Source organism: Populus alba, chromosome 15, assembly GCF_005239225.2.
Source record: "Populus alba chromosome 15, ASM523922v2, whole genome shotgun sequence".
Classification (NCBI taxonomy): Eukaryota; Viridiplantae; Streptophyta; class Magnoliopsida; order Malpighiales; family Salicaceae; genus Populus; species Populus alba.
Window position 1 is genome coordinate 15,309,845 of NC_133298.1, and position 70,304 is coordinate 15,380,148.

General features: G+C 34.3%; 8 protein-coding genes and 1 non-coding gene across 13 annotated transcripts; 6 read left to right on the forward strand and 3 right to left on the reverse strand.

Annotated features, from left to right (window-relative positions):
* Positions 1-3,551: 3,551 nt before the first annotated feature.
* Positions 3,552-5,596, reverse strand: LOC118057638 (probable pectate lyase 18). Its single transcript, XM_035070277.2, has 4 exons — positions 5,420-5,596; positions 4,565-5,305; positions 4,284-4,422; positions 3,552-4,148 (listed from the first exon to the last, which is right to left on the reverse strand). The coding sequence occupies exons 1-4, from the start codon at positions 5,590-5,592 to the stop codon at positions 3,927-3,929; spliced, it is 1,275 nt and encodes a 424-aa protein (XP_034926168.1). The 5' UTR covers positions 5,593-5,596; the 3' UTR covers positions 3,552-3,926.
* A 10,432-nt stretch (positions 5,597-16,028) lies between these two features.
* LOC118057637 (probable glycosyltransferase At3g07620) lies at positions 16,029-20,252 on the forward strand. Of its 4 annotated transcripts, XM_035070274.2 has the most exons (8): positions 16,043-16,436; positions 17,206-17,557; positions 17,678-17,965; positions 18,314-18,597; positions 18,751-18,807; positions 19,039-19,277; positions 19,486-19,643; positions 19,817-20,251. In XM_035070274.2, the coding sequence occupies exons 2-8, from the start codon at positions 17,462-17,464 to the stop codon at positions 19,916-19,918; spliced, it is 1,224 nt and encodes a 407-aa protein (XP_034926165.1). In that variant the 5' UTR covers positions 16,043-16,436; positions 17,206-17,461; the 3' UTR covers positions 19,919-20,251. The 4 variants fall into 4 exon arrangements, with proteins under 4 accessions (XP_034926167.1, XP_073260901.1, XP_034926165.1 ...); XM_073404800.1 differs by having other exon boundaries at positions 16,042-17,557; positions 19,561-19,643; positions 19,817-20,252; XM_073404799.1 differs by having other exon boundaries at positions 16,043-17,557.
* Positions 20,253-25,210: 4,958 nt separating this feature from the next.
* On the forward strand, positions 25,211-32,126 carry LOC118057636 (protein STICHEL-like 2). Its single transcript, XM_073404917.1, is given in 9 exon segments — positions 25,211-25,801; positions 26,543-28,230; positions 28,313-28,532; positions 29,118-29,303; positions 29,423-29,641; positions 30,160-30,798; positions 30,801-30,885; positions 31,195-31,252; positions 31,593-32,126. Coding segments are annotated over 8 exon segments (3,075 nt in total). The 5' UTR covers positions 25,211-25,801; positions 26,543-26,637; the 3' UTR covers positions 31,668-32,126.
* A 128-nt stretch (positions 32,127-32,254) lies between these two features.
* Positions 32,255-38,042, forward strand: LOC118057635 (probable Ufm1-specific protease). Of its 2 annotated transcripts, none has more exons than XR_004688991.2 (13): positions 32,255-32,507; positions 32,591-32,953; positions 33,587-33,858; positions 34,057-34,144; positions 34,276-34,451; positions 35,118-35,208; positions 35,689-35,814; positions 35,951-35,998; positions 36,080-36,156; positions 36,817-36,905; positions 37,043-37,158; positions 37,316-37,418; positions 37,617-37,756. XR_004688991.2 is itself a non-coding variant. In XM_035070272.2 (13 exons), exons 1-13 carry the CDS (start codon positions 32,312-32,314, stop codon positions 37,844-37,846), a joined length of 1,971 nt encoding a protein of 656 aa, XP_034926163.1. In that variant the 5' UTR covers positions 32,256-32,311; the 3' UTR covers positions 37,847-38,042. The 2 variants fall into 2 exon arrangements, 1 of the variants encoding a protein (XP_034926163.1); XM_035070272.2 differs by having other exon boundaries at positions 32,256-32,507; positions 37,043-37,154; positions 37,617-38,042.
* A 1,640-nt stretch (positions 38,043-39,682) lies between these two features.
* On the forward strand, positions 39,683-44,701 carry LOC118057634 (MA3 DOMAIN-CONTAINING TRANSLATION REGULATORY FACTOR 1). The gene is made up of 4 exons (XM_035070269.2): positions 39,683-40,326; positions 40,468-40,736; positions 42,178-42,272; positions 42,495-44,701. Exons 2-4 carry the CDS (start codon positions 40,508-40,510, stop codon positions 44,310-44,312), a joined length of 2,142 nt encoding a protein of 713 aa, XP_034926160.1. The 5' UTR covers positions 39,683-40,326; positions 40,468-40,507; the 3' UTR covers positions 44,313-44,701.
* A 9,771-nt stretch (positions 44,702-54,472) lies between these two features.
* LOC118057633 (uncharacterized) lies at positions 54,473-55,614 on the forward strand. Its single transcript, XM_035070268.2, has one exon. The coding sequence runs from the start codon at positions 54,493-54,495 to the stop codon at positions 55,465-55,467; it is 975 nt and encodes a 324-aa protein (XP_034926159.1). The 5' UTR covers positions 54,473-54,492; the 3' UTR covers positions 55,468-55,614.
* Positions 55,615-58,660: 3,046 nt separating this feature from the next.
* LOC118057632 (CBBY-like protein) lies at positions 58,661-62,554 on the reverse strand. Its single transcript, XM_035070267.2, has 8 exons — positions 62,179-62,554; positions 61,609-61,679; positions 61,277-61,435; positions 60,854-60,920; positions 60,405-60,500; positions 60,094-60,140; positions 59,714-59,794; positions 58,661-58,963 (listed from the first exon to the last, which is right to left on the reverse strand). Exons 1-8 carry the CDS (start codon positions 62,518-62,520, stop codon positions 58,840-58,842), a joined length of 987 nt encoding a protein of 328 aa, XP_034926158.1. The 5' UTR covers positions 62,521-62,554; the 3' UTR covers positions 58,661-58,839.
* A 2,696-nt stretch (positions 62,555-65,250) lies between these two features.
* TRNAR-CCU (transfer RNA arginine (anticodon CCU)) lies at positions 65,251-65,323 on the reverse strand. The gene has a single exon. It is a non-coding gene; the product is annotated as a tRNA-Arg (tRNA).
* Positions 65,324-66,133: 810 nt separating this feature from the next.
* LOC118057399 (probable polygalacturonase At1g80170) lies at positions 66,134-68,738 on the forward strand. The gene is made up of 9 exons (XM_035069958.2): positions 66,134-66,273; positions 66,872-67,016; positions 67,132-67,326; positions 67,407-67,427; positions 67,568-67,775; positions 67,866-67,947; positions 68,049-68,157; positions 68,273-68,386; positions 68,487-68,738. The coding sequence occupies exons 1-9, from the start codon at positions 66,134-66,136 to the stop codon at positions 68,736-68,738; spliced, it is 1,266 nt and encodes a 421-aa protein (XP_034925849.2).
* The last annotated feature ends 1,566 nt before the right edge of the window (positions 68,739-70,304 follow it).

The following is a 70,304-nucleotide window of genomic DNA, read 5'->3' on the forward strand; positions in this document are numbered from 1 at the left end:
ACAATAATAAGGCTATCAAGAATCAAATGCGATGTCTAGAAAAGCCATTAAATTTTGAAAGTCATAAATCATAGAAATGCATTTTCCAATCAACATTAATTCGCCTGTATTTTAAAAGTATTTTTTAAAAACAATATTATTTTTAATTTTTTATTAATTTCAAATTAATATATTTGTAATATAATAAATTCAAAGAACTTGTCGCACCCAATTAGCCAATTAAGAGGGTGTTTGGGAGTGTGGTAGCTGTTGCTTTTCAAATAGCTTTTCGTGCCAAAAAGCATGCTAATAATGTTTTTTCATTTTTTAAAAATCATTTTTGATATCAGCATATCAAAACGATCCAAAAAGTACAAACTGTACTTAATTTTAGCAAAAAAAAAAAAAATTTCAAAATTTGCTCAAAAACAGGTTCGACCTCAGCCCCAAACGGGCTATAAGCATTCTTAATTGTTTTAGGCCCATGTAGATGTGGCTTTGGGTGTCCAAGGCACATGCTGCTGCTGTGCTTTTTGGAAAATTGCTCAAATTGCATTCGTTGTTAGTCGCCCTCCTTAATTAAGCCAGTTTCCACTGCTTGTCTGCCACATGCCTAGGCCCTTCCATAAACACTATCAACGGGTTCCTAATTGGTGTGTTTGTTTTTCGAGTTCCTCAGCGCTTTTTATTTTTCTTGTTTTAAATTATTTTTTATAAATTTTAAAACATGAAAAAAAAATATTATTTTAAAATATTTTTAAATTAAAATTAATTTTTTAAAAAATTATTATCACAATAAAAAGGTTATTAATTTGAAAACAGATAATTGGATTCACGCCACATGATCCATCTTATCACTAACAAAATCTAAGGCTATTATAGTACGAGGATAAATACGGAAAAAAAATTAATTATATTATAAATCTTTATTCTGATTTTCCATCAATTAATTAATTGATTGATGAGTTAAACAGGATTAATTCATCTATATAAAAAATTTTGTTCACTAGAATCTATACGGGCCAGCCTAGCTCGATATGATCTCTTGGCAATTGTACAGTTCAAGCTCGCTCTAGATTGTGGTGCGTGATAAAATATATTAAAATATTTGTTTAATTTTATTTTAATACCAATATAAAAAAAATATATTGATTTTATGATTTTTTAATCCCAAACATAAGTCGATTAAAATTTATTCGTTCTTTTACTTAAAATCATTTTTTTATATTTTTAAAATATTATTTTAATATGTTATATCAAAATTTGATATATTTTTAATTGAAAGTTATTTTAAAAAATAACCAGAATACTGTATTTTCAAACATTTTTTTAAACTAAACAAACTCTTAAAACACATAAAATACAATTTCAAATGCAAAAACAAATCTCTAATAAATCCATATTGAGACATTTTATCCGAACTCTAAAAACAACATAATGTGCTTTTCTGTCTTTTTGTTGTTTTAGTTTAATGATAATTTGGCACTTTCATTAGTAAGGAAAGATGGCGTCCCCTCGCTACTAAATTAAAACGTATATGAATTTCAAACGCAACCGTGCCATTTGCAATATCTACAAAACAAGAAGATAGGATTGGTAAGGCCATGTTCAAGAACAAATCATGGAGTCAGTTTAATAAGTAATCACATGCCATGTTTGTCAGCAAATGGAAGAACACCCACTGTTATAGCTCCACCTTAACGACTTCATGGGCCATACAGGCGGAAGGGATAGGTGGGGACGATGATCCAGCTTGTTTGAACGTGCTGTTATTAATGTCAAACGTACAAAAGGACTTTCTAGGCATGCTTGAATTCTGAGTTTTTCTTTCTTTCTCGCTAGAGCATGTGCCTTGAGTGCTCAGGAGGAGAGTGGGCTCCTTCGAGGAGAAAATGGCGAGCCCCTGTTCTCCTCAAGCTCGTGTCCCGTGACCACTGGAACAGCAGCTTTACTGTGTATGTGGGTTACTTCTGGGAACCGGAGGGCCCATTTTGGGGTGCCCTGAGGGTTTAAACTCAGAGTGATGGCCAGTCTCATGCTCTCTGCTTCGACAGATTCAAGATTAACTTGATTGGATTCAGTTTTGGTCACCATTGAACCATGAAAGCTCTGTTGTCTGCCATCCACAGACTTGCTTCTGCGGAGCCATAAGAACCAGGCTCGGATAAATATTCCCTCGACAGGGCCATCTTGGTGGTGGGTGAGAGTGAGTCTCGGGCTTTGAATAATGGTTCATGTATCTAAGGAAAGGTTAATTGACTCTGAGGTCGATCAACTAACACCTGTGTTTTCCTCCCTCCCAATAAATCTTGAGTTAAATGCATTCCAAAATAATTACTATCCTTTTGTCGTAATCCAGATATTGTTTTCTAAGAACAATACTACTAAATCTAATTTAATAGTGTTTTATTTTCATTTATTTAATGAACAATGATATCTTCAAATCTAAGAAATGCACCGCTATCTCATCTTAGTGTTTTTTTTCCTTTTAATAAAGGTTTAATTCTTTGATCCCATAGCTTCTTCCACGCATGATTCCATCACTTCTAGCAGGCAACCCCCATCTTTACATCGATGGCTCGGGCAACCTTTTACTCTTTTTTAAGGCTTTGAAGATATACGATGCTATTAATAAACGTCTTCTGTAACTCTCAATCTTTTTTTTTATTAATTTGTTTTTGGATAGAATGAGAACCTCAGCTGGGGTCACCTGACTGTTATAAAACAACAGAGAGAGAGAGAGGTATCCTGCTGGCGGCTATCTTCTAATCTAATGAAGTTATTACTTTTTTTTTCTTTCCAGAAAACGACCCAATATAGTTAACGTCTCACCCTATATGCCTGGAGGTGGAGGGCAGGGAGCTCGATACAGCCACATGAGAGAATCATTGAAATCTCCCTCTCTGATTTGCATGTGCACCGCTGCTGCTGTCTGCTAAATGGGTTTTCTCTGGTAACCATTGATAAAGAAAGGGATTGTGTGAGAACATGTTTTAGACAGCAGAAAAGACCAATCCATCAAAAGAAGCTCCGTGGCATGCATGTGCCTTTCCCCTTTTGTTCTCCCTCCTAATCTATTCTCAAATCTCAAGTGGGTCCCTTATCGGGAGGGACGTACCCTTTCGGTAGTTGGCTAAAGGTGTTTCCTTTTTCCTTTCGCACTTGAAATTCAATGGCGAAAGCGTAGTTAACAAACGGTCAAAAATGAACTGAAGAAGGTAAAGTAGTTGCCTCCCGTGATTGTTGCCGCTAATTGGACGGCATGGTAAGAAAGATGGTCAGAGGAGCTTCTGACGAGGTGGGTTTTGGGATATTCGATACGGAAGGCGCTTATATAGCTTTGATTTTACGGGTTCTGCCTTCATTTGTTGATAATTTTGGCACCCAGTTGTAATAATCATGGACTTTAATTTGGTGGTTCAACTTTCCTAGTCACTTGCATTAACTCAACTGGTAAAGTTTGAAAGACTTTTCGCCTGTCTTTACCTGCACTCTGTTTCATTTTGTCCTTGGCTCTGTCATTTTTTGACTGAGGTGGTGGCGGGAGGCGGAGGGGGAGGCGGGAGAGAGAGTTTGACATGAAAAGATAATTGATATTATACTATATATCAACACTTCTGCACTTGTTTTCTCTAAGCCCATCAAGATTCTCAAAGAGAATCCCTAATGGTTCAAAGATTAACAGGCCGAGGTTGTAATCATCAAAGTTGAGTACAGAGGGAGGTAAAAGGAATTTAAAAGGGAAAAAAAGAAGACAAAAACACATAACAATGGGCAAAAAGAAGTAGAAATTGGAGGGAAGATAAAGCCATGGAAACTAATACTTAAGACTTCTCTTCACCTTCCTCATTTTTGATTTCCCTTCTGCTTAATCTAACTTGCTAATTAATTAATTATAGCCCAAATCACTTGTAGCAAATATTGTTTCTTCAATATTTCAAAATCAGCTAGCAACGAGCCCCTTTCCTGCAACCAAGTGCACCCGCTCCCACTGTTATTGTACCGACAAGCGAAGATGGTCTTGCACCCAAGCTTGATGCCCTGGCGTAGCTTGAAGAAGCACCTGCACCGGATGCTGTGAAAAACGCACCGTTCATTAGCAGGTCTCCTTCGGACCTCCAATTCCAGTGCTTCCATTCACTCTCTGGTGCGTCTTCATGTTTCGTTACCTGCATCAATAAACAATCATTAATGTGTTAGGGTTTGTCCCATTTAAGGCTTATAAAAGCAAAGCCTTTTCTGCATTGAGTACCACAAGGAAGTTAGTTATTTCAGTTGGCAATAAATGGGTTCTCAGCTCCTACCTCTTTACTGAACCTGATGTCGGGTGCAACAAATCTATTGCCTTGGCTGTTGATGGTTGGGTTAGCACTACCTCCAATGGCGTACATTTCCCAATGGGTGTAGTCATTGTTGACCACATGGAAATACCCGTGTCTGCATCTGAAAATGTGAGCAAATACTGATTAGTTTCAAATCTTGAAAGATAATCGACACCTGGATGGCTGGTAATGGGCGTGTTGGTAGCTAATTACTCCACTAATCAACACTTTCGTAATTAATTAATAAAATACTTGTTTTTTACCTTGGCATTCTCTGGACAAGCCCTTCTCCAAAGTGATTAAAGGCTATGGTGACTTGCATGTTCTTGTCCTGAGTGTAGGAATCGCTGTGCCCCAGAAGCATGACTTTATCATGGTGGGTCATGTAATTGTTCGAAATGGTGATGGCCGAGGACCCATGAATGGCGTCGACAAGTCCGTCGTTACAATTGGACAACGAATTATGGTCCACCCATACGTGAGTACCGCCGAAGATGGACACACCGTCACCATCGGATACAGTCCTCCAGCCAAAGTGCTGTGGGGAGTCTCTCACCATAGCATTCCCTCCTTGCTTGCAATCGTGTATGTGTAGTCCATGTATGATAATGTTGGTCACATACTGTATGGTGATGCACGGACCGCCGGCAATATGGACACTAGCACCTCTACCATCAATCGTCTTGAACGAGTTCATGATCAACTCTTCCTTGAGTTGAATTGTCATGTCTCGAGCGAAAATGATCCACAATGGCTCGTCCTGGATCACAGCATGCCTGAGAGTCCCTGGCTTAGGGTTCACGGGATCATCATTACCAGAGTCTGTGACCACATAAATCTTGCCATCTCTTCCACCAATGGCATTCTTACCGAACCCAATTGCACAATCCGCTAGCCTCTGACGGTTCTTCTCCCAATTGGGATCACACCTCCAGCAGTCATCAATGGGGTTGCCAGTTCCGCAAGAGAGATAGCCCAGCTTCCTCCTAGAAGCATTGATGGCCCTGTCCAAAAACAATGCAACACATTCTTATAAACACCAGTTATACATAAATTAAACACAGCACATTCACTATTTGACCGGCAATTTGCAAGTAGCAGTGGAGCCACCGACGTACCTATGCACTTCTTGTACTACGAGTTCCGGGTCCTGAACTGCGGAAGAGGAGATGAGGGCTGGGGTTAGGAGAGAGAAGAGGAAGAGGAGACAGAGAGAAGGGTTCGCCATTGTTTGTTGTCTTCTTCGAGAGGAGAGAAACTGTGAGAAGAGAGGGAAGGGTGTGAGAGACATGAAGGGGAAAAGGGAGTTTATAAAGACATTAAAGCCGGGCTAAATGGGCGTGATTAAACTAAACTAAACATGTGGGGTCCAAGATGTGCTTCGTGATTTCTGGATTTACGGGATTCCTACAGCGGGTCGTTTTTGCCGTTAAAGGTTGAAAATTACAGTAAAAATTGAAGACACCGAGAGGACACTTCCATCTTCTCGTTTTAGGCAGCTCCACTCTGAGTGGCCTCGCTGCCAAAAGATTACGAGACCTGCAACATGAACACAAAACATTTGTGCTCATAAATCTGTGCTCTGATTAATGTGATGATCATCTTTATCAAATATTATTTCTCGAAACTCTTTTAATTAGTATAAGGAATACACATTGATGCTGATTTTTGAATCTTTTCCTGGAGATAGTACCAACATGAACACTTGTAATTCAACTGTCAACATATCCATGAGATCAAGCAGAAACAAACAAATTGTTAGCTGTTTTACTCGTCTATGTAAATCTAGTTAAGAGTGAGCTGTTTTTTTTTTTTTTCCCTATCTCTAGATCTCTTGTATGAGCTTGTAGCCTTGTCGCTCATGACAGCAATCTACAGTCACCAGCTATGGTGGAAAAAGCAAAAGCTAGAGCATAGCATATATTGCTAACACGCAGTTTTTTTTTTTCAGTTAATTTTTGGATTTCATGGGCCCATAAATTTCCTGTCTTACTTGCTAAAGGTAAAAACTAAAAACTACCACTACGTTAATTATTTTTAAAATGGAAGGTGTTCAATTTACTCAATTAAAAGCAACAATAATTAAGAGGATATGATCTTGGCAAAGAAAGTGGTATCTCTGGGTACCTTTTTTTTTATATATATATATATATATAAATATATATATATTTCTTGTGCAAATATTTATATGATTCACGGGTAGATAATCTCTCCCTTAAGTTAAATTATTGGGGGGAACTTGTCAACTCAAAATCCTTAATGGATTATATATTTACATATTAATTAGCAAATATAAATGATAGAATTTAAATCCGTATGTATGACTTCTGTTTCTAGTTGACATATTACTACTTGATTATTACGTACCCATTATATATTATAAGCTAACTTGTGTTTAGATGCTTATGCTTGCAAGTGGACAGCAGTAGAGATTTCTTAGTCACAAAAGTGTGAGACGTAGAATTAGCAATAAAAATGATTTGATAAGTTATCATATATGCATGGGTAGTAGAAAACAATATTTTTAAGTTCGAGCTCCATAATTATTAATATAATAATCATTGGATATTTATATGGTCGTTAACTTTTAACTATCTAGTAGGTGGGCTGGTAATAAAAACTTGAGACCGAAGAATTTATTTAATTTCCTATGGTTTTAAATTTGAGCTATTTGGCTGTTAATATGATGGTCGCTAAAAACTTATATTGTCGTTAACTTTTAACCATTTATTAGGTGGCCTGGTGATAAAAGCTTGAGACTGAAGAATTTGTCGAGGTGTGTGTAAACTGACCCGGACACTCATATTAATAATAATAAAAAAAAAAACAATATTCTTTAGGCCCTTTATAAAAGAATAGAAATAAATGACACACGTTATTTTGAGAAATAAAAATTCATTATACTTTTTTAATGAAAGATTACAACTCGTGATCACGCTTGAGCTTTTCATAATTAATTGTAGCTAGGAAATACACGAGATTATCGATGCATTACTTAATTATATATGCCACACGAATTGTGGCCAGCCACTTGATAAAAACATTTAATTCTGTAAAAAATAAAATAAAATGATTTGATGATAAGTTGGACCAAGAAATTCTCGTGGCAGCATCTGCACATGCTTTTGCCCTCCAAATCAAACCTCAACAGCTGCTTGTAGGCCCGAAATTATTATTTTTTTTCTCCATTCTTTAATATATTTCTTCTTATTTTTCTTTAATTCTTTTTAATATTGTATTCTTGACCGCAAACCTCGCCGGTGATTCATACAAGGAACAAAAACTGGATACTCAATTCTGACATGGAAGAACAGTGGCCCATCAAGCTGACAGTTGTCAACGACAAGTCGTGTACACCTGGACCCGTAAGAGAAGGCGTGGTATCCGTCGTCTATGTTCTGGCTTCTGAAAGCTACGGCCTCACATGGGAGGATTTCTGTTCCTCTCTTTTTACGATTCTCTTGTCTATGTAAGACAATCTGGGCCGCTGGTTATGGATTTGGAGAGTAATAAGAGCCCTTGATCTTGGATGGTGGGGTATGATGATAGCTTCTTTTCTTTTTCTGAAGAGAAAATAAAATCGACAGTTAGGGTAGGAAAAGGCAATAAAAATAAAATAAAAGGGCCAGCCATGTTCGCTGTGTTTTTATTTTATTTTATTTTAATCGACCTCGAGAGGATTTTTGGATGGTGGGATTGTGAGTGCGTGAAAGCAACATAGCAACTCCTCGCATCCATCCGATTGCACGTGGCGCTTAAAGGCAATGCCATGTGGCATTCTCTTCGTCTTCCTCTAGCCAATAGGTTCTCTCATTTGCACATGCAAGATGCCTCGTTATTTCACATCAAATCAATCTCTCTTCTCGGGCTGTGAAGGAAAGTCAATATTTTTATGCTTTGAATTATTCATTTTTTCATTATTTCAGGTATTCACACTGTCGAATTTCGGAGCACAAAACACTTTTTAACACGGTATCACCGACGTGTAATTTTGTACTTGTTAATTAATCCCTTAATCATCACCACCTAACCTCTTTCCTTAGATTAAACACAGGCAGGTAGCGGCACAAGGGCAAATCATGTGGTTAATTTCTTTTCTTCAAGTTTGGAAAACTAAATATTAGGGTTCGATCGCTTTCTCCAACCCACTTGAAGGTTTAGTTAGATGGTCACGATAGTGGGTCACTTGTGTCAAAAACGACAGGAAAAAAAGCAGAGAAAGTGCTCTATCCATGGTGTTGTTCACACACTTCGTAATCTCGGAGAGATAATTTGCGCTAGTTCGGAGCCAGGGGCCGCGACGTTGACATAAACCTAGATGGAAAAGTTCAAGTTGTGCCACATGAACATGCATGGCTCAAGAGGTGCACGCGACTGCAACACTATATATATATATATATATATATATATATATATATATATATATATATATATATATATATATATATATATATATAAGTGTAAGTATACATGAAAATATTCGAGACAAATAACATCAAAGGAGACGAGATCAGTGGAGATTGTCAGGATGTAGGAGGGGAAGCTAGGCCCAGCGCCCACCGATCAAGATACTGAAAGAATGCTTAACAGCACCATTTATCGAGTGGATGTTAGGGTTTTGAATAATAATAATAATAATAATAATAATAATAATAATAATAATAATAAAGAGGGAGAGCATGAAGGACGTGTAGATATATACAAGGCATATAGTCTATCAAAAATCAAAGCCACATGGTCGTAGATTGTGGGTGGTCCATCTCATCTCCCTAATTACACTTGATTTAAGAGCCAACATAACCTCCCGACCGTATTCATTTCTCTGTTCGAGTCGTTTTGTTGGGGCCTGCGCATGCTAATGGATATATACCAGTACTTATTAATGTTCTTTATGCAATTCATTAAATCATCTCTAAATTCGTATGGAGAAATCACTTTAGCTACTAGCCTACAGGATGTTATTATTATGATTTATGATTTCTAGTTTTGGTAGTTAAACTTGTAAAGGGATGTTTGTTTTTGTATTTAAAAAGTGTTTTTAAAAAAAAATTATTTTTTATTTTAAATTAATATTTTTTTGTATTTTCAAATTATTTTAATGTGCTATGTTAAAAATAATTTATAAAAAATAAAAAATATATATATTATTTTAATATATTTCTGAATAAATATCATTTTAAAAATTAATTATAACAGCACTTTGATGGTATATATTGATATAAATAAATAAAACTAACCTCTAAGCTAAATCATAACTTTCCCTTCTTTTTTAATTTCTTCTGAAAATCGCTCTGTTGTCTTTAGTTATCTGTTGGCTTCCGGAGGCTCAATTTCTTTTTTATTTTTTATTTTTGATGCAGTTTACTCGATAATCACATCTCCGCTCCACGCATAACTGAAAAGAATTCATTGAGCACCAAAAAGAAATTAAAATACATTTTTGGATAAAACAAGAGAGAGAAAAGATGTATTATTCGAATAGTATAATTAATTTAGAGTAATCATTAAAGAGAAGCTAAGCTTTCTATTACTTACGCTGAGGTCTTGAAACAATATTTGTGGAGTCATTTATATCTAAAATATATATAGGATATCCATGGAATTTCTTATATTGTAATCTACCCTTTGATTTTAATACAAATCGATAATATAAAAATCAAACAACATTTGTGATCATGGGTCCCAAAATCTAAGATGTTTAGAAAATAAAATTAATGTTTCGGATAATTAATTGATCTCTTAATTAAAGCAATCTCATTCATTCTTTCCTAGTTAAAGTATATAATGACTTAATATGAAAAATTCAGATGATTAATAAGTGGTAGCAAGTGATGCCTACTAAATCAGGTGACCAATAACTTTTACAATAATAGGTAAAGTTTAGCAAGTCAGGTAACCGATAGTTGTTATAGTAGTAGATGATGTCTAATAAATCAAGTAACTAGTAGCTTTATTATTATCAGGTGATGTCTGGTAAACCAAATGAACTATAACTGATACCTGCAAAAAAAATTTTTTGATAAATGTAAAATTATTTGGTAATATAATCAGTAATTTCATAGAAAGAAAAAGTTACCTTCACCATAATTAATTAGTCTCTTCTATTTTTTTTTAAATTGATTTTATTTAAAATTGATTTTATTTGTACAGTGATCGGTAGTTATTGTAGTAGCATGTGATGCCTAGTAAACTAAGTGACTAGTAGCTTTATTAGTAGCAGTTGATGTCTAGTAAACTAGATGACCGATAACTGGTATCTACAAAAAGTTTTCTTCGATGAATATGAAATTATTTGATAATAAAATTAGTAATTTTATAGAAAGAAAAAGTTACCTTCACCGTACATTAATTAGTCTCTCCTATTTTTTTTAAATTGATTTTATATGAATCCTTCCATTTAAATCTTAATCAATACCTTTTAGCGTCTTGGAACCACTTGAAGCCATTACACTCCTTGTACGCCATGCGTAGCTTGGTACTATAATGTCAAAAAAAGGGGACCTCAAATGATGAACCAAAAAAATGGGATTTGACAAAGCTTCAAAAGAAAGCAATGGCAAGAGACACATATTGCATAATCATTGGCATTCATGTGGCCTGGCTGTAATTTTATATCAAGGTAACTCTTTTTTATGTGGACACGCCTGGACCTAATCATTTTCACACCTATCCTCCCCATTTTTAACCACCGAGTTGTGAGAACAGCTCGCTTTAATCAATTGTGTTTGGGACATGTCTTGTAGTTAAGGTCAAACCTGCTCCATGATTGCTTGCAAATCCTCTCTTTAGGTGTGGATAGATTGACAATCATTTATATTGACTTGGATCAAGCCAAAAGACAGCAATTTTGCCAAGATGATAATATATACATTCACCTAATCTTAAGGGCTAGCTAACAATTGTCTCAAGAATTATAATTTAATTGATTAGTTTTTCAATCTGTTTTTTAAAAATTATTCATTTGAATCTTACAAATCTCAGGATCATTAGAAATTTATATAACCATTAAATTTAAAACCCGTAAAATTAATCGAGATGCACACAAACTGACCCAAACATCCACGCAATCAAAGATTCAAAATTAAATTATTCTTTTTTACGAAGGATTAACCTGGGAAAAATGCCATCCATGTAACTCTTTTGACAAAATTTTGTGCTGCCAGCTTGCGGTCTGTAGTGCTTGTAGGGAGTAGGGACTCATTGGGTTTTGCTCCTGTCAATCTCCGGAATCATCGATCAAGAGTTGGTGTTACCAATTGAACTACTACTCACAAAAAAGTTGATGTTGCAGTCAACAAAATTTTCAAGGCATAGTAAGGTATAAGATAAAGAAACAAAGAATATCTTACTAAAAACGTAGAAAAAAATATTCCCATTACCCATATACCGTCCTGTCCAATCTGGAGAGATGGTGGGTGGAAAACTTACAAAAATGACAATTTTATCTTCTATAAATGTCATGTCATAACAAGTATATAATAGTATTTTTTATTCTTTTTATAATAGTAATTAATTTCAAACCGTTAAAAATCGTTCTTAAACTAATTCTTAAATTTGATACAAAATTTTTAAACCGTCCTGAAACTTATAATACATATTATTTAATTTAAATTTTACAAACAATCATCCAAAGATTTGAAATTATAAGAAAATATTTAGGGAGAGAGGAGTAGAAGAATCTATATATGAAAAAAAAATCTACGTCCCATTCCAACAAGGAGGATGACAGACCAATCACAATCACTATTAAATAAAGTTTTTTAGCAAAACAAAAATAAATATGCTGATTTTTTAAATATTATTAACTTGTCAAACTCTCTCAATTCATGAACATTAGATTAAATATATTTTTTATTTTTAAAATTATTTTCCATTTAATTATATATCAACTAGGTGAATTTTTTTTATATCACACAGATTTTTTTTTTTAAAAAAAAAAAGTTGTGCGTGAGATTAAAATAAAAAATAGCCCTAAATTTTTAAAGATCAAAAAGGTTTCTATTTTCAAATCATATAAAAATAACCTTTAAATAACAAACAAATAATGAAATGATGTATTTTTAAAAATTTAAAAGGGTTAAAAACATAATATATTTTTTTTAAAAAAAACACAAGCCAAGTACATTGACCTACTCAAGCGTTTGGTTGATATACATGCCTAACTCACACACCATACTTTTTTTGGTTAAAAGTAGGGGTATATGTAGACCACCTCTACTTTGATAAATATTAAAAGGTGAGTGTCGTGTCATCTATCTTTTCAATTTAAAAAAATAGATAGATAACACGTAGGGTTTTATGTATTGTTTTTTTACTTAAAAAATCAATTTTCAACTAGTATTTTAGCCAAATGACCTAAAAAGCATCATAAACATAATGATAAATCTATATGTGGCCTAAATCAACTACATTAAGATTCAAAATAAACTCGAAAGCAAAAATATTTCGAAGCTCAGTTATATTTTTTAGTCAATTTGAAGATGATAAACACAAAGGTGGAACTCCTCTAGTTAAATGGAACCCCTTAACAAAAGATCAAATAATTTAATGCTTGGTATATGTGTCAATAATGATTTTCTCTCCAATACTTGAATTTGGTAACGTTATTCTTACTCTCTCAAACCAAGCACCGAGAGATAAAAAAAATAAAGCAATTTTGGACTAAAAATGATTTTTTAAAGAAATTCAGAAAATAAAACCTAATATTTATAATTTAAAAAATATGAGAACTACAATGAACATTTCATCAAAAGTTCCATAAAGCCAATCATTTTCTACACTTTTTTCCCCTCATCTTTTATTTGTTAATTTTATCATTTTCTAACTAATTAACTTAAATTGACCTTTAATTTTGTTGTATAAAGGTAAAATAGGAAAAAATACATCATGAAAATCGATGATATTACAAGTCTTGATCTATAATGACGGAAAATAGTACTTTTTAGTAGTTTGTTCATAAAATATAAATAAAGCTAGTGCAATAGAATTTTAATATTACCCTTCATATCAACCTAAATTTACTTTATGGCTTTGAAGAGTTCTCACTTATAATTAAATCTCTCTACTCCGTCAAAACCTATGCTCTAAATAATATAAAATTCATTTGTTACCTTGTCGATTTAATAAACAATTCACATTTATTTCCTATTTTGCCAGGCTAAGAGATAACTTTGAAAAGCTAGGCGGCCCTAGCCGTGTCAATAGTCCACGATTGTGGGCTAGGTTATAAGCCCAAAGCTAGAGGTCATGGACTTATGAAATCAGAATAAAGTAGTTTTTTCACGCCGCTGTCAAGGGACATTTTTTAAAATCATTTTTTATTTAATTCAATTATAATAAAAATAAATGTTTATATAAAACAAAATGATTTAAATTTTGGTAAGAAAATATTTTTTATTAGATAAAATTTAATTTTATTATTAATATTTTTTTGCTTTTAGAAAAACAAATATTTTTATTAATAGCATAAATTTTTAATAAAAAAATACCATTAAAATAAATATTCATAAAAATATCAATCATTTAAATTAAGAAATGGAAGATTATCTTTTCAATAAAAAATCCTCATTCTTGTTCATTTATTTCTTTTTTGTTTTGATAAAAATAAAAAGCGAGGTTCAATAAAAAAAAATAAAAAAAATTATGACTCATAATTTATAAATAATAAAAAATAAAACAATAATTAATTTAAAAATTAATATTATTCTCGCCTAAGATTCATGAGCATATTGTTTTATATATAAATTTTGCTATTAGATTGTTATATAATAAGTCACAAAGTAACTGTTAATATTGTTATAAAAACTATAAACTTATTTACATAAACTATGATAAAATTAGATAATATTTTAAAAGTTACTTTAATTATTTTATTTACAGTAAATTTAATTTAGAATAAAGAGAAAACTAAAAATAATAATTGAAAGGTAATGCAAGAAGAGTCGAGGCGCTAGCCTAGGAGGATTTCTTCGCCCACCTAGCCAGAAAGAAAAAAACGGAACCAGATGCACCTAGCCCTCTCTTCTTCTCTTTTAATGGAAAGATTACATGTCGCCCCTCAAATCTTTTAATAATATCAATGACATGTCGTTCACTTGAACTGACGACAAGTCATCATTTAGTTTAAATTCTATCGGTGATTGAAAAGTTAGGTTTTTGTTTGTTAAACCTAAAATATTATTTTTTAATTTATTTTTATCTAGGTGTCCTCTTTCAAGCAGTGAAAAGAAGTTTGAGGAACAGTTGTCCTAAAATCCCTTGTTGGTAGATTCGCATGTGGTGATGGAGAAATGTGCGTTTGGTAATGAGATTGCGTCTGCGTTTTAAACAAAATACAGATGCAACCCGTTTGGTAAAAATAAAAAGCAACTTATTATTTACAGGTCCCACACTGTTTTTGTGTTCAAAATGCTGGGTAAAGAAAAGCAGACGAATCCTGCTTTCTGCGCACTTCATGCTAATTAATTAGCATGAACAGTGGAGCATGACTATCCACTGTTCTTGCTAATTAATCCATTAGGTTCTCCTATTTGTTCAGAAAAGAAACGAAAGACCACTCTTGTAAATATTTTTTATTACGGTTAAAAGGAACACTGTAGCATGCTACACTGTTCACGTGAATAGTGTAGCCAGTTGCATTGTTCTGGTCTGACCAGTTCCGGCCGGACAGGTCCCAAGATCAAAATACATTAAACCATATCCGACTTAGTAAAATAAAAAATAAAAATAATGTTTTATTTTTTTATTTTTTAATTGTGTTTTATTCAAAAAAATAGTGTTTAACATTATTCAATGACACTATATAAATTAGACAAAGATCGCTTGATGACGTAACATTTGCAAAATTTAGTCGCAATTTCAATTTTTTTCCTGATTATATTTTACCTGATATTGTTACGTGCTTAAAAACAAAAAAAACTATAGTCATTGTCAAATGTATTTCATACATAGTGGAATTGTAGATAGTTTAATGGAATAATAAAAAATATTTTATATAAAATATTATTTATTTCATAATGTAATAACAATAGTTAAATCTATAATATTTAAATTAAAAACCATCAATATTAATAATAATTTTTTAAAATTATTTTATAACCTTAATTTCAAAAGCATTATTAACCAAACACATTAAACTACTTTTTGCTCAACCTCAATTTTAACCACAATTTTAACCAAATACCTATTTTTTCAAACCAACCTCAATTAAAAGTACTTTTTATAAAATAATTTTTTTCAAACCACAACCACAACAGCTATCACAATACCAAACACACCGTAAGTGGGCGAGGGATTATTCTCGTTTGATGGTGGTGTCGATTTGGATCGAGTTATGAGAGATTTTATGAGTTTCTCTACAAATAACAGATAAAAGATGATATTATAAAGAATCAAAGAGATAATTGAGAAAATTAAAATTCTTTTCAAAGGATTTTCCAAGGCATTTGAAAAAACTTAACCAATTTCTTTTTAAGAAAAGTGAGAGATTCCAACAACACGAGAAGAGAAAAATCAAGCAAACACATTAGATTTTAGTTTTAATTTGAGTTATAGATCTTTTTGCAATCGTTTTTTTTTACTTCTTCCTTCTACATCATTATAGTATATATAGAAAAAAATAAAATATTTTTTTTCAATTTTATCTTAAAAATTTTAATTCAGAACATAATTTTTTAAAAAATACTATATATTTAGCCAGTGTACTCTTGCCTTTGCAATTCCCTGGACGTTTTGTTCATGATGTTCAACAAGACGAGAAAATATCTTGAACCACTATTTAAGAAAATTTGTTTATTGGAATGTGCAAGATCGGTGCAAAATATGTGTTTTTTATTCTTTAAAAAAGAAATTCAGTCTCGATTAATATATAAATTAATTTATAAATACCCTTTACAATTTAACATTGAAGGAGGAGCAATAAAACTGTAGAAAATCCAGTCAGTACAGAAGAGACAGAGGAACCGCGTAACGGGTAGAGCCACGGCACCACGAAATCTGACAAAGTCTCATAGTAATTTCAAAATTTTAAATTTTAAGTTTAGTGCCTATTGCGAGCATGGAAGAGGACAACCTGGAGAATTCGTCCCTCTTCTGCAAGCTCTCAGATATTGCAGGGAATCAACAGCTGGTTTCCAGGTATGCTTTTCTGACGAAGAAATAATGGAAATAAAGAATCGCCTTGTCCAGAAGCCGGGACGCACTGAGTTAGAGAAACTACAGTGAATCGTTGATGCTTTTCTTGATTTTTTAAATTGAATTTCGATCTAGAATTTCATGAACTATAATTTTTTTTAAAATTTTTTTAATTGCTATTTTTTTTTTCTCTCAAAGAACATCTGGTGAAGATTCTAGTCGCAAATCATTAACATTTTCTTTGGTTGGAAATGCTTGTAAAATAACATGATTATTACCTGGAAGAAAATTATTGAACTACCACCAAGTCTTTGGACGAACAGCTTTGAGCAACCGGCTCGTTGGTTTATTTAAGAAAAAATTGTCAGAAGACATGTCTTCTTCCCAGATTTTTTCCTCGATCAAAAATCATTATCTGCATCGGAGGAAATGACTTACTTGTCGGCATTCCTTTCCATCTCATTAACGTTCTTCGAGGAGATATTCTACAAATGCCGGAAAAAAAAATTGAGATATTATAAGTTTGAGATATTTTCTTGGAATTCATTTAAAAAAAAATGAATTCCAAGAAAATATTAGAAAAGATTAGAAGAACTTCTTAGCATGTCTCTTAGTTCATGGGGATTTTTTCATCAGAGTTCTTGTTTTCGCTGTTTCCTGCGTTGCAAACCGTGTTTCACGGCAAAAAAACATTTGTTGCTTTTTGGTCTTGAAACATAATTTGCACCACGTAGACAAACACACCTAAGCATATACCAGGTTTTCATTCCAGAACTGGGTCAGCACCAGCAGCCATCTGGTGGTATGGGGGCGGCGGCGGCGAGGCACGAAGGTGGGGTACCATACCAGAAATAACTAACACTAACAGAATGAGTTAGTTAAAGCATCCATCCATACCTCTCCCTCTCTTCACCCGCCAAAACAAAACTAAAGATAGAAATACCTTTCTTAATAATCTTGACGACCTACCATTCTCATTCTCTTCTCTTCCCTCCTCTCCAAGAAAAAACTTGAATTTCCTCAAGAAAATGCCTCCTCTAAAAGCACTTGCCGCCTTGGTCATCTTTTTTAGCATAGCCTCGATCCTGTTGCAGCAAAGGTATTGGTTACCACTCTCTTCTAAGGTACTCTCTTGAAGGCCGATTTCAGTTCTTGATGTTAATCAATGTTAGCTCCCCTGCTTTATCTTTTGCTTTCTCTCATTTTCTTTCCCCCATTCAACGCTCCTTTTGTGTCTTTTGAAGGGAAAATCAACTCTATATGTACTTCAGCAGTCTACTGCTGGCGTCCATCACTCTGAAGAGTTTTTCTTGCTGAATTATGAGGCAATGGAGAAGGATTTAAAGGTCTTTGTGTACCCAGGTGGAAACCCAAAAATGTGTTATCACTCAATAGATAAGAAGCTCAAGAGCAATTATGCAAGTGAGCATTATTTCTTCATGAATCTGAGAAACAGTTCGTTTTTGACTGAGAATCCTGACGAGGCTCATCTCTTCTTTATCCCCCTTTCTTGTCCACCAATGAAAGACCAGGTATGTGCTTTAAACCCAGTAATTGATTTACTTTGATCTTTGTAAATGAATGTAAGAATTGGAACATCTGGTTTCTTTAATGCATTAATTCTGAGATTACGTTCAACGTACTGACGCTGTGTTAATTAGCTGATTGATGCGACGATAGATATGACCACAAGTTTGTTGAAAGATTCTATTTTCGTGTTTTTGCAACACATGATACATAATTTGGATTTGGAGACTCTGTTCTTTTGTATAGTTGTCTGATATGTTCAAGCACCTTCCTATATTTCTTCCCTTCTCACTCATTCTAGGTATACATATAAAGAAACTACATATTTGTTTTTTTTTTTTTTGTAAATGCAGGATGCTTTACCTCGTTATAAGGAGATGGTTATCCAGAACTATGTCCGCGCCTTAACTATCAAATACCCTTACTGGAATAGGACTTTAGGCGCTGATCACTTTTTTGTCAGTTGCCATGGCATTGGCAACAGGGCTACTGCAGCTTTCCCATTTCTCCTGAAGAACGCAATTCGACTTGTGTGTTCACCAAGCTATGATTCCAACTATATTCCACATAAGGATGTTTCCCTCCCACAGATACTGGAGCTCTCTCTTCCTCCTGAAAGAGATGGCATGTGGAACGAGTAATCTTTTTTGTTTTTTAATGGTGTAACAATTTGTTTATGGTAGCAGCAGTGAGCTTTTGAACGCATTTATGCATTTCTGGATTCTCTATGAACGTTACTTTCTAAGTGAACTCAAATACTGAACTTTCAGAATCTTGATGCAACTTGCAGCTCAACTATGGAGTCGCTTCCTATCCAGCTATCCCCAGTGGAGACTCACCCTCCCAGGTAGTAAAATATTTACCAAGTTTTACTTTTCTAAATGCTTTTGCTTCATTTGAACAGAACAGCAGTACAATCTGGCATTAAAGTTCCCAAGTATCACATGCCTTTTGGGCAGGCTTTTTGTTTCTAGTTATTAACATGGTAGTTGTATTCTTAAGCATTCATCGCATAGTATTCAGTGGTTATTTCTTGTTGAAGATGTTGGATTTGATGATCAAAACTATTTCATCGCAGGACTAAACTTTGTTTCTGGGCTGGTTCTCCCAACTCAGAAGTAAGAAAGAATCTTCGAGTTCATTATAAAGGTTTAGAAGAATTTGAGATCCATTTCGTCGAGAATGTTAAAAGGGCATTTGTGCTAGATACTTTTCAAAAGGAGATATATAGGAGTAAGTTCTGCATCTGTCCTCGTGGGAAGACTCAAGTCGGTGGTGTTTGCTTAGCAGAGTCGATGGCTTTTGGATGCGTACCTGGTAAGAATGCTTCCCATAAGGCTTTTCTCTTGTTCTTGTGATGAACTCATTCATTATGCAGCCACACTCGACAACATTTTAACAGCTTTTTGTAGTTTGTGATGATGTCAAGCAATAACTTTAAATTCTTGGATAGAGCATGGATAGTAAAATCAAAAGAAGGGGATGTGTAGTTTACCCCAAAAGCAGTTCATGTGTCTTTCTGCAGTTATCATGTCCGACTACTATGACTTGCCATTCAATGACATTCTTGACTGGAATGCATTCTCTGTAATTCTCAAAGAGGACGACGTTCCCATAATGGGGGAGATTCTCAAAGGCATGCCAGAAGACATGTTCGAGAAAATGCGTCAAAATGTTCTCAAGGTAGATAAGATTCATCGTCTTCTGTTTCTTGTAACCCAAGCTCATTTCCAAGATGCTACCGTAGCCCTCCTGATTAACAGTAGCGTGCTTAAACTATGGAGGAATGTTTACCTTGATAACGTTTGGTGAGATTCTGCAGGAGCAGCACTTAATTATTATCTTCTGGTTTGCAGGTTAGCAAGTACTTCAAGTGGCATTTTCGTCCTGTCAAGTATGACGAGTTTCACATGGTAATGTATGAGCTATGGAAGCGCCGCCATGTCATTCGGTACTGACAACCGCAAGAAGATGGTCCTAGTTAAACAACATCCCCCCCTGATTTCTTTGCTGCTTTCTGAAGCTAAATGCACTTAATTCTTTAATTGAAGGAGATATCTGCCATTTTAAATCATGGATTCTTTACAATAGCAGAAAGATTACAAATATATCTGTGTGCATATGAGTTGTATATATTTAGTTGCTATGTTTTTCTCAGCGATTAATTAAGTCCTTAAGTGATGAAGATAACTGCAAATCCAAATATCTATCGAGACTGGTTTTGAACCGATGAATATATCTGCTTGTACAGTATGTAATTACACCAAAAATAAACTGATTTTTTTTTTTTTTTTTTTTTTTTTTTTTTAAGTTGAATGTTTTACTTGTTTTTTTTTGAAATATGAAAACTAAAATTCGTGGTTGAGTCCGATCAAAGATAGGATGGATTATAAGTTTTAAAAATTAATCATAATTTAGAAGATTCGTACGAATTTATTTTTTATTTTTATAAAAATATTTTTTTTATTTTTAATATTAACATATCAAAACAATAAAAAATACCATTTAAAAATCATTAATTTAATATTTTGTAAAAATACCTTTATGAAATCATTGCAGCTATCAACCCTATAATTGAGGACAAAACCATGATGTGGAATTAAAATGGCCCTTTAGCTAATTTTACGAAGAAAAAACTTGTTATGAATTAACCTTAATTATTAGATTCATGGGATTCAATAGTCGTAGAAACGAAGAGAATCCGAGGACCGCATCGGTCGTGAAAAAAGCAAGGCCATCCGTGTCGCTCTGCTTTCATTTTTTTTAATGTTCTGTGTCATTAGTCTCTGTGTTTGCATCCCCTGTTTTCGTTTGGTCACTGTCTTGATATCTCTGTGATTTACTTCCATCTACAGGGGATTTGTCATTTTGCTGGTGAAATCTGCAACAAATAAAGCAGGTCTGCACAAAAAGACCTCGCAGCGTTTGAACTTCAACAGGCATATCATTCCATTTCGAAGAAGCAACATCTTACTCTGCTTTCCAAAAGCATCCTGCCTGTCTTGAGGAGGAGAGATGCATTATTGTGCCCAGAAAACGGCAAACTATTCATCACATTATTGATCCGTCGCCCTCCAGATCCAAGGACACAAACAATGGTGGTCAATGGAAACTTTGAGGAGAGATCAAACCTCCCTTCAAAGTTCAGGTGACAGGATAAACGGTGGTCAATTATTCACAGGGGCTAGAGTAGACTCTACAAGCTTCAATGTTTCCTTTTTCAGGCATAGCCAGTTAAATACAGAGACGAATGGGCCCAGAACCCTCTGAGGATAAATGGGCTCGATTCGATTATGCAATTTCTTAAAGCCTAGTTGCTTCGTGATTTGTTGATTAAAATTAACCAAAAAAAAATATTAAAATAATAATTTATTAATTTTTAAAATTTATTTTTGATATAATATTTTAAAATAATCTAAAAATATTAAGAAATATAATTTGAAGAAAAAATAAGAAATTTTACAAAAGCAGGGCCTAAAAAAAGATGGCGGTAGCGTAGGTAAACGGCGGTTCAATTCAATCAGTTTTGCTCTTTTACCTTTACCTTTACTTTTACCTTACGATTTATTATTCCATATTTTGATAGGGGCATGTAGGGAAACAGGAGGTTGTCCAGCAAGATTTTTAGCTAGTATTCCCCCCCTGCCGTGGCTCTGACAACAATGTTGTTAATTACCAGATTCCTTTCTTTCTTTCTTTTTAATAAAAATATTATTTTCACAATTTCTTTGTCAAATTATAGGTTTTTTTTATCTAGCCTTCTAGGCTATAGGCCATAGGCCTCTTCAATTTTTACTCTTTTTTATTGATTGGACTCTAATTACTCCCATTGCAAATTTGCAGTCGTGTTTAGGGTATTTTTGTAATTATAATTTAAAGTATTTTTTATTTAAAAATATATTTAAATAAAATTTATTTATTTTTTAAAAAATATTTTTAATATAAACACATTAAAATAATCTGAAAATATAAAACAAAATTTATCCTTAATAAAAACAAAATTTAATTTTTTTAGAAACATGATAACACTCCTTTACAGTAGTGTTTTAAAATATATTTTATAAAAGAAAAAATTAAAATTAAAATTTTTTATTGTTTTAATGTTTTAATATAAAAAATAATTTTTTTAAAATAAAAATTTAATATATTTTTAAACAAAATAACATTTAAAAACAACTTACAAATACCCTTTTACCATCTAAAATCATCACGATTTTGTAAGATAGTTGTATTGCCAATTAACCTAAAGTCAAGATCTAGGAAATTTTCAATATTGAGATGCTTTAAATCAGGAAAATTATTCTAAGTCCTTTGTAACCCCCCCTTTTTTTTTTTTTGGCCTAGGATAGAGGCACTAGAGAGCTCCAAAAATTCATCTCGATGGGAGCACTTTGTAGCTTGTATTCATGTAATTAACCCATCTTCATGCTAGTCGTGGGGCTGTCGAATTGTTAAATAATCCTCATGGGATGCTACTTTTGTTCATTTAAAATGATTAGTCTTTGATTACCCCTTCTATATCAACCACGCACAATAATTAACCTAAGTTTATTAGAGTAAACAGGCAACTTGCACTTTATAATAATTAATTAACTAATTAGTCCTGCATAAAAAGAAGGTTATTGAAGAATATCACGTTAATCTGATGAGATTGGCTTCTTTTTATAAAATAAATAAATTAACTAGGAATCAGAACGTTATTGCACTCCGAGAAATAACATAAATAAATGTGAAAAAAAAAGAACTTTGACAGGCTTTTAATTGAACGAGCATATCTTCTTTACTGCCTCGGTTTAGACAGACATGGCTAGGCTAAGGTCATTGTTGCTGTGATTCTGCTACAGAATCTCAACCTTGAAAATTACAGCTCATTCAGTTACTTCCCTTCGAGTCAACACCCACGAGTAAAAGTGCTCTTTATTTTTTTTTTAAATTATTTTTTTTATAATTTTAAATTATTTTTATATATTTACTAATAAAAATTATTTTAAAAAATAATTAATATTATAATCTCAAACAACTATCTTAATGATTGAAAATAAAAAATAAACTATCATTTTATTTAATTGAATTAAAATATATTAGGTTTGACATGTCTTTTAAAAGGAGTAATATGAAAATTAGAATTATAGATATATTAATTCATTCTCAATATCATTTAATTTATTCTTAATATATTAGGTCTGGTATGTCTTTTATAGTCCTAGGGTCTGTTTGTTTTTATGTTTCAAAAGCATTTTTTTTAAAAATTGAAATTTTTTATTAGCTTTAAATTAATATGTTTTTAGTATTTTAAAATTATTTTAACGCGTTGATATCAAAAATAATTTTTTTAAAATAAAAAAATATTTTTAACATGAAATTTATTTAAAAAATAACTGCAACTATACTGCCAAATAAACTCTTAATACTTTTCTAGAAAAATTAAATTGGTTTATGGTCGATTCAATAATAAATAAATGCAAATTTCAAGCTGGTCCATTTATATTTACATGGATAAATCTAAAAAAATATATTTTTTAAGTTAAAAAATATTATTTATTAGAAATTAAATAAAAATTAAAACGAGTCTTGATTTTAAACAAGTTTTTGAGTTATGAGTTTGACCCGCTGATAACCCGTATGCTTAATACGGATCAGGGACGTTGAGCGCCGCTCGTGCAGGCGGTGAAGGCACGTGTGCTCAGTAGCCACGGTAATAAGGTACACATGACTGGCATGGGCATATGCCCCATGTGTGTTTTGTACAGGTTCAACAGGGAAGCGAAGGGGAGGAGGACGGTGGAGTTAAAAAGTGATGGTATTTTATTTTGACAGCTTTTTTGAAAAAGGGCTTCCCGGCTCAGCTCCTCAGCGCACAGCACTTTTTTTTTTTTTTTTGGGTTTCATCATAATATCTTTCTCTCGCTCAACATAGCTTCTCCGTGGAACAGACCAACTAGATAGTTACTACTTTTATTACACCTCTTCACTCGCCTTTCAGTCCGTGACTTCACTATTTATTTCAAATGGTAACGGTCCATTTTGCAGTCTTTAATTAATATCTTATAGGCAATTGTTGTTTTTTTTTTATTTTTAAAATTTATTTTTGTTATCAATTAAAAAAATAGCAATTTAATAATCCTCCAACTACTTTTTGAAATAAAAGTCAAGAGACTTCGATGATGAAAAATCATAGTTTTGAAACCCGACCCGGTCATTGACCCGGTCGACTCTCTGGGTCACGGGTCAGGTGGGTTGACCCGGGTTAATCCGGGTCAACCCAAAAAAACCTTGGTTTGTCTTTTCATCTGTCACTATTACTTTCCAGAAATGCACAGATGGATGTGGTGGGAGATTTTTCTGGCACTTTTTATCCTTCTTTTCTCCTCTCTTCTTTTCATTCATTCATTTATTTATTTGGGAAAGAGAGCTGTCGCGATTCATGCCTTCGTTTTAAATCAGTCTTATGTTTGATCTGCGGCAATTTTCAGGTGGAAGTGGAAGCATTGGTGATTCAAGGACCCAAGCTGGGCACGGTGATGAGCCAGGTGAAGAAGCCTCTGTCTTCTCCACCGCCGCAATGCTCCCGTACTCCACCCTCGACGAGGCATCGGCGGCGCTAGGAAGGAATTTGACTGTAGCGGAGACATTGTGGTTCAATTACTCTGCAAAAAAGTCTGATTATTATCTATTTTGCCACAACATCTTGTTTCTTTTTCTGATCTTCTCTGTCGTGCCTTTACCCTTGTTCTTCACAAATCTCTGGCGATCTGCTGGGCTTGACAAGTACAAGATTCAGCCTAAAGTCAAGCTGTCTCCTTCTGAAGAGTTCAAGTGTTACAAGGATGTTACAAGGATGAAGCAGAGCCAAGGCATGAGCGGGTACCTCATCACCACCAGAAGGCAGAAGGACTTCTGGCTCCTTGCTTAGGTTCATTTCAGAGGCCAAAAAAGTGACCGGGTCTCACCCGGGTTTAGCCGGGTCGACTGGGTCCCGGGTCGACCCTCCGGGTCGACTGGGTCCCGGAGGGTCGACCGGGTTTGGCCGGGCCAAATCCCAAGCGGGTTTTGGCCTTCACCCGGCCCGGTTTCATGCCCGGTTCGGCCGGGTCCCGGGTCGACCCGCCGGGCCGGTCCGGGTTTTAAAACTATGTGAAAAATAAAAAACGGTGGTGTTCACGTGAGTTGAGTGACCACAAGGCACGTGCGAGCAACGCTCCAAGGAAGAGACTGAAACACATACGCACGGACCACCAAAGTTTCTGTCAGCAACCAAAAAGTAAACTAACTGAAACGGGCTGAATATCCTCCTGTTATTATAAAATTACCAAAACCACCTTCTCTAGTCCAAGCAGGCTCTCTTGTCGAGACAGGCAGAGCAGAGAAAGGAAACGACCCGAAACCCAGAGTCCCCCACTCCTCCTGCTCCCTGCCTTCACCTCTGTGCCTCTGCCTGACTCCTGGCTCTGTCATGATATAATTATAATTATAATTCTTTTAACGAAAGAAAAAGCGTTTTTCTCCTTGTGTACGCGCTGTGTCCAATGGGATTTCTCATGGTTTAAAATGGAATCAAAAGCGACTACCTCGGTGGTCATTAATGGATGACATTTACCGCTTTACTAGTTACCACCACTACAGCATCAAAATCTCTATCATCAACTCAGCTGCGGGTCCAGCAGCAGCAGCATTATTTTGGTTTTGCAGTTGAACTAGTGCTGCTACCGTGGTATCTCTTGCTCCAAAACCAAGACCTTCTCTTCTCTTAATTTGGTATCCATCCCGCCTTTTACGCTACTCATTTTCTACCTCATTTCTCCTTAATGTCTGCTGCTAACTTCGATGTTCGTGTGGACGATGTACGACTACGTTTCTAATTAATTTCAAGTTCTGTGTTTGGTTTTCTCGTACTTTGTCGTTTCTTCCCTTGTTTTGCTTTGTTACTTGTTATTTTTTCTTCTTGTTTGTAATCTTTGAATTCTTGAATTCTCTCTCTCCCTCTCTCCTCTCCCTCTCTCTCTCTGTGAGGGTGTGTATGTGTTTTTATTTAATTTCTTAGTTTAAGTACTGCTAATCTCTCCGTTTAGGGGAGTGGGATTTGCTTAATGTTTGTGCATGCTCTGCTGTCAACTGTAAACACTGCTTCCCTTCTCTCTCGTGCTTCTATTTGGAGGCTGAAGGTGTGTGTGTGTGTGTGTGTATGTATATACATATATATATGTTCTTCCTTTAAAGTGGTTGATGGAGAAGATGTGCTACATTCTTGCATGCCCTTTTTAACTATTTTGTGGTTCAAACTTTTTTTTTTAATTCTCTTTTCTCACACTTGGTTATGCCGGTTTTCCTTTGATGAAAATGAAAATGAGAAGATTAATTGTTGTTATAATTACTATTTCATGGTTATTGTAAAAAACCCGTTTACTTTCCGTTCTATAAGGTTATGGGTTTTATAGGGTGAGCAGGAAATAGAGGGTCTGATTGTCTTGTTTGGTCCTTTGAAATGTTTTGAGGCCCCCCCCTCCCATTTTTCTCTTTAATGAATAGATAAGATATGGAGATTTGTTTCTTATCTACGATGTTTGGTTTTTTTGTTCTTTCAGGATGGGAATGCAGCTCTCTATGGTGATGGATCCTGAAATTTGATTTTGGAGTGTCCTGAAGGAATTCATTTGCTACTCCTATTTGATTTTGGAAAATGGCAGATGGGCGGCGACATTCTGTTGATATTCCCATCACAAGAACCCTTATAGCCCTTAGGAGAGTGAGGTCACTAAGGGATCCCTCAACCAATTCTATGAGCAGATTCTCTGCTTTATTGGAAAATGCCAACTGGGAAACGAATTCCACCAAAGATATATCTTTGCAGTCTTCCAATGGTTCCAAAGAAGGTGGATCAAACCATAATCGTGTTTCGGGATGGAAAAATTTAGGTCTTGATGGACAGAGTAAGCAACAAGTTGATAATTTTGATTCGGGAAGTGATTTTGAAAAATCCAAGTTAATTTTCGGTGACAGTTTGGGTGGAGTGAAAAATATGGATGCTCTTTTTAGGACCAAAAAGGTGGAAGGATTAGATAGTTGCAAGGAAGAGATTAATGGAAACATGTCGATGAGTGAAGTGTATTATGGCAGTCACAGGAACAAAGAGCTGGACTTGGTATGCATCACACCTTCGAGTAATCATTTGGAGGATGTGGATTCAACTAATGGACCCATTGCAGGATCTCCACTAGGAGAAAGTACAGACCAGTCTGTGACAAGACGAAAATCTCGATACAAAAATCAAGTCCAGTCATACGGTGGGTTGGGTGACATTTTGAGTTGTGTAGGTACTCCATGCTTTTCTGTCAGTGATGCCTTCTCAAGCCAAGGCACGTCATTGTTTGCAAACAAAGAGGCTGATTTCATGGTTCAAAAAGACCATGGATGTGGGATAAGCTGCTGCTGGACAAGAACCCCAAGACTCAGAGATTCAAACCCATATTCTGATGCTGAAGGCAATCCATTGTTGTCCATGGATGTAGCTGAGACAAGCCCTTGTGGGAAGAGGAGCTGGAAGCATGCTACAAATGAAACTCCTAGGAGTTTGAGTCAGAAATTTAGGCCAAAATCTTTTGACGAACTGGTGGGACAAGGTGTAGTGGTAAGGTCCCTTTTGGGTGCCATTTCTAGAGGAAGGATAACCTCTTTATATCTCTTCCATGGTCCTCGTGGCACTGGCAAGACTTCTGCCTCAAAGATATTTGCTGCTGCCCTTAATTGCCTCTCACATGAGGAGTACAAGCCATGTGGTCTCTGCCGAGAATGTTATGTGTTCTTTTCTGGAAGGAGCCAGGATGTGAAAGAAGTGGACTCTATGAGAATTAATCGGACCAGAAGGATTAGATCCCTTATCAAGGATGCATCAATGCCACCGATTTCATCACGTTTCAAAGTTTTCATTGTTGACGAGTGTCATTTGTTGCATGGAGAGACATGGGCAATTGTTTTGAATAGCCTAGAGAACCTTTCTGAAAATGTTGTCTTTGTAATGATCACTCCTGAACTGGATATGCTACCGAAAAATGCAGTCACTCGGTCTCAAAAGTATCATTTTCCAAAGATAAAAGAAGCTGATATAGCTGGCAGATTAAGGAATATCTGTGTTGAAGAAGCCCTTGACTTTGATCAGGTTGCCTTGGACTTCATTGCGACTAAGTCAAGTGGTTCCCTTAGGGATGCAGAAATTATGCTTGATCAATTGAGTCTGCTCGGTAAAAGAATCACAATGACCATGGCCCATGAACTTGTGAGTGATCACTTTTCTTATGAATATTTATTGCATATTTCTTCTCATTGAATTAACAGAAAATGGTCATGTTATTGTACAGATTGGAGTTGTTTCTGATGATGAATTGCTTGGCTTGCTGGATCTGGCTTTGTCGTCTGATACTTCAAGCACTGTTATAAGAGCCAGAGAGTTGATGAGGTCCAGGATTGATCCTATGCAACTGGTATCTCAGCTGGCAAATCTCATAATGGATGTTCTTGCTGGTAAATGCAAAGATGATAGTTCTGAAGTCAGAAGAAAGTTTTCAAGGAAGCATTCTTGTAAGTCTTGTATTTTCAAATATCTTTCCTGTCTAGCTTTGGAAAAAACTGTTATTGTAAGTAACATTTACATGAATGCTTTGCTAATGGTTCCTAAAGACTCATTTGGTATTTCATCGTGCATTCTTTCTGACTTTGCAAGTTCACTCTTTGTCGGTTAAAGCCACCGGGCATGGCAGGATGAATTGGGCTAATGATAGTTTATCAGTTCAGTGAACTGTCCCAAACAAGGTCAAACTGCTTGGCACCAGTTTAATCATCAGTGACCTGTCACAATGTGTACAGACAATGACCTGTCACAATGTGTACAGACAATGGGCATGCATGGCTCCAGGCATAGCATTATAGGCCAGATCCATACTGATTTTTCACCCATGGGAAACTCTAGATGCTTTGCTGGAATATCATTAGCATATTTACCACTTGACTATCTAGCATGTGATGCCTGTTTAAACTGTGTGTTGTTTTTAACGTCAAGATGTACATATTCACCCTTTGTTTTTAGTTGTGTCATCTACTTTTATTTGTCACTATATTTGCATATCTTTTTTATATGATGAAAGTTGCAAGTTTCCTTTTTTACAGCTGAAGGGGACATGCAGAGACTGAGTCATGCCCTGAAAATACTTTCTGAAAGTGAGAAGCAACTGAGAATGTCAAGAAACCAAAGTACATGGCTCACGGCAGCTCTCCTGCAGTTGAGCTCACTGGAAGCCTCGGCTGTGGATGTGAATGATTCAAAGTCTTCAATCAGAAATGGGCATGACAGAGGTCAGGATGTTAACCATAAGCACTAATTAATTGTCTTTGTAGTATTCAGTTCATTTAAGTGTATTCTCTCTCTCTCTCTCTCTCTCTTTCTCAAATAAAGCTCATTCTTTTGGATACAGATGGAGGCTTTTCCAGTACACCATCCACTGGGGAGAGCTTGAAGCATCTTGCCCTGTATTCATGTGAAGACAGTAAGTTGCAAAAATCACAATTACAAGGGGGTTGTCAAGCGACATTAGATACTATATGGAAGAGAGCCAGTGAATTATGCCAATCAAATTCACTCAGGAATTTCCTAAGGAAACAAGGGAAACTATCTTCTCTTCATATTAATAGAGGTACATTCACGCAATGTTTTTTTTCTTCAAGTCTCTGCTTCTACCTTTACCATACTTAGCTCATTTAGCACATGAAGGATTGGCCATACAAGTACTATGCCGTCAGTGTCACTAAATGACTTTCGAACAATGGATTCATAAGCAAACTTTATGTCAGTCTACTGCATTGAAAACCATATAAAATTATAGATTGCACCATAACTAGGGATGCCTATCCTAATAATTACTTGCTTTAATGCTATTAAACAAACAGGTTAATGGACTTGCTGTCACAAATCTCTTCATGAAGCTTGCTTTTACCATGCTTTAGTTGCTTGTATTGGCAAGCTGAAAGTTGTAATGGCATGGCAACATGTGGACATATTGATCACTTTCTTCCTTCATAAACCCTGTAGATGTTGGTAGAATATATCTCATCTTTGCTCAAAGGGTTCTCTTTACCAGCTTAATTATACATTTTTTTGAATGCATGGAATGTGTTTCTCTATCTTGCAAGTGATGAATATATTGCACTTCAGGTCTGGCAGTAGCTGAATTGGAATTCCATCATTCTGACTATGCATCCAAGGCTGAAAAGTCATGGAAGCTTATTGCAAGTTTGCTGCAAACAATTTTGGGTTGTAATGTTGAAATTCGGATTAATCTTGTACTTTGTGCTCCTCCTGCATCAAAATGTGCCAAACTATGGAAGCAATCTTTTTGTTTTTTTAGTTGTTCTCGGAGAATGAGGCACAAATCACAACCACCCATTGACTGTGGCATTGACTCCGACTACTCTGATCACATCTCTGAAAGGCCTATGATAAGAGAGAAAGCTATTTCAGCCTGCCCCTCTGACTCTCAATCCCAGATACCACACAACTGTTATCACAGAGTGGAAGTGGTGAGGGCTCTAAGAAATAGTGAAGGGAATGTGCTGAGCGTAGGGACAACCTCATCTCTCAGATCACTTCATGATGATACATCTAAAACCCCTGGGTATGGATTTTCTTCTTCAAAGGCTGGGGGAAACGACCTTGACTATACAGTTTTCTCTAGTCAAGAGGCTCAGGATCAGCCGAACTGCTTTCCTAAAAGTCTCAGACTGCAAAAGATGTTACTTTCTTCAGAGAATACTCAAATGGTTTGTAAAGGTAATCATCAAGAGAACCAGATGGGAAGAAGAAACCTATTGAAACATGCACTAAAGCCAATGATTCATATGTTTTGAGTGGCAACGACGACAATTCCACCACTGAGAATGGGTAAGAGCTCTCCAAGCATCCTATCTCATTTGTACATGCTTTGTGTTCAATAGAACTTGCGCGAGACTCCTTGAATAGTGGAAGTTTATTCCTAAGGTGAGCTGTGCAGCGAGTAAAGTTTTTAGCTTTACTGTGTATCATTATCAGTGCAACAATGAGACATTTGTCAGGTGGTCTCTAACCAAGTGCAAATGTGATGTTGTGTAAACGCACTTGTTATTGAAAGATTACTCTTCCATGTTCTGTATTTTCGTTTCTTTTTTCCGCACTGCAAGTACTTATCAAATTCTTCGATCCCTCATTTGGCAGGCTAAGGGAGGATTCGGTTGCTCTTTGCTGGAGAACTCCCACGTTCCTGGCAAACAAGGTAAAACCGGAGATGCTTTTAAAACTAGACATTTCTTGAAAGTTACTTAATGGCCAATAATATGTTAATCTGGTATTGATAATTGGATGCTATTTCCTGTTGGGAAACTCTCCTTTTTCTCACGCCATCTTTTATCATCTGCCTCGATTTTATTTTGTTTTTGGTTCTTGAATTCTCAATTGGTAATCATGAATTTGCTTGCTGCAAACAAGATGCACAGCGAATATCTAACTTCTCTGAGTTAGAAACACAACTGAGTCACCAAAATACTGCTAGCACCGCCATATTCGATGTTGACTTGATTCCTGCATTTGTGAGTAAAGGGGTGTCAATGTTTCAGGCATGGGAGCTGGCCCCTCAGCAACGAAGATCACCTCTGGTTCGGTGGGCTCTTCCCTGCGCCACTGCTAAGTAGATCTGCTGCATAAGGAAAGATTAAAGAACTTTTCTGTGGGCTGCAGAGGAGCTTCAAATATGCTTTTTGTACATTGCACATTTTTTAATGCATATATATACATATAAACAGAATTCTGGGCATATCAGTGTATGAATATCGTAGCTCTTTCAAATTGAAGTAGTTTCAGTATGTAGCTAGTTCAAATCATGGTAGCACGGATGATCTTAACAATCAATGTGATTCTTTTCATCCCTTAATTATATGTTTTTTTAGTGTATAAAAATAAGAAAATCTTAAAAAATTGTTTTGAGGTATTTTAAGTAAAAATGTATTTTTAAACATTATTTTGCATCATAATATTAAATATGTATGTATAAAGTGTATATCAAATTATAGTGTATAATGTTTTTTAAAATAATTTTTTACTTGAAAAAAAAATTATATATATATAGCCCATAATAAAGGCCCAAATCACAACAAGCAAAGCCCATATTAACAGACTGACTCCCTGTCATATATAGCCCATCTTAAAGGCCCAAAACACAACAACCAACGCCCATATGAAAGGCCCAAAACGCAACAACCAAATTTAACAGATCGACTCCCTGTGATATACACAGCATGAGCTTGAAGCATTTTTGAGTTGAGCAGAGATAGAAGAAATGAAAGCAACGGAGAAGGTAACCGATGAGGATACAATAAAAATATTGTGCCCTAGACTAATACTAATAAAAAATGAACCGGGTCTCCAATGGCTTATCGGATCTCCATTTTTCCCTCCTTTCACTATCATTTCCACCTTAAAATCCATTCACACCACCTCCTCCTCTTCCTCTCCAGACTTCATCAAAGAATCAGGTTCTCTCTCTGCATCTATTAAATTTCACAATTTCCTTAACACTGTCTGATTTCCTTTTTATTTAACCATTTTTTTTTCGCAGACGACTTGCGCACGCTGTTGATAAAAGGATTTGACGTAATCGGAGCTTTAGTTGCTGGAGGTTCGAGTTCTGAAGATGGTGAGAAGAATGCTCGAGAGGCGATCGGTTGGGCGAGGAAATTGAGAGAGTTTGTAATTGGTGGTGGAGGAGAGAATTTGGAGAATCGAGAATTGATTGGTGCGGTTGCGGGTTTGAGTGGTGGTGATGTTAAGTTTTTTGTGGAGAGAAATGGAAATGTAACGGCCGTTGATAGTGTTGTTTATGAAGAGAATCAGGAGAATTTTGTTTGGGAGAGAGGCTGTTTGTTTCGATGTAATCTTCCTATTAAAATGCCGGTTTATTTTCCGGTGAAGAACGAGGCTGGTGAGTCTTAACTAGTCGTCGTCATCATCATTGTTATTGTTATTGTTATTGTGCTTTTAAATTTGGAAGTTAAAATTCAAGTATGGGGAATTTATTGGGTGTTAAAAGTTAGTGTTTTTGTTAATTACTTTTGGTATCTCTAGTTAGTTTAGATCTTAAAAATGGTATTAGAAACAAGATTAATGGAGAGTTTGATGTGGAAGTTGGAACCTACTCAAGGAGCTCAAAGTCAATGTGATTGTGTGGACATGGAGGAATGGAGATATGAGAGATTTGAAAAGGACACTGATTAAGAGAAAATTATCCACTTAAGAGGTGCAATAAGGACCAAAAATGCATCCTTGACGAGGAGTGTTTTAATTCTAGCTGATGCTGAAAATATTTTCGGTTAAGGTGGCAAGTGCAAAGGCACACAAATGGTAGGGGTTTAGAGGATCATATAACCCTTGGGGTGGCTTCAGGCAGTTAGAGTTGAACGCTTTGTGAGCTGGGTGAATCGAGTTGTTTCTTTCTCAAACCATGTCCTAGTTATTGGAATCTGTGTTCTTAGTTTCTTCACAAATGTGTATATGATGTTATAAATCGGACACTTTCAGTAATACTCATTTAAAGGGTCCTATTGTTGTATCTCAGATGCAGAAAAGATGTACTTGCGTGCAGCTGAAGCGGTTGCTAGCAGTTTCAAAGACCCATTGGCTACCTACATGGTAGAAAGATTAAGCAAAGACATATCAAGTGTACCTCAACCTGTCATTATCCGTGGTGTGGACTTGGATTTTAACACAGATCTCACAAATATCAAGCTTGTGGATGACAAAGCTGCTCAAGATTCTGATGCAAAAAAATTGACATGCGCACACTTTTGTTTGAAAAGCAAACCTTCCCCGGGATTGATTTCTGTAGAGGTAAAGAAATAGCATTTTAGCTGTTTCTCATGGCATGATTTTCATGTTGGAGATAAAGGGGGTTCTTGAATACTTTTGATTTCTTAGGCAGTTTGTCTGATCTGGCATTGCATTCGTCATGAATTATCACAAATGACCAGCATTCTTTTTTTCCTTTTCTTTTATCCTTTTTTTCTTAATGTATGTTTTTCTGCTTAGAATGCAGATGTAATCCAAGTGAGCTTTCTGTTCAATAGTTCAGGAAAGTCCCCTAAAACTTCAGCACCCCTTGCGGAATATTTTCCAGGTATCAGCTTCAATCTTATATACTTTTTTGTTTATGTTCAATGTATTTGGATGACAATAGTTATAGTCGCAATTTCACAGTGGTTTCATGTCTTAACTCACTGCAATGCAAATTTGACTTTGTGATTTCAGCTTTGGAAGAAGCCAGACTTTTTTTTGTGAATTTTGAGCTGGAAGTGCTCTGCTATGTGGCAAAGGATCTTCTGTTGATGTCTGCAATTTCAAAGTTGATCATCCCTGCTTTAGTTGACCAGTTCAATTCAATGAAAAAGGCAGTCTTGCCCAAACTCTTAGTTCAACACCCACAGGTGAGACATTGTCAATGCATCTTAAAAAACAAACCATACACTTGTGTTATGTGCAAGCTGATGTAAAATAACCAAGCTATATAGTTGTTGAGTTTTAGCAGAGCAAGGGAGAGAGGTACCCATAGAGTAGTTAGTGGTGGTAAAAATTTAGCTTTCGATTGCATAGGTTTCAGAATTTTGCAATAAAGTCAGAGATGTCATGTATAGCTTCCAATCTTCATAAAACTAAGTACAGGTTACATTGAGTTCAAAAAACAGGGTTTTGAAGAGTCCATTTGGTATTGTGGTAGTTATTGTTTTTTTAAGTGTTTTTCGCTTGGAAATCCAATGAAATAACTTTTTTTCATTTTTTAAAATTTATTTTTGACATCAAAACGATTTGAAAAAAAAAAAAATAAATTTAAAAGTGCTTTTAAAATACAAAAACAAACAGGCTTAAAGTAAAATATGCTTCTAAAACAGTAAATTTCTAAAAGACCATTAAGACAAAGCACCATAATATCCATGTGCTTTTGTCTCTACAATTGACCTGAGCAGAATGTCCTTATCATTGTTGCCTTTATCGCCCACTAATTCCAAAGATTCTTGTTACTGATGCAAAAATTACTGTCGCCTATCATGTTCTTTTTTCTCCAATTAAGCAGGAAGTCTTATTTTTCTTTGCAGCTATGTTCATATCACTTTAATCCACCTGGGCTGTTGCATCCTATAACAGTTATCTATGAACTCAATTATGGGGAGACAGAATTGAAACAAGGTAAGCACTAAGTAGTGGCAAAGCCAAACTTTCTGCTGTCTTAAGAGAATTGACCTTCCAAAAAAAAAAGAAAGATTTGTCCTGTCTTTTAGTGGTTGCAGAGGTCGCTATCAACCAAAATTGATCCCTCCTTCCTTTTAGTGGTTTGGAAGTAGCACATACAGAATCTGAAACCATATTGATTGACTTCATTGCATACTCTTTTGTTTTAAACACTTGGATTAGCATGTGAAGCTTGCCTTTTAGCCAGCTTATGCAGCAATATCAGTTCATATGAAGCTCTCATACATGTCAGCATATCTTTCACACGAGTAATTTTTTGGTGTGTTTTTCATGGAGCTATTTTTTAGCAAGTGAATAACTTCAAAGATGAGCCAGGGCAGATTCTATATTGTAGCTTGGTCTACTCTTAGTTTACTGGTTATAATCACATGTGAATCCTGTGTTCTCTCAAGTCACTTGAACTTGCTTTTTGTGCAGTTGAAGTCAGAAGATCCTTACACACGAGACTGGGATTACCTTTTGATCGTCCCCTTCTAAGAATTGCTAATGCTCTTGATTTCTCTATGATGAAGGATGGTTCAGGAAACAACTCTAAACGAAAAGGTAACCATTTAGTTTCAAATAGGAAACATTCTGCATGGTTTGCAGTGGGCGTCTACCTCTCATGTTTTATGTTCCTATTTCTCACTTATTCTGTCTTTTATGTACTAACCTTAACATATTTCTATGATAACATCAGGGCCTTCTTTGCTCAAAGATGTACATATCGGGATTCCAAGTAGCGGGGGTCAGTGCTGCTGCTGTTTATTTTTCTGTTATCCAGCAGTTCCTCAACCCTATTCATACTGAATTCGTACTTTTTATGCAGTCTCAGGAGGCGTTGTCTCTCTGGTTCAAGGTTCTTATGAATACCATCACTATCTTCAAGATGGCTTTGATGATTCAGTAATGAAACTTTCTTTCTCTGGTAGATTTTTGTTTTGAACATTCATCCTATTCTTTAATAGCTGAGGTATATACAGGGGCACTTAAGTTGGTTGTGTGGAAACATTGGTATATTGGGTAAATGATCACAGTCACTCTTCCTGATAGTATGTTTCTTGTTGTGAAAGACTACAACAATTATTGATGAATATTGCAATAGAAGAGAAACCAGAAAGAACACAAGATTTAATGGGGTTTGACAATGTACCTACATCCACAGGAGCGAGGAGCTTTTATTTTTTCACTGTGTCAAAATAGGGTTACAAAGTATGTATTTATAGTAGATCCTAAACCACCCAAGGAATCCTAACCATTAAAGGAGTTTTAATAATTTTTTCTAATACCCCTTTACTATACTGCCCTGCTTCACTTTCTATGAGCTACAAACTACAGCAATTTTAATGCTGCTGCTAATGTGGAACAAGAGCATCTCAAGGCTTTTATATATTTATTTCTTGATCTTGTGTTGGATCAGTTGTGATTTGTTGACTTTTTATGGAATTCCGGAGTCTCTGTGTTTTGGTGTTTATTTACTGCATTGTTAGGAAATTCCTGGCATATATATTAATCATCTTTCACACATTATTCCTAACTGTATCATGTTCATCATGTACTTGATAGGGCTGGGGCTGTGCTTATCGCTCTCTGCAGACTATCATTTCATGGTTCAGACTCCAACACTACACATCCATTGATGTTCCTTCACATAGGTATGAATACCAGGAACATTTTGGAGTTTTTAAGATTACCTTTACCATGTGCTTCAGTTGGCCTAATAGCTGTACTTGATAAAAAAAAGTCTGGTTTCAATATGTGATTCATTCTGATAAACCAGCATTTGTTGTAGGGAAATACAACAAGCACTTGTGGAGATCGGAGATAAAGATCCTTCTTTTATTGGATCACGTGAATGGATTGGTGCTATTGAGTTGAGCTTTGTTTTAGACAAACTTCTGGGCGTACGTATGCATGCCATCCAACTTCAAAACTAACTTTTATAACTGATATTGGGGGTTTTTAGTTGGCATTTGCATATACTGTTGCAAGCGTGATCAGAATTTTTTGAAATGTCAAATTTCTGCCATTGGGTTTTGACAGGATGATTTGCTGTGTTTAACAGGTAAGTTGCAAGATCATAAATGTTAGATCCGGAGCTGAGCTTCCTGAAAAATGTCGAGAGCTGGCCTTGCACTTTGAGAATCAAGGAACACCTATCATGATTGGTAAGTGGATAAAATATATAGATATGGTTTCTCCCAATTATTTTTCTACCGAATGCATCTTCTCTCTATGAAAAGATCGATCCTGCTAAGATGGAACACTTTTCTGCATGGTGTTGTATAGTGTTCCACAAGAAAGTAAAAATATAGAAACTGAATAACCAAAATACTAGTCTCTTACTGTGTTGTACGTAAATGTAGGTGGTGGTGTTCTTGCATACACCCTTCTAGGAGTTGATTACAATGAAGTGAGTGGAGATTGTGCATTTCTAATACTTGATCCTCACTATACTGGCAATGATGATCACAAGAAAATTGTAAATGGTGGATGGTGTGGATGGAAAAAGGCTGTTGATAGCAAGGGAAGGAATTTCTTTTTACATGACAAGTTCTATAATCTTCTGCTGCCGCAGAGGCCCAGCATGGTGTAGTAGGAAACATAGATAGACAAACAATCTGATACTCCCAAGGCTCAACCCCTTTATGTAGAAAGTGAAATCTTTTAGCAATTTTCTTGGCATGAAGAGTGTTATATTTACTAGGGGTTGATATAAGCCACAGGTAAATTTCTCGAGTGTTGAGATTTAAGTTTCGAGCGTGCAGCGAAATCTTTATTTTGTCTCTTCATTTTTTGATTGAATTTGCTTGCGAGGAAATTATTTGAGCTATTTGGTGAGGACAGGGAAATTATTTTCTAATGCAATGTTTGTTGTATAGTATATGGATGATACATTTAAGATCTGAAAAGATAAAAACTTAGGCTCAATTTTGAAGTTCGAACTTTCTAAAAGAAATGCCCTGTTAAAATGGATTTGATTGATTCACCACGACCTTACCTTTAACATCCCTACTTTACAAGGTAATAATGTAATTATTCACAATGATAGTAGGTCCATCTGCAATTAGGATAGTCATGTCACAAGATTACATAACAAGCAGATTTTTATGTATATAAAAGCCATCTGTAATCATTTGAAGTTTTCCCCGACTTTGTCAATAATGTCGTCCATGGGAAATTGAGAAAAAACCAACTTAGTTCCTTTTCTTTTCTAGTTCTTTCCATGACTAACACCCTAGAAACTCTTGAATATGGAATCTTCTTTCTCTTGAATATGGAATCTTCTTTCTAGTGAAAGTATATCAATTTTAAAAAATAAAAAAAATATCATGATGTATTTAAATATAAAAATCATTTTAAAAAAAAATCGCAATTATATTTCTAAACAGGTCCTTGCCGGTATTATTGTACATGAGAAATTGCCGGTATTATTGTACATGAGAAATTGAGCAAAAGCCAACTTAGTTCCTTTTCTTTTCTAGCTCTTTCCATGACTTAACACCCTAGAAACTCTTGAATATGGAAGAGTGAATCTTCTTCCTAGCGTAAGTATACCAGCTTTAAAAATCTCTAACAACCAACATAACAAGTGAGCATGCTCATGAAGGCTCTATTAGTCACTTAAATATAATTCAAGGCCTTGCACCTTCCATCACAAATGGCTCCACCACGTGCACTAGCTAATTAATGTAAACACAAACAACTCTAGCACGAGGAAGGAACATTTCAAAATGATGTGAAATAGAGTAAAGCGAGCACCACTGCCCTCGTATCTCACACGAAATCTTTGTTTTCATACAAAAACCTCATGTTTTCATATGGAAAATCTCTAAATGTCTTTATGCAATGTCTCAAAGAAAACTTTCTCTACCAATAGTCTCAATGAGAGATTTATGTCTCTATTCGAGCATATTCTCCATTTAAACATGCACTAAAAAAAAAAGGTTGCAAGAACAATCTACAAAGCCCAGCAATCAGCCATGAAAAGACCCATAATCCTTCAAAGCTTCCTTCCCCTGACTTCACAAGTATAAAATCTAAGAATCTTTTCATCATTTTCTTCTACCTGTCAACGGACCTGACCTTGCTTGTCTACCGCTCTCCCTTTCATCCCCGTTGGTTTTGCCGCCCTTGTTTAAATATGTAAAAGCATTCCTTTTTCTTTAATTTAAAACATTATCAATTCCAGGAATGTTTCTTTAAATTAAGTGAAATCAAGAAAAAAAGATAAAGCGTAACACGTTGCTTGTGGCAAAAAAGAAAAAAAGAAAAACCCATACAAATATCTCCTCTTCACGCATCCCTTGTTCTCCCCCCGCCCTGTAAGAGCCTTATCCCTCCATCCCCTCCCTCGCCTTAATATTATTTTTCCTTTCCATTTCCACGCGAGAGAGAAAAGGAAAGAATAAGGGAATAGAATAACTTCAAAGGGCTGTTTAGTAATTGAAGTAGCTGGGAAAAACCCTAAAGATGTTCCAACCCTGCCGAGTGGACACAAAAGACAGAACACTCTGTAGAGATAACGCCACGTGGATACCCAAGCGGTAACATACCCAAAAACCCCTGGTGACGTGTAACCGTAATCGTAGCCTCCCTATAAATAACGTACACTTCCTCTTCTCCACCGTCCTCATCCATTTCCTTCCCAGTTCCCACCCTTCTCCCCTCTCCTTAACTAAAGATTGAGACAGGAGAATACCTTACTCTGACTTACTACTTCAATCCAGGATCCACTCGTATCGGACCTTCGTTTCGTTCCATCTCATCTAGGGTTTTACCCTTCTATTCAATTCAATAATCTTGCTTTTTTTCTTCTTCTTCAGGATCCGAATCGGAGGTGCTTCGATTTGGAGATCCGGCTGCTTCTCCTGTCTGTCTTGGCTCGAGATCCGGGCCAAGCACAGAAGTATCGGGTTCGGCTACGGGCTCCGTTTCTTAGATTTAATCTTTTCTCTCTTCAAGTGTTCACACGTTCAATCCTCTGACTTTCTCTCTCTGATAGTGATACTGTCGGTTGTTGTTTTCTTTGAGTGAGTGTTCGGTTACTGAGAAAAGGAGGGAAAGTGAAAGAGAGTGAGCATTTTGATTTTTTTTTTCCTTCAGTTTCTGTTTCTTTTTTATATTTCATGAAATATCTTTTATTCACTCATTTTATGTTATTTAGAAACTAAGAATGTTTACCTTTGTATTTATTTATTTTTATTTAACTTGCAGTTTAGATTTGAGGATTGTATAGAAGTGGACAAGTGTAAAAATGGCGACGAGTGAGGGGTTTCTGACGGATGAGCAGAGGGAAATGTTGAAAACAGCGAGTCAAAATGCAGAGAATGTGTTGTCTTCGTCTCCCAAGGGTTTGTTTCCATCCCCATTGTTCTCTGACCATCACTTAAAAGTTCCTGCTGCGGGGAAATCCGGTACTGCTGGGGTTGCGGTGAGGCATGTCAGGAGATCACACTCGGGGAAGCATGTGCGTGTTAAGAAAGGTGGGTTGCAAATGGAGTCGTTATAATTTGTATGATTACTTGTGAGTAATAGCTTGCTTGATATATGCTTAATGGATGTATAGCTTCCTTTGTTTTGAATATCAATATAAAATTTGAATCGATTTAGCTTTTTATCTTGCTTACATTCATATGGTCATTCTGATGATCTAGTGCAATTGTGCCAATGTATTTTGGGATGAGATGCTTTCGGATTATCTTAAATTTATTTGAGGGATTGAAACTAGATGTATTGGATGGAGGTTAGAACATTGCTTAATTAACTTTATATATTTCAGATAAAATATGCTTGGATAGAAGGTAAGATCAATGGTAGTTAAATGGGATAACTGCGTGATAATATGGAAATTGATTGAAAACCTACAAGCAATGTGCTGCTTTTTTGAGAATGTGTGAAACGACTCCTTGCAGTGTACTTTACTGAACTTAATAATTGTTATCGCATAGTTTAAGCTTGTGGGTCTATGAGAATATTTATTAGAATGTTTAAGGATGAGTATGTTCCTTGTGAACTTTTCCTTTATGATTAAACTTTTTAATGTGTCTTGTGGAGGCCGTTTATCTACATTTAGAAGATATATTATCTTTACATCCGCGATAAGATTTTTTTTGCATCTATTATCTGCTGAAAGCGGTGATAACTGTGTATATGAGCCCACGAAACTCTGGATATTATTGATGATAATAAGCATAATGTATGGCTAAGGAGATTTTCATTTTCTTCTTAGTGCATGATAGTTGTAAGATTAAAGTTATTAAAAGCTGATACATTAATTAATTTGTCCTCATTGCCTACTCTGATCAGCATAGTTTGTGAAATATTTATTCTGGTGATACAATATAACCTTCACAGTGAAAGTGACCTGTGTATAAATTTTAAAGGGAAGTTAAGGGCCATAATACTCAGTTCAATGGTTGAATGCCATCCAACTTTAATCTAATGTAGTATAATGTTTAGTTGTATGTTGATGATGCTGATTGAAGGAATTGAAGAATATCAAATACTACAAATTTGATGATATATACTGGTCTTGTATCTTCATACTGAATGACTGGGACTTTTTGGTTTGAGGGGAGCCTGGCCTGTAGAGGACCAATGGCTCCTTTGGGATTCAGAACACAGAAAAAGTGGTCTACACGTTATTGTGTCTCAATTTGGTGCGCACTATATTGCACTTGATTATAAAGCTCCTTGAACAGCAAGTCCACACCATTTTGACATGCTAATCATTAGTTGGCACTAAATAACCAATCCAATGAAGAGAGAACAAATTAGTGCATATTAGATCAGGTTGCTTACAAACTCCTGCAAGCATGGCCAATAAAGAAAGAATTATTAGTTTGATTGACACTATATTTTATAAGAAAAAGTTCTGGTTATCTTCATGCTGATTAGTGTTTGTCCTCTTTTCGATCATTTCAGATGGTGGTGGTGGCAAGGGAACATGGGGAAAACTGCTTGACACTGATGGTGAATCCCATATTGATCGAAATGATCCTAACTATGATAGTGGAGAGGTAAGTGCTGTTCCTGCAATGTGATTTATTCATCCCGAACTTTTTGAATATATCTTTTTGTGTTTGTTGATGCTCTTGGGTAAATGTATATATGCCTGGTTCTTAGTCTTGTAGTGCTCCTATTTTTGTTCTTTATTGCTTGCTATTCACCTCTGAACTGTTTTGGGTAAATGCTCGTATCATGACTTGTAGATTTCTCCCTTCTATCTTATTATTGAACAGGAGCCGTATCAGCTTGTTGGGGCAACCATCTCAGATCCTTTAGATGACTATAAGAAGGCTGTTGTTTCAATAATAGAGGAGTACTTTAGTACCGGCGATGTGGAAGTGGCTGCATCTGACCTCAGAGAGCTTGGGTCTAGCAATTATCATCTGTACTTTATCAAGCGACTTGTTTCCATGGCCATGGACAGGCATGATAAGGAGAAGGAAATGGCTTCAGTCCTGCTTTCTGCACTGTATGCTGATGTCATCAGCCCATCCCAGATTAGGGATGGGTTTGTCATACTTCTAGAGTCCGCTGATGATCTTGCAGTTGACATACTGGATGCAGTTGACATCCTTGCTTTGTTTGTAGCTCGTGCTGTGGTCGATGATATCCTTCCTCCCGCTTTCCTCACCAGAGCAAAGAAGGCCCTACCAGAATCCTCAAAGGGATTTCAAGTTCTGCAAACTACTGAAAAGAACTATCTTTCAGCCCCACACCATGCAGAACTTGTGGAGAGGAGGTGGGGTGGAAGCACCCACATCACTGTTGAGGAAGTGAAGAAAAAAATCGCTGATCTATTGAGGGAATATGTGGAGAGTGGAGATGCTGTTGAAGCCTGCAGGTGCATAAGGGAGTTAGGAGTTTCTTTCTTTCATCATGAGGTTGTTAAGAGGGCTTTGGTTCTTGCCATGGAGATCCGAACTGCAGAACCACTTATATTGAAGCTGTTGAAGGAAGCTTCTGAAGAAGGCCTCATAAGTTCTAGTCAAATGGCAAAGGGCTTTGCTCGATTGGAAGAGAGCCTTGATGACCTTGCTCTTGACATTCCATCTGCAAAATCTTTGTTTCAATCCCTCGTCCCCAAGGCTATCTCGGAAGGATGGCTTGATGCTTCATTCATGAAATCATCAGGTGAAGATGGACAGGCACAAGCTGAAGATGAGAAAGTAAAGCGGTTTAAGGAAGAGGTTGTGACAATAATTCATGAGTATTTTCTATCAGATGACATCCCTGAATTGATTCGAAGTCTTGAAGATCTTGGAATGCCTGAGTTTAACCCGATTTTCCTGAAAAAGCTCATCACCCTGGCCATGGACAGGAAGAATAGGGAGAAGGAAATGGCATCTGTGCTGCTTTCAGCTCTTCACATTGAGATATTTTCAACTGAAGATATAGTTAATGGATTCATCATGCTTCTTGAATCTGCAGAAGATACAGCGCTGGACATTCTGGATGCTTCAAATGAGCTTGCACTCTTTCTTGCCAGGGCTGTAATTGATGACGTCTTGGTCCCTTTGAATCTAGAGGATATAGGCAGCAAGCTGCAACCAAATTGCAGTGGAAGTGAGACAGTGCGCATGGCTCGATCACTTATTGCTGCCCGTCATGCTGGTGAGAGGCTCTTGAGGTGCTGGGGAGGTGGGACTGGCTGGGCTGTAGAAGATGCAAAGGATAAGATATTGAAGCTACTGGAGGAGTATGAGAGCGGAGGTGTTCTGGGTGAAGCCTGCCAATGTATTCGTGACCTTGGAATGCCCTTCTTTAACCACGAGGTGGTGAAGAAGGCGTTGGTCATGGCAATGGAGAAGAAGAATGACAGGATGCTGGATCTGCTTCAAGTTTGTTTCAATGAAGGCCTGATCACAATCAATCAGATGACCAAAGGCTTCACCCGTATCAAGGATGGGATGGATGATCTGGCTCTCGACATTCCGAATGCAGAGGAGAAATTTAATTTCTACGTGGAGTGTGCTCAGAAGAAGGGGTGGCTGCTATCATCTTTTGGGTCATCCGTCGGAGACGGCTCCTCAAAAGCAGTGGCGGCTACTTGAGAAGAAAAGCGTATCTCCATTTCTCATTCTCATGCATGCTGTTGCCTATATACATCTCTCTGAACTGTGTAATGGTCTCTTATGGTGCTCAGAAGTGGGGATGGATAGGTAGACGCGGGATGTTTTGGATTCCTTCTGATGTTTCTCCTTTTTTGTGCTCATCTGATGGAGATTCTCGTGAGATCCCAGCCAGTGTGTATAAAGTTGGTCCCTTTGTTTTCTTTCCTGACATAGCTTTAGGCGCATCCAAAGAGCATGCTATATCCTGTGACGTTGCTATGCATGCAATCTGATATGGTTAAGTACTCCGGATTATTTTCTTTTATTTCCCAAAAGCCAAGAATTATTATTATAATTTTTTTTACGAACTTTAATTCACTTTTATATTCTATCTTTTGTATATATATGTTAGTTATAATATCATAATAATAACCATTCTGAGGTTAATGCTAATTAGCTTAAGGAGGTTATCTAAACCTCTTTCTGAGAATCATAATTAACAATTAAGGAGGCTAAAGCTGTATGGTAAATTATAATTTCTGTTTAATATTTTAAATAAAATTAAAAGTGTTTTAGGGTTAAAAGTGAAAATTATTTCATAAAGGGCAATAAAACATACTTGAACTTACAATCAAATCCTTTACGGAAAATAGATAACTAATTATTTATTAAATTTAATGTTCAGGATATTATAGAGAATATATTGAAATGATTTTATTTTTAAAAATTGATATTAAAAAAATTATCATAGAAAATAATGATAACTTATTATTACTTTATTCTAAATTTTTTTTTTAATGAACATGTTTAAACTAAATAAATAAATCAAAAAAATCGAATTCCAGAATAAACACACCCAACAGGGTGATAATGAGTTCTTGAGGATAGGATTTTGATATCATTTATATTTGAATCCAAATTCAAAACTATTATTATTCATTATAAAATATAAGTATAGATATGAGATAAACACACCCAACATAGATTGCAGCTGCTTGCTTTAGAGAAGGCAGCTATGATTGATCAAATCTTAGTTCTACCAGACCTATGAACATTTATTTCTAAATAAGATATGTAGCATGAGCTGAGATAACATGTTAATCTGAATTTTAGTGTAAATTTACTATAACTAAATAAGGATTCATCATAAAAAATTATGTGGAATGATCTAATAAATATATTTATGAATCGATATAATATTATAGATTTAAGAAAAGATTTGGTCATTCCAGACTAGAATAAAAGTCTAAAAAAACTATAATTTTTTTTTATCTAATTATTGGATCAAATGATAGTTTATCTTAACTATTGGATCAAATAATAGTCTAAAAAAACTATAATTTTTTATCTAACTGTTGAATCAGATAGAAATTTTTATAAAAGTTTTTGGGGGTTATTTTTTTTCTATAATAACATTTATAGCTTTATATAGAACATTAAATCTTCAGATAATAAAAATCTCATCTTATAGCTCTAGTTTAGGTTAATTTTGTTATTTTTTTAAGAGAGAGAATAAAATTATGAATTTAATATTCAGAATCTTTTTTACTTATTAAATTTTTATGTTTTATATTTGTTTATTTAATTTTAACTTCCGTCTGCATCATTATTTCTCTTACGGCTTACATTTAAACGGTCATTAGAGGTTTCTCGCTACAGTTATCAAAAGAACCCTCACAAGCTGAAGATGTCTATAAGCAGGCATCGGCAACGGGCAACACCTGAACAAGCACATGCAGTATTCTCCAACCTAGGAAATTTCTACTGGCAGCTAAAGAGATATGCTCGTGCTCCGGCAATGTTTACAAGGGCTCTTGAACTTAGCCTGGCCATGCTCCGGCATTCATCAATCCCTGGTCTGGTATTTGTAGCCAAGGGTTCGGTAGGAGAAGGCCAAGTACTGCTTCAACAGAGCCCTCGAGGCAGACTCGTTACTAATTCTAATATAATTGAAAGGTATAATTTAATTGATCGGATTTTAAATTTACTTTTTAAAAATTACCAGTTGAGTCTCATAAATTTTAAGACTACTAGAAACTTGCATGATTATTAACTTTAAGGCCTATAGAATTAGTTAAGATATATACAAGCTAATTCGAACATTCATATTAATCTAAAAAAAAAAAAAAACAAGGTCTATGCCTAGATTGTGTGCAGATTCATCCTTGTGTCGTTGTCTGGATATTAATATTATAATAGGTTGATGATTTAGCTGTTAAAATTGATATCAGTATAATTTCAAATATGATACTGGGTGATTTTGTTGGATAAGTGCTATTGATACGTAAATGTTAAGTAGATTTAATTTGAAAAATAATACCAAGAGATGTAACAAATTCATCGAAAGATATATATATAATTTTAAAGATCAAACCTTATGGATAAAACATGTATGAAAAATAGTGTAGAAAATATCTTATATAGATAGTTTAGTCTATTTACTTGTTTAAGTAATTATAATATAAATAAATGCAAATTACAAGGATTGTATCATATATTCTTAAAGTTTACCTACTTGTTATTTAATGCAAATAGATCGAATATAATCGGTATTTTATAATTCCAACAACATTATTTTAATAAGTTCCAACTAGGAAAACAAACTAAAAAACTCTTAACAAAAAAATTGAACCTATGCTCTTGAATGACCCAAGAAAATTAGAGTAGAAAACTTTAAGAAGAAGGTAGAAGAGGTACTGTTTAATGTGTGAAATATCTTATCTAGATCTATTTTATATTATGTTTTGGAACTAAATTTGATGTAGAATTAGTAATTACTAAAATTAATTATTGTTATTATTCTTTAATTAGCCAAGAACAAAAACAAAATAAATTGGTAAAAATAATTATTTATTAACTAAAAAATTACTTTACATCAAACTCAAGGCTCGGAATCGAAAACCTAGTAACATTACTCGTGTTTTTAAAATAAAAATTTAATAGACTATACATGTGTTTGTTCGGAAAACCAATTTACTCTCATGAAACTTCTTTATCAACGAACTTGTAGTCATAGCCACTCGTACAGAGACATGGATCAACGGCATCTCCATTTGATATGAAAAATAAAAAAAAATATTTTTTTTCTTTTAATTTTATAGTTAGAATAAAAGAGTCAATGAAAAATTAAAATGATTTTTCTATAAAAACAAAAGTGAGCTAAAACATTAAAATATATTTATTTAAAGATTGATTCTTCAATCAATTAATTTTTTTTCAATAGCCTTTTATTTAATATATTAATATCAAATATATTAAAATACAAATAAGTTGTTAAAGTAATTTAATTTTTTAAATGGTTTTTATCATTGAAAATTGAAAATACTCTAAAAGAAAAGGAAAAGAAAAAACAGAAGTAAAAAAACGAAGAATTAAAATGCTCCGAATCTATTAAGAGGAGTTGTGCTATGGTGGCATCAACCATGTTTGATTATTTTTTACCTCTGCAATATCATCTTATTTTTGTCTGGTCAAATCATATCTTCTGTTTGCTAAAAATCAGTTGATGCCTTCATTCAACCTTCATGAATGAAGACCAAATCACCAGTACTCAAGCAATAATCCAATCTTTAGATAAATTAAGAAAAAATAAATTAAGTTATGAAAAAACTTGTACAGTTTCGAAAGAGACGTTGTCGTTGTGTCTTTTCACAACTGATACAACGTCTTTCTTAACTGACACAAGCGCAGACATTTTGCATCTCGCATGCGTCTCCTTTATCTGGATTTCTGTTTTCCCTCTTCTGTTCTCTTCCTCCTCATCATTTCTGCTGGGTTTCGGGTTCCATTAGAAACAGTTAAGTGGGGTTAAGTTCTAACATTTTTAACCTCAAAAAAAAAAAAAAAAGTGGTGTGCATTCATGTCTCCATCCTGGTTCAAGGATCAAAGTTGATGTCTTCAGTTTGCTTTCTTCTCTCTTCTCTGCTACTGGTATTAAGGTTTCTGTTTTCTTTCTGCTTTTTCTGTTCTTTTGTGTTAAGTTTATTATTTCTTTTAATCGATGCGTTGTTTAATTTGCTGTGCTCCAATTGCTCTTCATATTGATTTGGATGATTTGCTTTTAAGATTTTGTGACATCGATCCTGGCATGCATGAGTAGTCTGTTTTAAGGATCTTCGTGACAGAGAAATTTTAACTCACTGCGAAGATCAATAGCAATTGTCTCATGCTGCTGTATATTTTTCTTACCATGCCTCTGATTTCTGACTCTGTTGATCCTTTTCTTTCCTGCCCTATTTGCTTTTTCTGGGTTTAGTTTTTTTTTTTTTTAAAGTTTTGCATGCACCAGTCTATTAGGTTCTTTTTTCCTTTTCTTTTGTAGTTAATTCCTTAATTAATAAGATTGCTTCCTCTTTGGAGATATGTAATTTTTCTTCTGGCCTTGTAGATTTAAGAGTGATTCAGGAGATCTTTGTCTTTGATATTCTTATAGTTATGCTGTTTATAAGGTATACTTTGATTGCTATCAGACGACCATCGACACGAGCTATGTCATTCCAACAAGTCCAATTTCCAAACACCTTGAGTGAATCCAAATTATGTATTGATCTCGGTGGATTTCCAGAATGTGTCATGAGCACCAAAAGAAGTTTCCATGGCTCTTTTCACTCTGAAGGTGATCTTAATGAAAGGACGGCTTCCCAAAGCAAAAGGTTTAGGTATGCTCACCGCAACATTTAATACTCTTACCAATGTTTTTTTTTTTTTTTAACAGAATCATTGATTATTTTGTTAGTGATTCTTTTATTATATTTAACTTGAATTTTTATTTTGTATAAATTTTTTTAGAAAATTCTTTAGAATTTTTAATTAGTTTGTCAGTAATTTTAATATTTTAAAATATTTAGATGTACTTTAATTACATGCATTTTAAATTACATATTTTGTCCTGAACAAATTATTAAATAATAATATTATTAATTAGTCTGTCAGTAATTCCTCAATAACCTGCAACTGAGTTAAAGGACTTTAATCGAACATCACCGACATGAGATGTGAAGAGTTCCCTCCGCCTCTAAAATATATCGATGAATATAAATCGTTGGTGTTTCCATCGGTGATGTGGGATTTGAGAAGTACTCTTCGTCTCTGGAATACACCGACAAACACAAACCATAATCATTGGTGTTTTCATCGGTGATGTGGGATTTGAGAAGTTCTCTTCGCCTTTGGAATACATTGACGAACACAAATCATTGTTGTTTCCATTGATGATGTGGGATTTAAAATTCCGTTCACCTCTATAATACACCGACAAACACAAATTGTCGGTGTTTTCATCGGTGAGTTGCACAGTTAAAGATTGTGTATGTATTCCCTGTCTATCCTTACTGTAAATTCTTAAATTGAAAGTTATACGCACAATACAATAACAATAGTTCACATAACAATTATAAAATAAATAATTCTTTGTATAGAATTTCATCCATAAATATTACATTATAAAAGTTATTATACACTTTCGTGTTCTGATAGTTAGTCAGAATTAACTTCTTTTTTTTCAATTGAATCATCATTAGCTCCATTGCAATCTTAAATCTTGATAATATTATTATCATCTTTATCGACTTGTGTTTGTTTGCTAGAGCTCAAAATAACATTTAACTACATAGTGTCAACATCAACAAGATTATTATCGAGAACGTGAAAATTTGAATTTTCTTCTAAGTCAATCAATGGAGCAACTCGATATAGTTCAACCAACTCACTAACTTGAAAGATATTATCTCCCACACTGTGTCTTCTTTCTCATCCTAAACAACTTCAACACGACCCCTGCATTTTGTTTTTAAAATGGATAACCAATCAACTCTTGAGCGATCCTTTATAAAGGAAGGGGTGTATATGTAATAAATTTAAAGGCATTGTTTGGCGAAACAAAGACATCGTTTATGTTGCGGAGTCTAGTTTTTGAGTTAATTTCAACCAGATCATAATGGGGAACTACTTAAATTTCTCTATTAGTAGTGTTATACCAATAATATTTGAATAAAAACACTCTATTATGCTTGCTATGATATTGCAATTCAACAATCTTTTCTAATTTATCATAATAGTCAACTTCAAACTCACTACAAGTCGATCCCTTAATACAAACACCATTATTACATATCTTTCTCTAATGCATGTATTTTTCAGTATGAAACACATATCCATTGATAAAATACCTGTTATAGCACTTAACTTTTCTTTGACGAGTCAGGCTTAGTAAAAGACAATGAAGCACTAACATATCTTTCCATTTGATAAACTTTGTACATCAAGTACAACAAAGAATAGTAAATGAGAATTCTGTAATGAAATTGAGTGCCATGATAGATAATGAGTTTGTGATAGTACTTACATGCGTTTTAAACAATGTAGAAAATTATTCATCTTGTAATTGAAAGGCTTGGGATTTGATCGGCTGTGAGTCAATATACAGTAAATATTATTGATGTTGCCTACAAGGTTTTTAAAAATATATGAGATTGTGATATTATAATAAATAGATAATTCATATATAACAAAGTTTAAGTAGCATATATATACTTACTAAATAAAAAGTATCAATTCATCGCAGTTAAATAACATATAATTATGTGCTTGCTTGAATTTTATTTCACAAATATTTTTTCCTTGCAACATTTTTAGTTGTGGGTCGTTTAGGATTTGAGAATATTGACAAATTCTCACTCAAAGGCACTCTCCACCATCATCATGTCGTGGAACGCGATTAATTCTCGTTCTTAAGTGAGGCTTGAAGTAGTACAACATAAATGTCAAGATCTTCGCAACATTATAGGCCTTACGTATCGAAGCCTTAATAAGCGTCTTGTTCTTAACCTTTTTTCTTAAAATTGAACAAATATCTTCATGGAATTAAACAAATATTTTCAATTAAGAAAAACAATGAAAATACATTAATAATTATATTGCATCTGCAATATCTAATCTCTTGAATGGATACATCTTTCTATATTGGACTGGGTCTCCAACTTTTATCTCGTACGGTAAATATATGGGTAGATGTTCCATTGGGTCAAAAAATAATGGAGGGAATATCATCTCAAGTTTGCATATTGTCTCGACGATATTTGTTTCAAGCATTTTAATGCGATGTATGTGCAACTTGTTGGAGTATATATCTTGTAAAGAAATGATTGATCTCAATGATTGCATCTTATATCTTCTTTGGCAATAAATCACGATAAGCTAATGGAATGAGCGTTTGCATAAACACATGACAATGATGACTCTTCATTTTATACAATCTTTATTCCTTCATATTAACTACTAGTCTATCAATCGCTTAAGAGTGTTTTCCCGATAGAGATGCCTCGAACATATAAGATGGTAAGATTAATTTTAATGGCATCTATCTGTAATTAATTTGTTATTTATAAATATATTTAACTTGTAATATTTATTTTCTTACAGGCTACGCCTCTTAGAAGTGAGCCGAGCCCAATAGAGCTTTTTGTTGAGACGCATTTGCAGAGTGAAGACCACCATAAAGGGGTGCAACTATTCGTTGACATCTGCAATCAACACTTTGTAGTATGTTCATTCAACTATTTTCTTTCGTAAGTTATTATTTTTTTTAATTGAATTTGATGATTTTTTTATTTATTTTCAGGAGACATATAATAGCCGGTTGAGGAAGAAATAAGGGGACGATCCTTCAACACACTCAAATTTCAATTCGGATTTATGGATGGAGTCAGGATCGTCTGGTGGACCCGAAATAAATCGGGTGCACAGACTCTCCAACACTATAACCGAGAACTTGCGAGCTGACCGTAGTGTACCGTTGGGAGCTCTGAATCGATATCAAACACCCAGTCTCAAGAGTTCGTGACCTTGCAACAACACACGGCTCATCTCACCGAAAAATATGAGCGACTCTTGGTGGATTATAAACAACTCCGTCAAATGATCATAGAAATGAGGTCACAGATAGTTGGTACGTGTGTGCCTGCTTTTTGGCCATATGGTCCCAGGAATGACCAGTCTCCTCCTCCTCTTCCTGCAGCACCGCCATTGTTCTAGTTTAATTCTTATTTGAACAAATAAAATTGTAATGAATATTTGGATTTTATACTATTCAAGTTTATTTTTACATACTTCAATTTTATACAATTTTTTTTTAATTTTTTTTTATTATTCTAAACAATTTTATATTAATTATTTTATATAATTTTAATTAAAAAACATTTTTTAAATTACCGAAGGGAATACTGATGGGCTCACTCCATCAGTGTATTCAAGAGAATTGAAAAAAAATTATAGTATATGTCACTATCATCGATGGAATTAATTTGTTGGTATATTTTCGATGGGTATATTGACCGTCGATATACTTTAGAGAGTTAGAAAAAATTTATTGCATATGCCACTATTACCAATAAAATTAAACTGATGGAATAATTCCGTCGACATGATCCTAGCGGGTAATTTTTTTTAAGCGTGTATTTTCTATCTGTAAAATCATTGATTTTTAATTATTATTTTTACTGATAAAAATGGAATTGCAACAAACAATATACACCGATAGATGAATTTCTTTGGTGAATTAGTCAGTAAAATTTTCACTAATAAAATAATAATCTTACATATATAAAAATAAATTATATTAATAAAACTGTTAAATATTGTTGTATTATAGGAGTAGGTAGAGAGTCGAGACCATTCCATAACGGGGAGTTCCTAGTCATGAGTATCTTCATACAACAATCTTAGTTGCAGCAGATCACAAAAACACCATGGGTTCAATTATGACCCTTTATCTTCTCAATCTAGCTAGGCAAAGACTTCATTATCCCATTAAATATTTGTTTCAATGGACTCTTCACATGATGTTCAAAAGTAGAGAACCATCATGACAAGTCTCGACCTCCGCCGGTGCAACCCCTCAGCTCAAAACAACTTTTAAACGCTCTCACCGATGATGAAGCCTCTCCCAGCAGTGACTAATGAACTTATCAAATGTTGATAATTGTGACCAGCCATTTGAGTGAAGTTGACGACGACCCATACACAAGGAAGACATAAGGGAGGAAAAAACAAAGATTCATAATTTTTCTTATTTTTTTTTTGAAAATTTTAGGTATAAAAAAAAACTAGCCTTCCCTGCGGCGTAGCATGACCATCTAGCTAGTGACTGCTATTTTTCCTGGTTATTCAATGATGGGAGGGGGGAGACTATCCTTGTTTTACCGTTGAAGACCTATATAATACTTTTAAAAAATTAAATAGTTGATATTCTTACAAAGAAGACTTTTTTCTTATGAAATCAATTTTTCAAAAATCTCAATCATTAGATTTAAGGGATTCATTAATGATGGGAGTCATTAATTCTTTCAATATACATGTTAAGGTCTACTAGGTAGGCCCATTTAAATTAAAAAAATCCCCTGCAATCTTTTTCACATCTTGCTGCTCAATCGGAAAACATGCGAAATCCTTTTTCCGTTCATGAACCGCTAGTTAACCAGGGCGGGGCCGTGTATTTTTCCGAGGAGGGCACCAGGCAGGAGCTCATATTGACAGGAATATTGATTGTTGAGCCTAATCTTCCTTTACACGGACATTCCACATCCCTTGTGACTGTGGGCTCCAAATCGGTTGTGAAACTTCCCCTTTTGTTGAGGACATATGTCGTTTTCAGCCACCGCAACTTTTTTATTCCATCTTGCTGCAGGTGGCGCAACCACATTATAACTGTAGCCACCCCCACCCACCCTTGAATATATTTATGATTTTTCCTAATTCTCACAATTGTCAAAAATAATTTTTAAACTTGTTTGAAATATCACAACGTAATTTAATTGATTGTTTTTAAAAATAATTATTTTTAACGTCAATATATTAAAATAAACTAAATATAAAAAAAAAAATCAAAATCTTCAAAAGAATAGCACAAGTTGGTGCACTTTTAGAAATGATATTACTACATTATTATAAAAAAAAAAAAAAAAAAAGGTTGATGGAAGCAAGGAATTTTGAACTTCTTTTTTCACGAATTGGCAACTGGCGAACCGAAAATACCGTGAATTAAGCAATCTTTTTATACTTTTCTATCAACTTTTTTTATAATATTATTAAATTATTATCAACTTTATTTTATATAATGCATATGGATTTTTCTTTTCTTCTGTAATATTTTAGTGAAGCCACGAACAGCCAATAGCTAGCCTCATGAGGTATATTTGCAGTCCAAACAAAAGCCAAACGTCTCTCATCACAACACATCCTGAAACTTATCACAATCATCGAGAAACCTCCCTCTGTCCCTCATACAAAACCACCATCAAGAACTCAAAACCTCAGCCCTCTCCCCCCCTCTCCCACAGCCACAGGAGGCCAATAAAGCTGCAAAACCCTAGTCAATATTTATATATACGAGATATGAACACCACCATTCCAAAACTACCTTTCATTATCAAACCCTTCCTTCTCTCCCTCTTGCTCTCTCTTACTGTCCTCATCTTCATTGCCTTACAAACTCCCCACCACCGCAAAACCACCCCACAACAACCAGACAGTACCATCTCCTCCAAGAGCGGCGGTGGCCTTCGTATCCGGCCGGGGTATTCTTCCTACGATGAATACATTCAGCGACAACTCAACAAAACCCTAAACCCTAAGCTCCGGCAGATATGGACGACACGGGATTGGGAGCGTAAAGTCCGCGTCTTTGCCCAGTTTTTTGAGTCTTTAAAGCGAAGAAACCTCTTGCTTAACAGTTCAAAGGCATTATCGATCGGTGCTCGTGTGGGGCAAGAAGTGGCGGCTCTAAAAAGTATCGGCGTAAACGACTCGATCGGCATCGACTTGGCTCCTTACCCGCCACTTGTAGTGAAAGGAGATTTCCATGCACAGCCTTTCATGAACGGCACTTTTGATTTTGAGTTCTCTAATGTGTTTGATCATGCCTTGTATCCGTGGAAATTTGTTGGGGAGATCGAGCGGACGTTGAAGCCTGGTGGAGTTTGTGCTATACACGTGGCGTTATCAAGACGGGCTGATAAATACTCAGCTAATGATTTGTATAGTGTGGGGCCATTGGTTGAGCTGTTTAAAGACTCCAAGTTGGTGGAGGTTCGGAAGGTTGACGGGTTCGGGCTTGATACTGAGGTGGTCTTTAGGAAAAACAAAAGGAGAAATATTTAAAGATTTGTTTTTTTTTTCTTGATTTTTGTGTTCTTGTTGATTCATTTTTTCAATTGTGTTTCTCTCTTTCTCTTAAGAAACATTTATTTGTGGTTGAATGTACTGGTTGTAATTTTCTTGAGAAGACATTATGATTTTCACATGCAAGTATATTATATTAATTAGTAGATAAATGAAGACAAAAGTATCACAACTAGATGATATATACACACACAAAGAGTAGAAGACGAGAAAGTGATAAATATTATTTTTTAAAATATTTTTTATTTAAAAATATATTAAAAAAATTTATTTTAAATATTATCATATTATAACAATATCTAAAAATATTAAAAATTAATTTAAAAAAAATCAAGATTTTACAAAACTCCTTAGAGCACGCGGACAAACACCCCATTAGTTTAAACATACACAACCAAATGAGCTGTGGTGGTGTGGGTAATCTCTTAATGAATTGAGTTGGTGCAACAATTGAGTTCTTCAACATACACACATGGAATGTTAGCTAGACATCAATGAATCAACCAAGCTGAGGTAGGGCAGTGATGGAGCCACCTAGAAGGACGTATATGATCTATATTTCCACTAGTGTTCGAAATATTAATTATATGAAATTTGGAACAATATTATTTAACGCTTTCACCGAACCAAATAAATTCGATAGACAGATTTGCTGATAAATATAGAAAATGTTGGATATACATGCGAGCCGAATATCCCATATCTATTGATTACGAGTGTAAGAATATATATATATATATATATATATATATTCAAATTCAAATTCAAAACGCAGACTTGTATATATACGAATGAGGGGTGGAGCCAGGGGAGGTTGTAGGGGCCGGAATGCATAGTTTAGGGACAAACCAGCTGAGGAGGAAAAAAACATGAACTTGTGATCCATTTTCATCAACTTGCGCTTGATATGAGACAAACAGTAGAGCTTTGTGAGACAATTACAAGCAAATATTGAAGGAAAAGACGTGGAGAGCCGGACAGAATTGACTGTTTGTTGCCGGAAGCAACATCGGGACCAATTTAGGTCTCTGTCGCCTTTGCAAGTATCCGGTGGGATGGATGAGAACGAAGCTTATTTTTGCTCATGCTAGCTGTAAGAATATTGTAGCTAGCGACGTGAATGTTTAATGCTGTGGTCCTACAATTGTAATAGGATTTTGGACAAGTGTTGAACATATAGCTCTTTTCGAGGATTTGTTTTTGTAACAACGCGGCCATGGAAATCGTATACATCAATCAAATTAAACAGTTTCTAAAAGAAATAGATTTTTTGCTTAATGGTAAACTATAGAGAAATAGCTTAATATATTCTTATATTTAAGCTTTTTTATATATCTAGTTGCTATTAACTTATTATTTTTCCAATCATTCTTCATTCTATACTCTTATAAATATTTTCTTATGATTTGAAAAAATCTAAAGATTGTTTAAAAAATTAGTTCCGAAAAATAAAAGGAAAAGTCACATGATCTAAAAATTCTTTATGTTTTATGTTTCAATGATACGTTAATTATTTAGATGAAATTAGCTTATTAGTGAAATCCGTTTATAAATCCATTGATAATATTTAATTTATGACCTAGCGAGCAACCAATCATCTCCCTCCCCTCTTCTCCTCCCTCATTTATTCTTCTTCCTCATGAGCTCTACAACTAATAACATAACTCACCCATTCTTTTTTATCACAAATCATCCTTCCACCATAAATTCAGTCACCCCAACACTTACTCTGTTAATATCCATGTTGTTATTCAATCTTATTTTTTTTTTAGGATTTTTCACATCCAATAAGCAACACTTTTCATTTTTTATTTGAACTCAATTTTAAAATGTTAAAATTATTCATTTTTTTTTTTGTTAAAACTCGTTAAATTTAGAATATATATATATATAAATAATAATTAAGACTCTTGTTTAAGAAGTGTTATTATCGAAAACAATTTTTCCATGTAAACTATTTTCCATAAAGTGACTTATTGTTAAGCATCTTGAAATTTGAGTTTACTTAGACTTTGGTTTTATCACCATGAGTAACCTAAAAATGAGTAGAGCCATACCTATCTTTGCAACATTTAGAATATATGTGGATGCCCCCTTAACAATTTTGCAAGTAAGAATCTGTATTTATTAGGATAAAATAAACATTTTCCTAAATAAAATATTTTGGATATGGAATTGAAATTTTTTATTCTTCATGTATATAAGCTTAATTTATATATATCTAGTTTAAATAAAAAAAAAAAAAAAAAAGGGCGCTTCATTCTTGTAAATGGGCCGGGCACAAATGAGAGTAAACATGCATGACATATGCGATATGATAGAGGTAACCCGCCGCCAGCCATCGATGAGATCCTTTTGAGTCAAAATTAATTTCAAATGCATTCCAAGCCTCCACTTATTAGCTTAGACTTTGGTATTACAGTCATGAGTGTTCATTGATTAGAGACCTATAAATTATTATTTATTAATACATATACTATATGTTATTAATTATCAGCTGGGTTTCTACAGGCCCTTCCAACATTTTTGCCATAAAAGAATAATTCAACACACTTTCTCAAATAAAAAAATATTTAAATTTATAATTATTTAATTAATAAACTTTGATATTATATCGAAAAACTAATTCAATACTAAGTTATCATAAGTTTTAAACTTTTTTTTTTTTTTTGAAAAAAATTATGCCCCTTCATAATTAATTTAGTTCATCTTGTAATGAATATTTATAAGCAATAAAATCGACTTCTATTTTTATAATTCCTATGGTGATTATTTGTGCTAAGCTGTTTATGGTGATTATTTGTGTTAAGCTGTTTAAGATTTGGAAGTAATTGAATTATCACTCAGGCACCCCCTTTGTTGTGCAATAGAAAGAGAATCCATAAATCTCATTACTTTTCTTGGTTAGGACACTTCCAGTCATAAGAAGAGATAAGATTGGTTCATCTAGAATGTGGCCTAATAGTTAGAGCTTGGAACTAAAAGATTTGTTTTTTCTAGATCTTAAATTCATGCTTTGTGGTTGCTAATATGATAGCCACTGGAGACTTATATGGTCATTAATTTCAAAACCCGTGAGATTAGTCGAGGTGTACGTAAATTGGCCCAGACACCCACATTAATAATAATAATAATAATAATAATAAAATAAAATAAAAAAAAAAAGATAAGATTGTTTGGAGATATCTATAGGCATAAGATAGCATAGCATTTGGCTTTTGTTCTGTTTCATTTCAATGTTCAAGATTTAATCAGCATTGAGGCATAAAGGGTCTTAATTAATCATGGATAAAGTATATTACAGATTAAGAAAATATATGTGAGGAATGGTGATTATGAAAATAATATGAGCTAGCTGACATACTGCTTCTCAAGAAGACTTCCACAGAAGGCCAAGTCAAAACACTCCTCTGGAGGATCCCCAATGCAATCAAAGACCGCGTCGGCATTTAAGAAGTCCTCGTCAGCTGTGTAACTGCAATCAAAATGTTAAGATTTTCCAAAACATTAGTTAGATGTATTAACAAACGTAGAATTACAGTAACATGTCAACCCGCGAGATCGAATTATCAGCTGTTGGTTATAGATGTGCGTAAGAAGAAAGAACTATGTTCTTAAACCCAAAGTTGACAAGGCTGCAAGAAGTTGAGTAGGTTTTTCTGAAAAAGAATAAGAAAAGAAAACATAAATGAACATAATGCGCCGAAGGCAGCATGCATTGCCGCTCTGAGGTTGCTAAGAGTGAGTGATCAGGTTAACATATTGTGTTAGAGATGGATGAATACAAATGCTGCATATTGTATCCCAATCCAAGTACTTATTGACTTGAAGACAGCATGTAGTTGAAGCACAGTCTACTTTTATTGTGACTATTGATAATTATGTAAGAACTGGGGACGTGGAGAAGAAAACATGCATGGGATGGTGATATGACTTAAGAGCCGGAATGTAGCAGTAAGAATCTCAAGAGCTTCTAAGTGTAGACTCTAGACCACACTCATGGATGCCTTAAAAGATCTTCTGGCTGAAAAAAGCGTCAGCTAATTGCTCAATTGAACTAAGGTTGGGTGATGTCCTCTAGTATCCAAAATCAAAACGCATGGGAAAAGGCAACAAGAAAGAAGCTTTTGTTTCTTTATATAAGCACCGGACTGTTACCTTGTAAAAATCTCAGGGGAAGTAAAAAGCTCAAGAATTCTGCTTACACGGAAGGAAAGTAACTTACCCGCTCTTTGTTACTATACACTTCATTCCAGCAGCTTTGGCAGCTGCAAGACCTATTGCACTGTCCTCCACCACTACACAGCTGCAGAGATGAAAATCAAAGCATATTCTTAACAAATTAGAACTTTTTAACTTGCTTAATGAATGAAAAATGTAGGAAACTAGCATATGGCAAGAACATGCATAAATTCCTCTGTCCATTTAAGAATTAGAGCATATACCAGAGAAGCCTTGAAAAGGAATTATGAAGTTGATTTTATCAAATAATTGATTGTAGCTTACAAGAACTGACCCATCCCAAAGTGACTGGGTATATAACTATATATCTTGAGAGAAACCTGACTTTTTGTCTATATTGACATGAAACATATTCTGTGGTACCTTGAAGGATCAACACCCAGAGTGTTGGCTGCTAATGTATAAATGGCCTGTTAGGAAGAATAAATGACATTATAGCAAGCATCAGCGCATCAGACCCAGAGTTTTCACAAGCAGAAAAAATTTAGACAAAATCAAATGAGTAATAATAGAGGTGAGATTTCAATAATTGCAACTTCACAACAACAGTTGCATTTCTACACTGACTGAAAGACTTTATATAAATAGGGGCCATAAAGATGAATTTGTAGCTTCAATTATATAAAACCAAAACCATGGTATCACTACTAAACCAAGGGATATATAAAGTGTACCGGGTCAGGCTTTTTGCGTGGAACAACATCTCCTGCAAATATCTTGATCTTTTCTGCTCGTTCAGCCCCCAGCAGAAACGAAACTATTGCAGAGACCTGAAATAAGGATTTTTAGTTTGGCAACCAAAATTTGCAATGCATCCTTGAATTAGTACCGTGTAATTTGCCAATAAAGTTATATAAGCAAAGTAATTAGATTTAACACTTCATCCAAATCGTGAAGTTCAAACACAAGAAATTTTACGAGAATGAAAAATCTAACAGAGATGAATCCTCTTGCACTAACACACATTATGCAAGAGTTATGTTTCTTAAAGAAATGAAACTCGGACCTATGATACTTAAAAGTTTGGATGGCAGAAATGCAGATTTAATATCCACTTCAAAACCTGGTCCACATGGAACCAATCATACGAGCAATACAATTGTAAAAACCTGGTTGCGCATACCGCCTTCTCATTGGAAGTGCTGCAGACAGCAACTTTTACTCCTTTTCCGAGAGCCTGATCAATCAGCCTGTAAAATTCAGCAGTACAACCGTTGGATTTTTTATAATATTATTAAATTAGATATTGAAGTAGAATGCTAAAAGTAAAAGGTTCTTGCAAGATTATTGTTCTCGGTTTGTATTCATAACCCTGACCCCAACACATCCAAGGAGAATTCAAACAGATATGTCAAACGTATTAAAGCATTTGTTCTGCTAGAAACTACTGTTGTGACATTATCAAAAAAGAATAAGAAAAATGATAATTTTGCAAGCTAGGACTTAACTCATGTTAAGTTTGAAATACAAGAAAAACATGCATAGCCAGTCAAACACAGGCATAAAGTACTAAAAGTGAACAGATTTGCAACAGGAAGGCACTAACTTTGCAACGCCTGGTCGAAGAGGTAACAATTTCTTCTCAATAAGGGCCATGAACAACTCTGTCTTTCGCTTATGAAGTGAAGCTATAAATTCCTTTCTCTCTTCTTCACTCTTGGGAGCTTTTTCTGGCCACCCAGTCTTGTTAAAGTAGGCTGTCATCCTACAAATACAAGAGTCGACTAATAACCAATTCAACTAGGGATATTTCAAACACAAGGAATGCTGCAAATTATACCTAGAGCTTTTACCTATGCAAGAAGTGAGGTTGTTGAAATTTTATAGGCCAAAACATCACTTGAAAAAGGCCATGGAATTACAAAGGGGAAACATTACCTCTCTTTTCCACCTCCTATTTTGAGCAACTCGCCATACAAATCCACATCCCAGGTTACTCCCAGTTCTCTCTGTGCAATAAATTAAACATCCAATTAACTCATCAAGACATCTCTAGTTAACGTCTCTTCCAAAACCACACAAAAATGAAGCTAATTTATGTCTTCCTCCCACGGCATTAACACCTCATAAGAAACCAAAAGGTTACCATCAAGACTGTACTTTCATATTTATCCTAGTTTATCACCAATTAAAAAGAGAAAAATAGAGAATAAAGCAAGGATGTTATAAGCTTTATGTTCTCTATTCTATTTATTTTCCAGGAATTATAGCACTCAACTAAATGAATTGCTGAGAGCAAACTCAAGGGTGATCAAAATATCATCTAAGCAATTACAAACCAACAGTTCAAAAAAAATCCTCACCAAAAACAAATCCCAGTTGGCAGAACTTTAAAAAAAATCTCCAATTTACAACTAGTCCAACACCAGTGAATGATCAGACGAATCAAACCCCTAAAATACAGAACAAATAATCAAAGTTACACAAGAGAAAGAGAATGGAGAGTACTTCATTGAACGTATCATTGAAAGAAATCCTGTGGCCATCTTTCTCAGTATCAACAAGCACGCCATCACAATCAAAGAGAAGAGCTGATGGAAGAACAGAAGATGAAGCTAAGCAAGTGATCCCGTTTGAAGTGCTACTCTTTTCCACCACTCTTGTTCTTGCTGTTTTGTTATAGACACGTATTCTTGTGCCCAGTAGCGATGAAGATAAAGTCCTTTCATGGGATCTGAAGCTGCAAATGGAGGAAGTCTTAGTTTGGGTTATTGAGGAAGAAGCAGTGGCAGTAGTAGAAGACAATGTAGCTAAGGAAAGAGAGATGGTAGTTGTTGATGATGATGCCATGTGTCTCTCTTTCTTTGCGAAAAAGCATGTTTCTTTGGTGTCTTTTTAACGGTTTTTCGGTTCCAGACTTATCCACCATAGCGCCACAAATTGTTTTTTGGGATAGAAGGGCTGGGCTTGGGTTAGTTTAGGCTCAAATTTAGGAGCACAAGCCCTACTAAACTCATAGTTATAATAAGAAATGGCCTAGCTCGATAGGTCAACTAGATGGCGGCGGACTTGAGGCCTATTCCAGGTTGGATTAGTGAAAAGATTAAGAGTGTTTGCAGATATAATTGGGTTGGATTTACATAACTGTATTCAATTCAATTTTTGATATTTTATAAATTATAAATTTAATTTTTTTTTATTAAATAAGTTAGGTATATTGGATTGGGATTCTCCGATTGAACTTATATTTCTAATTGCCATGGGTCCACATTTAAAAGCAAGCCTACAACATAGAACTATGGCATCCTTAACATTAGGCTTAATTTTTACACCATCATTAAATTATATTTACCTCCCCCTCCCCTCCAACAAAAAGACAAGTTCATTTTTATTATGTTAAATCAATCTAATATAAAACCCCCACTTGTCATAGGGTTATTGCACTAAAAATCTGCCTATCCATCGATAGAAGCAGTAGCCTTTCCAAATCAGCCCGTCGATTTGGTTATAGAACAGTTTCATTGTCCTACCAATAATGTAACCGTGCTTTGATACCACTTGTCACGAGATCAATTTTTCATCTCAAAAATAGACCTAACACGACAGTCTGGCCCTGCTAGACTCAGCATTTCACTCACTGCACTCGTGTTTACCTAGCAACTAAGTGTTTCCCACACTCTCTCCCGTTACATAGACAAGCGGAATAGATAAGCAAAGAGGCAATAGAACACTTGTGCATGGCACACACACTAATGGACTTGTGTATCCTTTGTTGACGAGAATAATGAAGGTTGGGGATGTTTTCCTGTAATATCTTGTGTGCTTGGTTCTATACACCTTTGCTTATGTATTCCGCTTGTTTATGTAACATGAGAGAGTGTGGGAAACTTTTTAGTGAGAAAAACACTTAGTTGCTAGGTAAACACGAGTGTGGTGAGGGAAAGGCTAAGTCTAGCGGGGCTAAATTACCGTGCGAGGTCTATTTTTAGATGAAAAATTGACCCCGTGACAAGTACAAGAACTTTGGAGTGGAAACATTTCTAAATAAAATAAAAATAAATGTTTAATTCATAAGCTATCCAAAATGAAGATTAAAAAAAAAAAGATATTATATACAGGTTAAGTCTAGTTGATCAGGTTTCAAGAATCTTAATACATCACTCGACTCATGATATGAACTTATTAGGTCTTTTGATTAACTATCATTTGTAATATCCACATTATCTGATTTTGACAAATTGGGTTAGGTCAAATAATATAAATATTATAAATGGGTTAATTTTTAAACACCTTTAGAAAAAACCTAGGTTTTTACCAAAACATCATTTGAGGATTCTTTTCTAAAAAAAAAAAACTTTAAAATAACATCATTTAAATATAAAAAAAAAACCTTTAGATTGACTCAAGTCAGTCCATGTAATCCATGACTTTAGTGTTAGATTGGATCAACCCTCGAGTCAAATCTTATAAATATGCCTAGACCTACTTGTTTCCTTCTTTTCCTCTTTTTTTTTTTTTTAATTTCTCTACCAATTTATGTATAAATGACCCTTTATGACATCACTAGTTTACAAGGTTGTGCTATGTTGTGGCTTTAATTAAAAAAAATGCTAAAAAAATATATAGGTTATAAAAAACTATTTTCATTATTATTAAACCCAACTCAATATGTTGACCCTTAAACCTTCTTCTCATACTCTTTTCCTAACCAAGGTTTAAAACTAAGTAATGTGGAGTTTCCCTATAATATTTCCAGTCGACTTGGTGGGTTCAAAGACAACCGAAGATGACTGATAAAAAAAAAATTTTGGTTTTTTTTAAAAAAATCAACATAATATTGTCTAAAAATTAAGACATCGACATATTAGATCGACCCAAACTTAACCCATCAAATTTATGATTTGGGTGATAGACTTCATTTCTTTACTCAATTATATGATAACAGAAATATATACTCTAAAAATTAAGTACAAACTAAATATTGATATTTTTTTGAAATTGAGATAACTTTTTTAAAAAGTAAATTAAAATAATTTATAAAGAAAATTTTAAAATTAAGCTAATATTGAAAATAGAATGGAGGGAAAATGATTGGGGGGGGGGGGGAAGAAGAAAAGAGAGGGCAAAAGAAAAGGAAAGGACACCTAATAGCGAAGAGGGTGTGAGATGGCAACTCAATTTTATTTTTTTTTAGAAGTTTTAGGTAAGAACAAGTTTTCCAAATTGTTTGATATATAGACATAAATAAAATAAATTTATCTTAGATACTCTTGGTCAATAATAATATAGTATTTATCATATTAATATATTTATAAAAATAGTTTTATTGATATGTTAATATATAAAGTGGCACAAGAGTATATTTCATTGTTATGAATATTGTGGTGTCACGTATTAATATTGTTAGCATTCTAAAATCATATTTAATTTTAAAATAAATCACTTAAAATTTAATTATATAAAAACTCATCCTTAAGGAAATTTTATATAAAGTAAAGCGAAAATTAATAATACCATAGTTAGAAAAAGAACTATGCAACAAACAAACAAAAAAGGAAAGATCAGCAAAAAGGGTATCTACGCGCCAGATAGGGGTCGAACCTATGACTTTCTGCTTAGGAAACAGACGCTCTATCCACTGAGCTACAGGCGCTTCTTGATACCTTTGGGGTTACAATAATATATATCTTATCAACGTTTACTTATTAATAATCATAATCATAATCATATTTATTTCGATAAAGCAGGTTCAAATCTAAAGCTATCGGTGTGTTTTTGTGCCTGTAGCATATTCTTCATGTACCGTTTTAACAATGTGTGGATTCTTTTAATTGCTAGACAAGGACCGTGTAGTATATATGCTTCAATTTAAAAAATAAAAACTATATATACTTGCTAGTACAAATCAATTTATTCGTCTCCACATGCCCACAAAAGTTGATAGGGTGGGAGGACCGTATCTTTTTAGCTTTTATGAATACTATAGGGATTTTATATATATAAAAAATAAAAATCAGTGGGGGCTATGATTACCCAAGCTAGCTAATTATAAGCATGGACATTTGCGGACAACAAGAACATATGATCAGACAAAGCTTTTTCCCGGATAAGATATGGTAATAAATATTGCATCTTTCTCTTTAATTAATTTACGGCTATATATATATACATACACTCGTGTGTCCTTTTTCTTATAAAAAATAAACTACAAAATAGAGAGGAGATATTAATTTAAATACGGCATAAAATCTAATAATTAATTACAATGTAAAATATTGTTAGAACTCAACCTCTTCATGCCAGAAAGAAGGACAAGTCTTTTCAATCACAGTTTACATGTTTTAATCTAAAACAACCACAAGAAATCCGAAGTGTATATATATATGATATGCGTAAGCCTTCGAATCATATATTAATATATTTTTTTATGTCATGGCTAGTAATTAACTAATAATTAATAACTATGGCAAAATATTTATTGCTTCTTCTCGTTTTAATTCTTGGTACTGCAGCTACTTCAACTCAATCTCGAAGCTTGCGAAGCTGTAATCAAGTTTACAATGTGATTGATTTTGGAGCTGTTGGAGACGGGGATACTGATGATACCTCAGGTTCTTTTATTTATTTATTTTGTTTTAATTACTAATATTTGCCACCTAGTTTTAATTTCTTTTCGATGTGCAACTTGACAATGTCTTCTGGCTACCTAGTTTTATTTATTTTATTTTTTTCATGTTCGTATTTTTGGGTCTTAGTTATTTGCTGAAAATTCTGGTCCTGAGTAAATATTTATGAAACAATCGGTTCTTAATTAAATATTAATTAATCAAAGGTTAACTAATTGATTACTCATGTCTAGCAAACTATAAGTTCTTTACGTACAATTAATCAAATAATGATTCTCGTCTGAGAAAAATTGCTTCTCTTTCTTTCTATTGTGAGCATATCTATAATAATAATAATCTAAACAGTAGTGTGAGTAAAGTAATTAAAAAGCAATAATAATTTATAATAATAATAATAATAATAATTGAGATACGTAGCTGTTTGGACTTCTATATTAATAAAAAAATAATAATAATTTGGTAAAAAAAAATCTATCAGAAGTGAATATTATTATTCTTGTAACTTGGCATGTACTGAGGAAAACTCTTAATTCATCAATAATAATAATTTTGGTATTCCATAAATATGATTTTCTCTCTCAGGCCTTCAAGGATGCATGGAAGGATGTGTGCAAGTCTTCATCATGCTCACCGATCATACAAGTTCCTAGTGGCAAATCATTCTTGCTCCAGCCCTTGACATTCAATGGCGAATGCAAACCCGATCAGATTATTTTCCAAGTAATAAATTAAACACTCAGTATATTATATACATTAATTACCCCTTTATAATTATATAAACTTGATTTATGATAATTACTTTCTAAATGCGAATTAATCACTATCTTAATTGTAGATTGATGGAACGATGAAGGGACCGAGTGATCCCAGTGACTGGAAATGCCAAGAACACAGATATTGTAAGCAATGGATTGCCTTTGATGAGGTTGATAACCTTATGATTCATGGCTCCGGTACCGTGGACGGTCAAGGATCAACATGGTGGGAACGTCGTTCCTCTTGTAAAGATCACAAGCACAGAGATAAAAGAGTGAGTCTTTGTTAAATAAATATATATTTCTACTCTTAATTACTTCTTATATTTGCTAATTAATCTTGCACTGTTGGCAGGTTTGCGGTAGAAAACCAACGGTAAACAACGATCCTCATAATTAATGACCCAATTATAACCAGAGTTCGGTTGACCTAATATTTCTTTTCAACTTTGGATTAAGTTTTTTTTCCCCGCCATCTATTTCTCTAATATCAGTTGATTGATTGAATAAATTTAGGGTTTAGTAATATCACATTCCCAGAATGTTCATCTCGAGGGCTTGACGTTCAAGGACAGTCCACAGATGCATATGGCTTTTGAGAGATCCGAGAGGGTGCATGCCTCTAACCTCACCATCCAAGCCCCTGGAGATAGCCCCAACACCGACGGAATTCATCTCCAGCATGCCAGAAATATCTTTATAGATCATAGTCGCATCATGACTGGTAAATTTATGCTTTTTGTTAATTAATTTCATTTATTTTTGCTATATTTCCTAGTTATTTATTATTAGGTGCATTAATTTGAGAATTTAGGTGATGATTGTATCTCGATCGGGCACGGTTCATCCCATATTAATATTACCCGTATTGCATGTGGTCCGGGTCACGGAATAAGGTATGGGAAAATAAATTTTTTAATTAATTATTACCCTATTATTTATCATAATCAAGTAGTACTCACCTTATAGATTTAACTTTTTTTTTTTTTTTTTGAAGCATTGGGAGTCTAGGAATAGATGGAGAAAATGAGACGGTAGAAGATGTCCACGTTAGCGACGTTGTATTTACAGAAACTACAAATGGGGCCAGGATAAAGACTTGGCAGGTAATTATTGGTTCTTAATTAATTTTAAGTGAGGATATGAATAATAATAATAATATTATAATTTAATTTTTATATGTCATGACTGCCATTTTAATCCCTAATCTCACGTAAACAGGGTGGAAAAGGGTTTGCTAGAAACGTTGTCTTCGAAAACATAAGGTCTGAGGGTGCAAGAAACCCTATAATTATCGACCAATATTATTGTGATCATAAACATTGCACAGATCATGTGAGTGTGTGTGTGTGTGTGTGTGTATACCCAACCATTTAAATCTCTTTTCCACATCTATCGAAGATTTTTTAATAAAAAATTACTTATTTTATTGCAGAGTTCGGCAGTAAAGATTAGCAACATTCGATTTGAAAATATATATGGGACATCCCACAGAAAACCTGCTGTGAATATTGCTTGCAGTAAGTCAGTGCCGTGCACTGATATCGTGCTCAGCAATGTTCATTTGGAGGCAGCAGACGACGGCGACGGCGACGGCGACGATGGTGATGAGCCATCTACACATTGCGCGAATGTTCAAGGACATGCAATGGGCCATGTCTTTCCACCACTCACCTGCCTGTCTTAAAATTAATCATCAAGCTCGTCTGCCATTGACGAACTAAGACGTGATGCTACGTGCATATATATATTTATATAGATCCTTTAAATTTGTTATGATTTATGGACATGGTGTATATATATTTATCCTATTTCATTGGTAATCCTTATTGTTATTTTTATAATTAAAAGAAATTTTCTCGTGAGAATTCACTTTTTTATTTTTAAATCAATTATTTTATTGTTATTTTGATGCAAGAGACTTGGATAGTTTTTTCCCCTCTAATTACAAAGGAAGGATTTGAACGTGAAATAAAAAAAATAAATTAAGAGATGATCGGTTGAGCTACAAATTCTTTAAAATTTGCAACGTGATAAAAGTCCCACCGCATAATAATTTTGCAACGACAGAAAATGTATCTCAGTGATTAATTATGAGCCAGGCTAAATTTTGAAAACTTCTAGTCGGATTTTTGAAAACGTCTACAGAGATTGATATATTAATACATTATAAGAAAATAATATATCTTGTGGGGTTTTTTTATTGAGACTCCAGATTTGAGTGATAACATAAGACGTCTAACATCTTATTAACGAGGTTTAACCTCCAATTAAATATATAATTATACATGTTTAAAATTTTAATTATTGAGAAGTTTAGAATAGGAAATATGTTGGTACTATTTGATTACTTGAGAGGCCAATAAGTTGTAAAGCTTGCCCTCATCTCAAAAAATAAGAAAGAAGATCATCTCGTTTGTCATCATGTAGTCTCATTTGTTATGGTGAAGATACTCTTTTAGTTTTTTACCCCTTTCATTTATCATTAGTATAAATTTAGTTTTAAGTGTTCAGGAATATTTGAAGCATGGTAATAATATTTTTTTAAAAAATAATTTTTATTTAAAAATATATTAAAATAATATATTTTTTTTAAAAAATTATTTTTAAAATCAGTAAATCAAAACAATTTAAAAATATAAAAAATATTTTAAATTTTAACAAAAAAAACAAAAAAAAAAGTTAAACCATCTAGCCAAACACGCTCTTGCATTGAGAGGGGTAAGGAGATTCTGAGAGGGGAAATTTTTGGGTTTCGGGTCCTTCCCTTCTTTTTTTTTTTTTTTTTTTTTGAATTTAACACCTTTTTTTTTCAAGTTCATTTGGTACTACAACTATATATTATTCAATTTTTTTTAACTATATTTTATATATATAAAAAAACTGATTTTATCTTTATTTTGACCCACTATTATCTATAATATTAACATTTGAAAATAATAAAATTCCAACAAAGTTTATCAAAATTATTAAATTAGATCCCTTTTTTTTTATTAATACCTTATATTGATTTTTACTTATTTAGAGAAAGCTATTAACATAATTTTTATGATTTCATTTTAAAAATAATACTAATTTATAAAAAAATATTTATTAAAATAAAGGTTCATAAAAGTTTTTATTTATACTTATACTATTTATAAATTATATTCACAATACATGTAATTAAAAATAAATCTTTCGAATAATAAAAATATTATAATTATAAATAATCTAAAATAATCAATTAAATATTATTAAAAAAAAACTATTA

Bases quoted from the DNA above. Each gene is read 5' to 3' on its own strand.
- LOC118057638 (XM_035070277.2), bottom strand. From the start codon at position 5,592: ATGTCTCTCACACCCTTCCCTCTCTTCTCACAGTTTCTCTCCTCTCGA. The intron at 5,306-5,419 runs GTACGTCGGTGG...GTTTTTGGACAG, and splicing joins GTAGTACAAGAAGTGCATAG to GGCCATCAATGCTTCTAGGA. The intron at 4,423-4,564 runs GTAAAAAACAAG...TCACATTTTCAG, and splicing joins CTTGTCCAGAGAATGCCAAG to ATGCAGACACGGGTATTTCC.
- LOC118057637 (XM_073404799.1), top strand. From the start codon at position 17,462: ATGCCTCCTCTAAAAGCACTTGCCGCCTTGGTCATCTTTTTTAGCATA. The intron at 17,966-18,313 runs GTATGTGCTTTA...TTGTAAATGCAG, and splicing joins GTCCACCAATGAAAGACCAG to GATGCTTTACCTCGTTATAA. The intron at 19,644-19,816 runs GTAGATAAGATT...TCTGGTTTGCAG, and splicing joins TGCGTCAAAATGTTCTCAAG to GTTAGCAAGTACTTCAAGTG.
- LOC118057635 (XM_035070272.2), top strand. From the start codon at position 32,312: ATGAAAGCAACGGAGAAGGTAACCGATGAGGATACAATAAAAATATTG. The intron at 34,145-34,275 runs GTATCAGCTTCA...TTGTGATTTCAG, and splicing joins CCTTGCGGAATATTTTCCAG to CTTTGGAAGAAGCCAGACTT. The intron at 35,999-36,079 runs GTCAGTGCTGCT...CTTTTTATGCAG, and splicing joins CGGGATTCCAAGTAGCGGGG to TCTCAGGAGGCGTTGTCTCT.
- LOC118057634 (XM_035070269.2), top strand. From the start codon at position 40,508: ATGGCGACGAGTGAGGGGTTTCTGACGGATGAGCAGAGGGAAATGTTG. The intron at 40,737-42,177 runs GTGGGTTGCAAA...CGATCATTTCAG, and splicing joins GCATGTGCGTGTTAAGAAAG to ATGGTGGTGGTGGCAAGGGA. The intron at 42,273-42,494 runs GTAAGTGCTGTT...ATTATTGAACAG, and splicing joins CTAACTATGATAGTGGAGAG to GAGCCGTATCAGCTTGTTGG.
- LOC118057633 (XM_035070268.2), top strand. From the start codon at position 54,493: ATGAGGTATATTTGCAGTCCAAACAAAAGCCAAACGTCTCTCATCACA.
- LOC118057632 (XM_035070267.2), bottom strand. From the start codon at position 62,520: ATGGCATCATCATCAACAACTACCATCTCTCTTTCCTTAGCTACATTG. The intron at 60,921-61,276 runs GTTAGTGCCTTC...TGAATTTTACAG, and splicing joins CTTCGACCAGGCGTTGCAAA to GCTGATTGATCAGGCTCTCG. The intron at 60,141-60,404 runs GTACACTTTATA...TCTTCCTAACAG, and splicing joins CACGCAAAAAGCCTGACCCG to GCCATTTATACATTAGCAGC.
- LOC118057399 (XM_035069958.2), top strand. From the start codon at position 66,134: ATGGCAAAATATTTATTGCTTCTTCTCGTTTTAATTCTTGGTACTGCA. The intron at 67,017-67,131 runs GTAATAAATTAA...TCTTAATTGTAG, and splicing joins CCGATCAGATTATTTTCCAA to ATTGATGGAACGATGAAGGG. The intron at 68,158-68,272 runs GTAATTATTGGT...TCACGTAAACAG, and splicing joins CCAGGATAAAGACTTGGCAG to GGTGGAAAAGGGTTTGCTAG.